A 64,305-nucleotide genomic window follows, 5' to 3' on the forward strand; every position below is an offset into this window, starting at 1 on the left:
GAATATAAAGTCGAATAATAAATTGCAATATACTTTGACTAGTTTGATATTTTAGTTCTTTAAAACTTATCTAAAAATTTAACCCTAAAAAAATAGTAATACTTTTGTATCATAGTATGAATTTGATAGAGGTGAAATATACAAACTGAGAGTTAGCATCGATTTGTATATTTCACATATCGAATTCACCACATCCCCAAAAAATAACACCACAAGCAATCAATTAATTTTGTTAGTTATTTTTTTTCTTTTTAATCCTCGATAAGCGGTCAATAAGCGGTTTTCTTGTTAGATTTTGCGATATGATGATAAATATTACAATAGATAACAATTATTTTTTTGCCTCTGATTGTGCAGTTATAATTTATTATTTAAACATTTGAAGTTTAACTTGTTTTGTCCATGATATTAAATTTTTATTAACTAACTATAGTAGGGGATTACCGTAATATCTACAAAATGACTCATTTTGAGTGTGTTCCATTTTTCTATTGTAATATGTTTTAAAAAAAACTCTGTCATTTAATGATTTGATAAGTTTGAAGTAAAGTACATTTATTGAAAGGAACCTAAAGTTAATTTGTAAACTTCTGTTAAAGCGAACTAACAGTTAACAAGATATCAGACTGAAACAATAATCACTTTTGCATACTTAAATAAAAGCTTTAAACTAAGGTTTCCCAAACTTATTTTTAAACTGGCTTTGGCAAATTATTAATAAAAATTGTTTCTATTTTAAACATAACATTTTACTTCTTAATTAGTTACGTCTTTTCACTTATTTCGAAAAATGATAAGCTAAAGAAATGATAAAAGCAATTTTATTTAAGAAGATGTTACACTAGCAAGATGTTACACTAGCAGCTAGATTTTGAACTCGGGTGGATGTTGATAGTATACTAGAATAATTTACACTAAATTTTTGTAAACAAGTGTATTAAGTAAATTTAATGAAAAAATCCTAAAACAATAGGTTAAGACGTTATTGTATTAAACAGTTTAATTTCCATAAACTTGTTTACGATGAACACCTATAAATAAGGGAATTAGGATACACAAAACTTCTTAATACTTGAAAGTATTAGTTAAACATAGAAACATCGGTAAAATCAAACTACTTAGCTTGGAAGAAAACTGTAGCAAAACAAACATTAGATTTATGTCTACAAAAACACTCGTATAAAAGTTTGAACATCAATATACAAAGTGCAAAATTATGTAAGAGCCAAATTTTGTTTGTAGCTTGATAGGTTAAACTAGAGGTGGGCAACGTACGGCCCGCGAGCAAAGTGACAGGCCCGCAAATGGTCAATGTTATTACTTTTTATAAAACTTTGTAGAACATTTTTACAAAACAAAACTGTAAGAATATGACTTTAAAAACATGCTAAAAAAACTATTTGTAAATTAATGTATACTTATAAATACACCACTTTGTCGTAATATTTTGTGTTGTTTTAACTTAGTTTACATATCTTTTTGTCAAATTACCCCAAACAAAGTGCTTTTTTAAGTACGATATTTCACATACGTATCTTTGTCAGTTACAATGTCAATTCTATTTATAAACACTGTTTAAACATCTGACATGTCTCAATATACATCTTAAGTTGTCAGACTTGAGAAAGTTTTGTGAGTTTGAAGGGTTCAAAAAAGTTGTTAACTGTATCCATAAAACTAGACTCCTGTCGGATCGGAATATTTTATTTAGAACCCGACCGGGTCCGGATCACGACTTAAAATTATTATCCAGAATTCGTATATAAAATTCATTATTCGGCTGAATCCGGGTACTGAATCCGGTAAATCAATAATTTGAAATGCTCCGGCCCGCAAATAACTAAATTTTTACAGATCCGGCCCGTTGATTTAAAAACGTTGCCCACCCCTAGTTTAAACGTTTAACTTATGTTGCTTACTAACTATTAAAAAAAATAATAATTTAAATTGAAATTAACTATAAGTGATTAGCAAACATTTTCAAATACAAGCATTAAAATTTTTATTTTGTTATAGATTAAACAAATTCTTAAAAGATTGGTTTGGATGACCGTATTGTTTGTTTGTAATTCTCTGACAACGAAATTTACAGAAGCAACATTAAAGCTGTCCGAAAATTGTTTTAAGTTTAGTATAATTTAGTATTGGCGTTTTTGTGTGAGTATTATAAACACAGTTCTTAATGAAAATTGATATAAGACTTAATATTATTAAATAATGTAAAAAGTCTTATTCAGTTTGTATATGGTTTTAAACCTTTCTTTAAGTATAATCTTGAAATTAAAAAGTCAGTATATGAGACATTTATTTATTTTTAATTTTGTTAGATTGTAAACTTAATTGTGCTTATATAAAGAAAACTAAGTAAGTTATATAAGAAGCGTAAAATAAAACTTTTAAAACTTTTATAAACTTCTATAATAACGAGTGAATAAATTCCAACTAAAAATATAAATATTAATTTCGAAAATAAAGTATAAAAGAAGTAAAATACTATTTGTTAACACATATGTGCTTTTAAAGACGTTTATTTACCACCTAATTGAAAACATGTTTTGATAATATACCATGTAAAATATTATTAGTTAATAATAGCAAAATTATATTTATTTACATTATAGAAAAAAAAGTCTAGCTTAGTTTTTTATTATTTGATTTGTCTATAAAAGCGACTTAAACATTGCTTTTTGTACAAATTATAAACACTGTTGTTTAAAATACAGATCATAAATTCTTTATATCCGTTTAAGATAAGCATGTTTTATTTTCTGTGGTTTTACATAATTCAAAAAAATTTCGAAACATTACACTTTCTCGTTATAAAAGTGCAATAAGTTTTTTTTTTATGCCACCAACTATACTTGAGTTGCTGCGAGCAAAGATTTATTGAGAACCTTGTTAATAAACCATAACACTTGTGAAAAAGTATGCTTGAACTAGTACTGTTAAAATGTTTATCAACCTTAAATTGGTTGAAACATTTGGCTATGACAATAAAGTTATACAACGTTTCTTTTGCAGTAACGTGTATTTCTATTGTAATAAACATTGTAGTTTTTGTGCATTATGTTTACTCAATGCTACAAAATCGCCTAAAAAAAGACAAGTTGATAAATGATAATGTTAAGCTGGCTGAAGCTGACAATAAACCAGAAATTGGAACAAAAGAAGAAGAAAAACTCAAAACGGTAGTAGAGGAAGTTAAAAATGTAAAAGTTTTGGAAAAAAACACAACTCAATTAATAGGTTACCGATTATATATATTTAAAAGTATTAATTTATTAATAAATTGTATTAAGTGTGTTAAAATATTTTTTTCATTTAATATTGTTTTAGATTTGAGTTTAATAAATGTAGTTTTAATTTTTTTTACTATTTTTTTTCAATTGATAAATACAATTTTACTAATTAATTAAAAAAACCAGTAGACATTTGTTTATTTTAATTTATATAAATAAGTTGAAGTTTCAATTTGAAAAATTTTATTTTTAAATATAAATTTGTTTGACCGACACTAAAACTAAAAGATAATAAATTTTATAAAAATGTTTCTAAGCTTTTCACAAAAAATGTTGTTTAAACATTGTTACAAACAAAAATGATCAATAGTTGTTTTAATGTTTTTTTCTATAAACGTTCATTTAAATATTTCATACCAGTAATCATGTTTATAAATTAATAACATTTAAAGTTGAAGTTTTGAAATAAACGTTTGACGCAACTTTTTTGCTTAAATTTTAAAATATATTTTTCTAATTTACGCGGTCTGTAAAGATTATGTTTAAGGTCATAGCTTTTTATAATACTTTGTTAGAATAATTTAAAGTAAAGTCCGTTATATTGATTGAAAAGAAAATTTTGAATTTTAGCTATTTAAACCTTACGTATAACTACTATGCAATCAATTCTGACAGCAGTTGAGATTTGGAACGAGCTAAAGGAGCAGATTTCAAGCTACGAAAAGTGCTTTCGAACACTGGGACTAGATGTTGCGTCAAAGGATTTCGAAGAATCAGTTTGCAAAAAAGCAGCTGATCTTGAAAGGTACGAAAAGCTAGAAAACAACTTACTCAGAAAAAGTTATGACAGTTTAGAAGAAAACAAAACCAAACATGTTATAGTTGATCAAAGTGTCAAGGAAACGCATAAAGATAAATTTATTAATACTAATAAAGTAAACGTTTCAACACAGACCACAGCTAATAGTAATTACGAAATTAAAGTTATAAATTTAACAAAGAAAGTTGAGGAACAAGAAAAAAAAAAAGAAGAGCTGAGCGGAAACATTATTGCTCAAGTTAGAATTTAAATCATAATTTTTAAAACTTTTAAAAGATTTTAAGTTTTTGAAACTTATTTTTTATAAGTTAATCAATTGATATAAATTTTCGATAAAATTTTTAGAAAAAAAACATTTCTCTTCTGGATAAAAGTTATTACGAATCTGAAATAAAATCTTTGAAAATCAATAAAGAAAAGCAAGAAAAGAAAATAAAAGAGTTAACAGAAACAATCGACATGCTCGTTAGTAACAGAGTACTATGTTGAATGATTTTAAATTAATAAAAAATATAAATAAATAAATGTTAAACTTGAACACCAAGTAAATTATGTCTAACTTTGAGGAAGTCAAAGTGATATCAGTGACAGCTTATGACAGACGGTGTTCTAAACTTTGTAAGCCTGTGAGGCAGCCTGTAAGTAATTTGAACCATAAGTCAATTTTAGAGGCTGTTGGACCAAAATATTCAAAAGAAAAAATAAAATCTATTACAATGAAATCAAAGCACCTGGATACCGATCACCAGGTAAAACAAAATAAAAGTATTATATACTGTAGTATTTTTTTAGGAAAATCAATATTGTATTATAAATATATTAGAAGGAGCAATTAACTAGATTAATAAGTGCGTTGCTGGAGTTTTGTGACACAATAGAAAGCTAACGAACAAAAAAAGTTATGCTTCCATTCAACTAAAAAATTCAATAAGTGGCAGTAAACGTATACACCAAGAACAACAAAAACGAGGTAATAAATATAAATTCATATAACGTAATATTTTCAATAACAAAAATAAAACAATAGAGATTAAAATTAAAAAAAATTTTAGATTTAATTTGTTACATGGACTGTTTTATTTAGTAAAGTTTTCAGATGTTATTAAAAAATGCAATGAAAATGGAGTAGAAATAAATTTTATTCAAAAAGAAGATGAAGATGTTCATGACAGATTTGTAAGTTAAAAGAAAAAACAAATTGTGCGATATTTTACTTTTTTTAGTTAAGTGTATAGATCAAAAAACAACGTTTATTAGGTTCGATCAGATCGATTATTATATACTTTATGGACATGGATTTGATTGTATTCATAGCTATTTTAGTACACAACGTTCCGGAAACATCATTGGACTGCCATTTCCGAAGTTCATGACAAAAAGATTTCGAAATAGTCGTTCAAGTATGGAGTAAATTTTGTAAATTAAATATTTTCCTACCTTCACTTGTTTAAACTAAATAAATTGTTTTCCTTTATGGAATTAATCACGTAGTTTTAGAAATTATGTATGAACTTATAGTTTTTTTTAAAGATTCTGTAATTTCATAAAAAAAAGAAAAGAACTTAACTCAATTTCAGCAAAAAAAAACCTATTTATGTTTAAAAGTTAAATTAAGGTTTAAATATTAAATAAATTAGAGTTTATTTGTTAAAGTAGTTAATGTATGAGTAGCAGAAAAGTTAATGTATTATTTTACTATATAATTATATTCGGGCAGGAAAGTAACTCAAAATTTTTACGTTATAAAAAAAGTCAAGGCAAAATAAAAGCTAGTTATAAAACTTATATTTGCTCTATTCGCCAAAGGCTAAAACTGAATATAAAACAAAGTTACTAGAACAATTATAACTCTATGACAAATACAGCCACAAAACATTTATTTTTTTTTATCCTAATCTGTTTATAGTCATACAAAAAATTATAAACAGAACGTTTTTCACGAAAATGCTAAATATACAGTTTCAATTTACCGGCGCGTGAACAAAAAAGCTAGTCAAAATAGACTTTCAAACAAAACTTTATCGCAGTTTCAAGTTCCTGGTTTACAAAATAGCCGTTTCTTTTATTTTAGTTACGATTTAATTTACCAACAATAAATCAAGCATAAATTTGTTTTTTTTAATTGTTAAATAATACGTTTTTTTGCTGTTTTAAGAGGATTTTCTATAATGAGAACTGTTTATGTTTAACCTTTTTGCTATTGTGCGTGTATTTAACTCCTTTTAAAAATAAATCTTGTTTAAAATAACAAACATGAATATACTTAGCATAAAACATTATTAGCTGACTTTTTATTTTATACTTATAACATATTCATCATATTTTAAAACTAGTTCCAATAAAAAACAAGTCATAAGTAGCTGAATTTAAAACATACAACCATATAACCATATAAAACATGCAATTTATTATTAAACTTTCTGTTTTACATAACTAGATGAATAACAAATTAAAAAAGTATAATAAAACTGTTTAAGTTAAATTATTTCTACAACATTTACTTCTGTTTAAGATACTTTTAAAAGAAGTATAGTCTATGTATGATTAGTACCAGTAATGTTTGTTACAAATTCTAGATTTTTTTATCACAATGAATATTAACATAATAGAAATTATTATTTGCCGTTTATATTTTAAATATTTAAACTTTAACTTCTTTAAAAAACACAAAATATTTAGAAAAAAATTCAAATACCCGAAAAACATAATTATTATTTTTTATCAAACAACTCTTGTAAAATGAATACATTGTTGAATTAAGTATCTCCATTTAACAAAAGAATTCGGCTTATTTTTACTAGACCTTTTGAATAAATAAGATTAATTAACTAATTGTTTGTTGTCTATTTAAATTAACTTTAACTGTCATAGATAATCCCTCTTAACTCAATACTTTGATTTAAATACTACTAAATGGATAAGTACTTAAGTAGTTTTATTATAAACTGTTTAACATTTAATCGACAACAACATACAAGTATTGCAGTGTACTTAACTTGATAAGTATGTAAATGATTATATAAACTAGTATAAAATAACTTATTACAATTAGAGTTAAATGTTATGTTTGCAAACATTGAGTGTAGTAAATTTTTTTCTAACTTTAAATGTTACAATAAAACTATAAATAAAAAATCTATGTATTTATATATATACATATATAGATATATGTGTAAAAATGAAGCTATTATTTTATTAACTTTATAAGCTTTGTTTTCAGTACCGACTGATGAAAATACTTTAAGGCATATTTTTTATAAAATCTAACTTGAAAAGTTCTCTAAATGGAGTAATTTTTATTTATATAAAGAAATAAAGTATATATTACAGCATATAAATGTTTTTTTTTTTCAATTTAAGATCAACTCGTTACAAAACAAAACTTAACGTTTTTATTTTAAAATGATGAAATAAGATAGCTTATTAATTCTTTTTTTTTTTGTTATCAATGATACAGTTATATTCGGTTTTGTTTTCTATTCAATCATTTTTTTTGCAGCATTGCTTTCAATATTTTTAAATAAAAGTAAATAACAATTTTTATAAGTGATTATAATATGTTTTAGAATTTTTATTAAAACTTTTTTGCTGCTACCTCAAAAATTTAAAATTATTTACAACTCGTGCATTGAACTCTAATTTAAAACAAACAAACATTTAGAAGTATTCGATGCTTAGTTAGTACATTAGCATTTAAATTTTTGAAACTTGCTATCCATCAGTTGTTCAAATTAAGTTAAAACAATAACATTTTTTTTATCTTAGATTAGAGTAAAAATACATTTTTTTTAAAGTGTACGACAAACAATTAGACTAATTGTTCGTATTTTACGTTAACTTTGTTGTTGCTTTAAATAAACTTCCAATAATATTTTTTCTAAACTAACCTTATTTAAAATAGATAAAAAATAAAAATAAAATTGCAAACAATATAACAAAAACTAAAAATACAATCAACAGTGTATGAAGGTATGAACAATTGCAATAGTGTCTTGACTGGTAATCTCTACAAAAAACAAACATTGCTGACAGTTGGCTCTTCACAAGAAAAAATTAATGTTTCTGTTCAATTATTAACTGCAAGCTTTGGCTACATTAATAAAATAAGCCATTTGCAAAACTTCGTTCACGATGGCATTCTGTCTTTCAACTTTCGTAATATTTCTAAACCAACTATGATGAAAGTATTAGATTTTTTGTTAACAGGTATTTTTTATCTAACTTAACAATATAGCGACTTTATCGACGGTTTAAATTAGACTAAAAAACAGTTAAATTCTTTATATTAAACTTTGTCGAAAATAATCTTTTTTTAAGGCAATACAAATGTAGTTTTTTTATATATAAAAAGTATTAAATGTTTTGATTTTTCGATAACTAATAAGATAATCTCAACATCGAGAGGAGAAATTATGTATAGTAAATATTTTAAGACATTTTAAAGCAGACCAAAATAGTTTCGGTCAAATACCTCTACAGTGCTTATTTTAAAAATCTATAAAAATATATAATAGTAATGGAAAACAGTGCTAATACAGAAAAAACTAAATAAAACATGAATAAAAACAAATTATCTTTACTTGAAAACAAATCTTTACTTATAAAACAAAACTAATTAAATTTTCACTTTCGGGTTGAATGTATGTTACACCCAGACATGTTAAAAAGCTCTGCTTTGTTTACTCGAGCGTGAAATTACTAACTTAAAACAAACCAAAATTTATACGCTTCATTGCTGAATTACCATAGTAACTGTTAGCATTTTACCAACTCTGGTTACACCTTTTTTTAATTAAGTATCAATATCTAAATGTTAATAAAAAAGTATGTAATAAAACATTAATACCAATCTAGATGTTAGTTTTATAAACACTTAGATTTTGATATTTAAAACAAAAATTTTAAAATGTAAACATATTCAACCTTAGAATGAAAATTTAGTTAGTTTTGTTTTATAAGTAAATATTTGTTTTTAAGTAAATACTGTTTGTTTTTTTTCATGTTTTTATTCAAATTTTTCTGTGTTCGCACTGTTTTCAATGACTATTATATATCTTTTTATATTTATAAGATAAATTGAAGGGGTCTTTGACAAAAATTACGTCTGTTTCAAAATATCTTGAAAGAATTTGATAAACATAAATAGTATAATATAATTTATTTTTCTATCTACTAACATGTGGTAAGCCTGTAAAATATTAAGTTTTGCCTTAGAAATTTGTTATATATTATTAATAAATACAAAATAAAATTCAAAAAGTTTTTGGTTCAATAAAAGTTTTACTCAACATTACATTTGTTTTAGTTTAGTTTAATTGAATAGTTTGTTCTAAGTAAAATAATTTTACTATAAGGTCAAACCGAAGTATGTGAAGAAAATTTAATTTATTTACTCGAAGCAGAGCGGTTACTGGAATGTGAGAAATTAAAACTCTACATCAGTGAAAAGATAGCTGATAAGTTAACTATGAAAAACTGCTCCTTTTACTTTCAGCTGGCTAAACTGTTTTTCTTAAAGGACTTGCATGACTTTTTATTAAACTCATACTTAAAATGTTATTTAACTAAAACTAATACAAAAGTGTTCTTCACTTTAAGTTTTTCAGATCTATGTACTCTAATTTCTAGCTCCAAACTTCAAATTGACTCAGAGTTAGAAATTTTCAACGCTGTAATCGATTGGGTGACGTATAAAAAAGAGGAACGCGAAATTTACATTGATAAGCTTTTGAGTCTGGTCCGGTTACCTCTGTTGACCAAAGATATACTACTCAATATCGTGCAAGCACATCCGCTGTGCTCGAACAATCAAAAGTGTATAAGCTTAATTCAAAAAGCTTTAGAAATAGTAGAAAACAATAGCCGGTTGCAAGAAAAGTTTTGGTTGGAAAATCGGTACTACTGTTCAAAGGTGGACAGCAGACTAATTTATTTTTAGGAGGTGAAAATTATGGCTACAAAGAGTTAGCACTTTCATTCAGAGCAAGCACCTCAACCATAGACGAGTTAAAATTGCCCAACAAAATCAATAATCAAATGGGAAGAAGCATGTGTGTGGTTGCGGGTGAAAAAATTTACTGCATCGTCGGTCACAACTGCACCAGCGTAACGGAACCCAAGTCTTTCGACGTCTACTGCCGCAGAACCGACACTTGGAAGCGATTGGCCGAAATTCCGGGTTACAGGTGTGAGTTCTGCGCTTGCTCTTTCATGGGAAGAATATACTTGTTGGGCGGGCACCACTCGGCGGGCGCGCACAACATGGAGTACGACGCCGAGAAGGACAAATGGAAAAGCATTGCGGTCAGGGAAAGGAGGTTCCGCGCCTCTTGCGCCGTTTTCAACGGTCAGTGCGTCGTGGTGGGCGGTTACGTGGGTGGTCGGGAAAATTATGGCGTTTGGACACGCTCCGCTGAATCTTTCGACCGCCGTCACGACAACTGGTCGCTTTTTCCGCCAATGAAAGCCGGTCGACAATTTCCTGGCTTGCTGCCGATGGGAAACAAACTTTACGTTATCGCAGGCGCCGAAGGACTTCACAGCGACACCCATGAGGTCTACGACTGTTTGACCAAGCAGTTTACTTTTATTGCCCCCAGTTTGCCTGCCAGTATAAATATAACTTACAATGGAAAGTTCTTGTTTACCGACGAAAATCTCATTTATGTGTTTGATCACATGTACCACTTCGATAGTATTTATAAAAAATTACAAGTTCCAACTTATGATATGGTTAAAGATAAATGGTGCACATCAGCCATAGAAATTTCAACTCGTCCGTGGGACTTCATGTATTCAATACTATGGTTGCAAAAATATCTGAAATAAAGATGGATTTTCTCGCTTAAACTTACCAGACATGCCTTTCTTTTTTATTTATGGTTAAGAAAATACTTACTTTTGCATATGTTTAAGTTCAAATATTTATCTGCCGATTGTTTTTTTTCGTTTAAAACAGCTACTTACCTTTTTTTGTTAGCTTGCAACCTGTATATATACACAACGCGTATATTCCAAAAAGCGTAAAACTGTAACAACTAAAGCATTTTTAACTTTTTAAAATTAGTACCATAAAACATCTGGATTGGTTAAAACTTTCATAAATTTTTATTGTAATAACTGTAAATGCATACTTGAGTAAATTATAATAAGAACTACAGCTTTTACCTTCACTATAATCGTTTCTTTTTGTGATATCTAGTATTATACTGTTTTCAAAACTGTTTTATAAGATTTAACTAATTTATAAGATACCAAGAGTGAAAAAGGCATAAATAAAAAATATTAACAGTACATTTCAATATTAACAGTTCTCTAATACTTATTTTGAATCTAAATATAATTTTGATTGTTAAAAACTACAAAATTTATAAAAATATAACGAATAACAGAGCTACCATGAAAACGTTTCATATTCAAAATAAATTGATATAAAAGATGTTTTTCTGAATTGTTTTATTATATTTTTGTTAAATAATTTATCTTGTTTTTATTCGCATACAGTTGAAAGAGACGATTTGGTTCATATCTGTCAAAAATACTGTTAAGTTTCTAATTATATACCACTCTCACTTTGTGTTGTTTTGATTTAAAAGTTTTTAAACAGCTATAAATTAAAATGAAACAAATACTAGAAACAATTTGAAGATTTTAAATTAATCAATTCTACATTAAACTGTTTAACTTTTTATTTTAAAGTTTAAAAGACTGTTCTATAAATATCTTGTTATTGATCTGTATATACAAATTTATATTGTTATACAATAGTACTTAAAAACAGCTGAACGTTTAATAAATGATAAAACTCAAGAGTGACCTTGAAACTTATTAATATATTTTTTTAAATATAGTAGATTTATTCAAAAAAAAAAGGTAATTTACGATGTTTTAAATTAAAGTTACTTCATCTAAACATTTGAAAATTGTATCAGAAAAAAGAGCAATACTAAAATAATAAATACATTTTTTTCAAAATATGTAAACTTAACAATCATTAAAAAAAGCATACAAAAACCTGCTGTAAGACTTTTTTTACGTATATTGAACCTTACAATTTTTATATGTATATTTTTAAAATAGTTTTTAAACTATTAAAAAACTTCGAAAACCTAACTATCAAAGTAGTATTGAGAAAATTTAAGAATGATTATACCATGAGGTATATACTTGACTAAAATACTACTGTAAGTAAAACTCGTTTTACTAGTTCTTATTTTGCATTTTGTGTTCATAGCCCAATGCTGTTATTGAATTGATTCATATAAATTTTCACAATTAGTTTTTATATTGTCATTATATACACATTTCATGTGATTTTCTATGTTAGGCTTATGATATAGAAACCGAAATTATGTTTAACACTGCAGTTAAGAACTTTTAAGGTTTTTAATTAGAGCAGTAAGCATTTAAGACCTTGTGTATTGAAAATATATTCATAGACAGCTGTTTTTTTTTAAACAAACATATTTTATTTAACTAAAATATTTCAAATATAAAATAATTACTTAAATAAACTTGAAATGATATGTTTAAGAAAATTCAGATAATAATTTTCAAACGTTTAAAGAAATTTTTATACTTACAACCAGGTAGCACCTAATAACAAATATAGTGTCTCAAAATTTGTCTGCTCTTAATAATTTTGATCTTATGCTCATTCAATGATATTGCAAGCAGCTAGTAGTCGTTAATTCTCCACTTACATTGGTATTTGATCAGTATAGATATGAGTGAAGAACTAAAAGTTACACAATTTTCGAACCTATACCTATACGATCATAAAACTATTATTAAAAAAAATTCATTTAATATAAGATTTGAATTACTCTTTTTAAACTTTTATATAAATAATTTTTGGTTAAACACATAATAAATTTAATTAAAAAGTGTGCTATTCTATATTGGAAGATTATATAAAAATTTAAATTCTTACTAAAAAATTAATTGAATAACCAATCACCTTTTTTATTAAACTAATTTTATTTGTAAGTAGTAAATGCATACATCTTTAGAAACAGAACTTTTTTTTATATTGTAAAAAAAAACTAGGGTATAAACATGGTAACACTGTAATTTAAACTGCAGTTGCAGACTGCGAAGAATACTTGTTCTATAAAGTTAAAATTTTTATTTCGTCTCGCTACCACCAAATGCTTGCCGACCCCTGTTTTAACAATTATAAAAATTTTTGAAAGCTAGTATGTTTGTTATTTATAAAAGGTAAAGATAAGATGCAAAAGTTAATAAAGATTGAATATTTTAACTGGAATATCTTACTATGTTTGAAACTAAGAACTTATAAATGTTTTCACACTCAAAAGTTTAACATAAACTTGTATGTTTGTGTGATAATCCCATGTACCAAGTAATTAGCAAGCTTATAAGTAAGATAGTCGCTGGTTATATATTAGTAAGCTTAATTTCTGTAATTCTATTAGAATTACAAAGTAAGACTTAAACAAAACATTAAACACAAAAGATTAACATCAACTTTAAGTCACTAAGTATAACTTTATCTTAAAGAAAAGTTATAACTTATATAGTAACTAAGTACAGTTTAGATTTGAACATATTGATTTTGTTGTAATTTTAGCCGTTAGCTATTACTTCTGCTTTTCGAAGGCTTTTAGTCTAATGATCTAAATCAGCGCTTCTTAACCCTTTATTTCATGTTTTACCCTTTTTTGGCTTATTACCAAACTTACTCCCAATTTACAAAACACTGTATAATTTTAAGAAAAATCTAGATTTTTTGTACTCAAAGCTTATTGAATATAATTTAAGAAAATTACTTACTTTAAACTTAAGAGACAATTGATAAACATTAATCTACATAACTTGTGATAAAGAAAATTCACCCAATAAAACATGGGAATTTACTCCCAGGTGTAAATATACACAAGGTTAAGAATCGCAGATCTGAATGACATGATCAAGCCAAAATAACAAATAAAAAGCGTAGCTTTTAATGGTTATATAAATTTTACTAACTAATTTAAAAAAAGTTTTTGTAAACAGTAAAAAAATTTCATTTAATTAAAGCTATTTAATTCTTTATCCTTTGAATAATGTTAAATCTTTTATTTTTATAAACTTAAGTTTTTATATTTTTAAAATTTTTTTAAAGTCATAAACTACTGATAAAGTATTTTCAAAATAATACTATTTTGCAGTTCTGGGATACAAATTCAAGTATACGTTTAACTTTTATTTTTTTTAAAGTGGCTTTTCTAAATGCTCACTTAACATAAAAAAAACTATTTCTATATTTGCAAACAAATTGTAAACGGTTACAAAATTGTCGAAATAATATTTAGTACATTTAAATTCTTAAAGTAGTTAAAACATTTTATTTGATTAGAAAAATAAAGCTAACCTTTTAAAGCGATATTACTCAGTATAGTTGCTTTTATTAACATTTTTCTTGATTATATATCAATAAATACTCAATAATATATAATTTTTAAGAACTTTATTAAATCAAAAAACAATTTAAATCATCTAATTATATTTGTAATTCTACGAGTAAAAACTCAATAATTTTTCAATATTGACATTAGGTGGCAGAAACTTTTTGCCAATTGGCAATTCGGTTTGAAAAGTTTTAAGTTTTTTTACTTGTACAAAAAAAATTTATTATGGTTTTTTTCAGCTCCACGGAAAAGTTATATAAAATAAAAAAAAGTTTAACATTTATAGTTTCATTCCGTTATGTTTTAAACGTTGTTTTAGCCAATTGTATACAACTTATGATGATATTTTATCTTTCTAACAAAATTCATTAAAATTAAATAAAGGTATGTTGTAAAAACAAAATTTCTGTAAAAGTCAAGTATCTGGTTTATTTTACCTAAGGATAGCATCCAGCCGCCCCAAAATTAAAAATTACTATAATTTCCAGCTGCCCATTAACAGAAGTATTTGATGCTTTACGAATTTATTGATTACATTTGCTACTACAAAAACACTTTAAATGTGTTCAAAAGAGTATTCATACTCATAAATTCCTACTTAATATATTTTTTAGAATGTTAAATTTAAGTTATACTTTAGAAGTTTTACAGTATATTTTAAGTTTTGCAACTAGCTAACAACGAAATTTTTTAAGAAAATTTTCTAAATTTAGTATTGAATAGAAATATAAATAAAAACGAAATAAAACTTAAACAGTTTTATTCTATGAATCAGTATATAAAGCGTTTTTTTATAAAAGTTGATCAATATGTTGTTTTCAAATTCAAAGAAAAAAACATTTTCAACACAATACAAAATTTAATTTAAACTTTTTTTTTGTTTTAATTAAAAATTTACAATAAAATGAAGTAAATAGACAGTACAGTGTAAATAATATAATCAAAACAACTATAATTCACTACTAACTTATTAGCTCAAGCATATTCATTTATAAGTATTAATCCTTGTTAATAATTTTTCAAAAATGCTGTAGTACTCATCGTAATGCGGTTCCTCTTCAAATCCTCGCTTTTTGACTTTAAGCAAAAATGTTGAAATTTCGTCGGGCATTCCCTTACAAACTTCGTTCGGTAAATCATTTTTTTAGACCTGATTATTTCCCAAATCGTGTTCTGCGTTAAGAAAAAGTTTTTCATCGTGTCGTTCCAAGGCAATGTACCTGTTCGGATCTTCACAAGAACATACTCAAGCGACTCTAAATCGTCTCTTCTACTTGTTTCAGTTCCTTTGAACTCTTTGCTCTTCCCGTCTTCAATGTGACAGCCATCTGAAAACATTTTTCTATACTTAACAAAACTAATACTCTAATGTATATATTGAAATTACTCGTTGCAAGTATAGATCTTAGCATAGCAGTTAACTAGAATATGTAATAACATATGTCACTATACTCTTATTTTCTTAAAGTAGCATATGTTTCTGTATGTTAACAAATTAAATTACTTCGACGGAGCTTTTACGTATCACGTGAACTTTTATAGCTCCGCTTTTATATACAAGTGTTAGTTAAATGAAAAAGAATACTGAAAAAATTTATTATAATAAATTATACTCAGATGCTTATTTTTACAAATGTTAAGTTTTACCCGTTTAAAGAAATTCTTTTATATTTAATTCAAATAAAGTGCCATGTTTAATACTGATCATTAAATGTTATAGATATGTTGACTAAGTATTTTAATTTATTTTATCTAAATTATCATTAAATTTTATGCTAGGAGTTTCTTATGATTAAATAAATTTACCTTCCTTAATATACTTTGATGCAAAACCAAAGTCTATAAGGTAAGCTGTAATGTGTTTCTCATCAGTTTTAATCATTAAATTTTCTGGTTTTATGTCTGCGTGAGTTCTACTTGACTATGAACGGACTTTAAAAACTTGCAAAGCTATTCAAAGTGTAGCTTAATTTTCCTTTTGAAGTGTTATTCACAAAAGTTTCAAGGTCAATTTCCAGCTTCTCCAATATGAAACATCCTTTTGCTTCATTTTTGAAATTAAAGCCAACTTTTGTAATACCCGTGATGTTGTTCGTCTATAAATCTTTAAGAATTTCGTACTCTCTAACAATCATCTCGTTATTTTCTTCTGTAATTGAAGACTTAAAGACAACCGGATGGCTTTTATATGTCGCACCATAAATGCAACCATATTATCCTTTGGCTAATTTACCTTTGAAATCGAGATGACTTCTTTCAAAAGGCTCAGAAACATCACAAGTCATTGCAATTAAACTAAATAACCTAAACATTTAAGGCTAAGTAAAATGGAAGGGGTTATACTACACTGTCGACATTTTTTTAAATTTCTTTAAAACTATTTATAGATGTGTCCTTATTTGTGTGATACTTTGCTACATGTTATATTTTACACAACTTTATGTTGTCTAAAATTTTATAGATTTTTATTTAAACCTAAAGGTTTTTTTATTTAAGCTAAGAATTTAATTTTAAATTTAAACTAATTATTATACTTAGTGTTTCCACCTTCCCATACAAAATTTTCTGAATTTAAAAAAATGTTTATTAGGATAAATTATTATAATGATTATTTTTAATTATTTAAATATAAATTTGTGTGTTTATAGTTAATATATATTACTAACTAAATTTGGAAAAAATATTATATTATTTTTAAAAAGTATTAATTTTTTTTAAATGAAATTTCAAAAACATTTACCTTGTTACTAAAATATTATTATAAAAATAATTTTCAATTCTAATAGTTATATGCTAAATCAGTTAGAATGATGTAATAAAAAATTTCAGTTTATAACTCTACCTAATAAAATTATGACAAATGTTTTAAATTCTATAGTACATAGTTTCTTATGAGAACTTCTTGTTTTCGAAACTTTTCAATTAACATTTGTTAGTACACCTTACTGTTAACTAATTGACTCTGAATTTTAAATTAAGTAGTAAAACAACTGTAACTTAATTAAAGTTTGCTTTTTTTGTTCCAGGTTTTACCATGTTATAAACTTGCAAAAAAAATATAGAATAGTAAGTAAACTTTGTTCTAATATTAGTTGAGTTATAATGATTTTTTAAAAACTGTATAAAACAAATTTATATTTTGAAATGTTTAATTACTTTAACAGTTCTTAAGTGTTTTAAAACTACTGTATTGAAGAGTGGTAAAGTAACTCCTTTTTTTATTTTATATTATATGTTTTTAAAATGAAAGCGAGTTGTCTTCCAACTTTAATAATTGTAAATGTTTGTGGGTTCAAAATTATTACGTTGGATAACAAAAAACTTTTTTTTAATCTTTTGTGTAAAACATCGGTACTACTAACCACTTAAAACTTTAATTTTAGAAAAACTAACAGTTCGTTAACTGTAACAGTTTAGACTATATCTCTAACAATAAATATTTTCCTATAAAACCAAAGGCGATCTAGATATTTAATTTTATTTTTTTTGTTTTTTGTTTGTAAAATGACTTAAAACTTGAGTTTCTTTTAAACTAAAGTTTTACAGTATAGCATTAAATCTATAGCAACGATTATTAAAAACTTACCAAACTTATATTTTTAAGAATTTTGTTTTTTCGGTTTTTCTTATCAATACTAGACCTAAAGTTATAGTTTATTGAATTTTAGGACAAAACATATTTCATTAATATAAGTCTCAACGTAAAAGTTGTAAGCATATTAATTTAATTACAACATTTATGGATAAGAACTTAATTCCAAATTTTTGAATTCTTAAAAAATATGTAACTAGTATGTTAGTATTTTTGTATTAAAGAACATAAGTTACTTACAGAACCACCTTATTATTTTATGTTTTTGTACTTATACTTTTATTCTTAGTATTTATACTTAATTTATTGTTTTTTCAAAATTAATGCAAAAGGTTTAATTAGTTATAATACCCTAATATATCCCCTATTACAGCAAATAATTTGTGTAAGTATGATAATAACTATTTTTTATGTTAGTTAATTATTTTAATCATTATGCAATGCATACGAAAGTTAGACAGAGATGTTTTGGACACGGTGTTTTGACTTATCAATCAACTATTTTTTTTTCTATTATCGTCTTACTTTATTTTTTATTACAACACAGATTTAATCATTACTAACATTATAAAGTTTTAATATAAACTAAATTTCTATAGATTTGAGTATCTTAAGCTATATTTAAATGATATTTAAACAGCATTCCGTAGAATTTTGACTTAGATTTATCAGTTAATTGTTTATGAAATAATAATAGATTGAAGTTTGTTGTGTTGCTTCTTTTTACCAATTTATAATAGTGTGATTTAGTGACATAAATTTAAGTTAATAAATAAAAAACTTCGATTTTAATTAAATAACGGACTATTTTTATCTAAACATAAACATGATTTACTGTAATTTTAAAGTGTAATGCATGCATTTTATTTCCAAATATTTTCAAACAAATATTGTGGCGTAATTATTACCTTAAAATTTCAATTTCTTAACGAAAAGTATACTTTAGTAATTTAATACTTGAAGGATTCTCATGTGAGTTGTCATATTGTTAATTTGTTATTTTAACTTGTATTTTACCTAACTTTTATAATAAATAAGATTTAATCATAATATATATTATACAGTTTTATAACAGTGGGATTTAGCATCATATATCTTATCTACTATTAACAATTAATCAATATTTTTTATGTTTATCTTCAGTAAATACTCATACATATTCACCTATTTTAGCCCCTAATCTTCTTTATAGTATTTTTTACAGAGCTCTCTTGACGTGTCTTAACTAGTTAAGAAAAAAAAAAGGACTTTCTAAGTTCGTTTTTATTTGATAAGTTCGGAAATTTTTTCCCCCAAAACTTCCTAATAAGAAGAAAAATGTATTTAAACTTTTATTATTCAGCTTTTAATTAAGTAATCTGGTTAAAAATATATATACTAATACATTCGTTTTCAAAAATAACCTTGTTAGAAGACTATTTAAAAATTGATAACAATTTTTTAAAATTTTGAAAATAAGCTTTGACTTAAACTATATTGTAAAATATAACTTTTAGCTTATAAACTCTTTCTACTATCTGGTTTCAGAAATAACTTAAGAATTCAAAACATTGGTATGTTTTTAACAATAGCTTTTTAAACATTTTTAGTTAGTTTGCAAAGTCTGCAAACTCGTCTGTTTTGTAATTTCAGTAAACCGGTTAAGAACTCTATATGAAAGCTAACTACTTGAAAAGCAAACATTTTATAAAACATTTAAGAAATTGAAATGGTAATTACTAATACTATACTGTTGCGGACTTAATCATTACTTTAGTTTAAAATAGTGTTTTTTTATTAATTTAGTTAATTTGAACAACTATAGCTCCAGCAAGACTTTTAAAAACAGTTAGGCCAACTTGCTAACAACTTGTTAAAGGAATACTGATCCGTTAGTTATAAAAAGTTGCCGACCCTCTGTTTAAATGCATTTTTGAAATATTATAGGTCAAAACGATTTATTAAGTTTTTTTTATTTTTAAATTGTAGTTATGACCTAAACAGCAAAAAATATTTAAATCTTGTTGCAAATTCAAACTCTATCAACCTTCTACACATTTAAAAGCTGATACATACAAATATATATATCTAAAGATATAAAGAAAAAAAATAACAATAAATACTTAAAATCACAAAACTTAATTATAGTATACATGAAAACATCTGTTACAAACCTACCATATAATTTATTTTATCTATTTCATGTTAAAAAATTTTAAACCTGTGTAAATTTTCGCATGCTTAATAAACATTATAGTTATAGCAACAAGCATAATATTTAAAAGATAAGTAAAAATTATCTAAAGCAACAAATTGCTTTTTTATATATAGTTAAAAAAGATCTTCATACCACTTGTTTATCTAATACTTATTTTTATTTTCAATTATATGGCTGCTTAACTTTATTTGCCTATAAAAAGAATGTATTTTTTAGAACTAAATTATACATAGCTTACAGCCTAAAAAGTATTTTTACAGATTTTATATTTTTTAATGTTTTGTGAAAAATTATTGTTAAAAAATTTCTTAATCTTATTTTTAAAGTAATAGAGATAACATAATTTTTTTTTATTTAATAAAAACACTTCTTGGTCAAAATCTCTTAAAAAAGTTTCAATAAAGATTAAGCATATCGAAAAAAAAAAATTAATAATGTATTTGTAATACCTTTTAAACCTTATGAGATGTTATTTAATAGTTTTATTTTACAAAACAACTGAGTATATTTTATATAAGGATTAAGTAAAACAGTTACAGTTAATTATTATTGTTAAAACAATTACAAATTTATTTTATTTTATTTTTTGTGTGACATAGTGGTGTTATCTACTTACAAAAAGAAAAATAATCTTTAAATCCTTATTTCTTAAAACGTATTTTATATTTCTGACTGAGTTAGTATTCTTTTTACATGATAAGCTTTTTATGTCATTTTTAAAATATTAAATTGTTTTAATAATTAATAAAAAATATTTAAAAAAAAAAATTGGTAAATTTTCAATTTTATGTGCTGTAAATAAGCACATAATGCATTATGTTTTAACTTAACCTAAGAACATAGTTTTCTTTTTGTTAAAGAAAAATGATTAACCTTTTTTCTATTAGAAAAAAAAACTAAATAACTTAGAAACAAAATAAATTAAAAACAGTTTAAGTGTGTTTATTTATTATATTCAGTTTAGTTAATAATAGTAAACTAGAATTATAAAAACATATATAACTTTTTTAAACATAAAAAAAATACCAATTTTTTTTAAGTGTTGTGCAAATTTTGAAATTAAAACTTGGTTTCAAAAATTTTTTTAATTAATAAAAAACTTTTATTGTCTATAACAGTTTGATATACAATCTAAGATAACTAATGAATCCTTTTTTTCACTTTTATATCACGTTTTATTACATTTTTTAGGAGTTCCATTTTTCAAATTAAGTTTTTTTTCAGATACACAAACTTTGTTTTACTTATGGCGTTGCTTAAACTTTAACATTGAACATCAACAACTTCAACATACGGAACTGACGTAAGTAATCTGACTTAACTGGTTGCTTCTGTTTTAATAAAAGTATTTTACTGCTGCTGTAGCAACAATTATTGCCCCAGCAATGAAATACGGATATATACTGTTAGGCGGTTCGTTTCCATTTAAACGTTTGTAAGCCTCTTTTTCAATCCAGCTTTTAATTTTGCGGACGTCCGTTCCAAAACTTGGTCCTTCAGGACGACATAGTTTTCTGACGTCAGAGCACCCACAGCTGTGAACTGCAAACACTACACCGTTACTTAAAGGGTTTTCCCCTTTTTTGAGAGCGCAAACAACCGGAGTGCCGGAATCTCCAGGTGCAGCTTGTTCGCATCTTCCGCTCTTGCAGCCGTAACAAAAATGCAAATTTTCATTAAATCTTATATTTTTACTTCGTTTATAAAGTCGCTTGCAAATTTCGCCATTTAAAATATTGATAGCTCCCTGCCTTGCGATTTTTGGAAATTGGGGATGATATTGAAGTAGATCGTCTTCATTGCGGATTAACTTTCTTCTTCCCCACCCTTGTACAACACATTTAGCATCAGCATCAAATTTCATCCAGGGTTCAAGTAACTTTGCAGGTTCAACAGTGTCTGTTACCTCAAACTTCTTTTTTGTATAAATAAGAGCTACATCGTATACCATACTTATAGGGTCATAGTATTCATGTACAATAATATCATTTTTATAAACAGTACGTTGTTGTGTTGTTGCGTTACTGCGAACTTTATAGTTTTTTGTACCAGCTATAACGTCGACCTTGTAAAAAAAGTATTGTGTTGTGGTTCCATTTACAGTTTTGTCAAAATCTGCTACGCAGTGAGCAGCAGTTAAAATCCAGTTTAATTTTACAAGACTGCCCGAAACTCTAGCATACTTAGTTTGTTCTTCATTTTCCTCGTTAAAGAATTTGACGAACCTTTTTAAATGCACCATGTGTTTCAGTGTCCCGTCTACTGCTTTTGTATCACTGATCACTTGTGATTTGGTTCGGAAAAACAGCAAAAAGATTACCAAGAAGCAAAGTATCTTTTCCACACTCCAGGACATCTGTAGTCCTGTTCAACAAAATTGAAACACTTAGGAAATAAGTTATTATACTTTATAAAATTTTATAATTTATTTTTATAAATTCATCGTTTCTAGCCTAATTTTATCAAAAGTCATAGTTTAACGGCATTAAAAAAAAATTAAATAGAAAAACGTGTAATTAAGAAGACTACTCAGTAAAATAAAACTTTAAAGAATATACGATTGTACATTGATAAAACCAGTTGTTACTATACACTGCTGATTTTCTAACTTAGTTGGCAATTATATACCAACTTTTTACTATCTCAAGTAGAAAACCAAAAAAAAATAGTCATTAGTCACCTGATAAATGCTAACTTAAAAATATGAAAATCCATAAAAAGAACTATTAATCAACACATTTTTTATCAACCCTAACTAAAACACTCTGTATCACTGTTATTAATCATTAAGAACTTTTTATTTAACTAGTTAGTGCATATGTTATTTTGTTATTAATACATAACTTAACTTTTCTAATAATGTAAAACAACTAATTTCAAAAACAAATGTGTAGATCTTTTTTTGTTTCAGCTATACACAGTTGGTCACTACAAAATCTCTGTTCACTCTTGCCAAAAAAAACTTAAATTATCTGATAAGTACTTCTCTTTAATTTTATAAATGATAAATATACAATTTAAAGTGTTTCGCTATTACTTAAAAATTTATTTATAACTTTCAGTTTAAAACAATATTTAGTCTCATTTTATTAAAAATATACAAGGAGACAAGTTATCGAAACTTATATGGTCAGATTGAGTTACAAAACAATGTTTTATAGTTATAAATAAAATCAGAAAATGGCATTAAAAAACTACGTGAAAGATACTGTAAACTAAAAACCACCAAACATGAGGCTTAACATCTTATAAGTTAAAAGTTTACTTATTGTTATTCTTTATCTTGTATTAAAGTTTTACTAGTTGGAAAGCTAATAAAAATTGTTTTTTTTTTATAATAATTTGTATTATATAGTTTTGCTTTTATAGTAATATTAGTAAAAACTATTTTTCATGACTTTCGCAAAAACTTAGTTTAAGCTTTTTTTTTCAGAATTCTTATATTATAAGCACTGACAACCTTTTTGAGCGAAACACTATTAGCAGAGTAAACTTTAAACAAATGGTTATATCTTTAGTATTAAATGCTATATTCATAAAAATTAAGTATATAATGAAGAATTAAGGTGCAAACGAATTTTATAGGATTACACTTTTTTTTTCTATAAAACTCATTCAGCAAACCAAGTTTCGCTCAAAGAGCTTGCATATAATAAATAGTTTTGAAGATTAATGTAAATTTTACGGGCAGTAAAATTTTAATTAAGCAATAAGTTTTTATTTGATACCAAAACAAATTGCTATCTGGAAACAAAAGCTAAATAAGTAACTAAGAAACTAGTTAAGTGATTCCATACTTTAGACAAGCAATAAAAGTAAAGAATTATATAATTCTTTTTATTCTTGTTAAATTTCCATACTTAAGGTTCAATTATTTCATTATAACTGACCTGCTTTAAGAGCATAAACAAAGTAACTTTAAATGAAATATATAGATCTGCCTGAAGCTTTAATATCTTTATGTTGCTTTGTAAATTAAATTTAACTTAATTTTAAGTGTAGTATTAAATAAACAAAACAAAACCTTGATTTTTCTTCTTTTTCAGCTCCAAATGGTAATAAACATTAAAAATCAATAATAACCCAATACTTTCACACTTTACTGTTAAAGATTAATAATATTGAAAGTTAAAATACGATCTTATTATGACGTAACTCCTTGAGTTTTGAAATTAAATAAAATTTTCTGTCATGTAACTTGAGGTTGAAATCATAAGTTTGCTACAAAAGTAAGAAATTTGCTTAATTTTTTATGAACTTTTTAAACGATGCACTGACGAGGACTTTAATTAGAATAGGGATCGGCAGCCTTTTATGAGTCGCGTGCCAACTTTTCTAGAAAAACGTCGGAAGCACTGTAAAATAAGGTCTTCGTTATTTTTATATAAAAAAGGCCTCAGTTATTTAAAAATCTTTTTTAGTAATCAACATAGAAACACCGCTTTAAACCAAAAATGTAATAAAAAGAAACAAGAGTAGAGAACTAGTAAAGAGTATTATTACTAGAACTAGTAATGATTAAGGGCCTAATTGTAAGCTTTGAGAACAAAAACATTTTTTACTACTGATTTTAAAAAGGTATCTTTTGAGATGAAAAGTGTTCCGCGAGCTGCAGGTTTTGGCTTTGAGAGCTGCATTTAGCCAGCGGACCGCGGTTTGCTGACCTTTGGAACAAAATTAGCAAGCTGAATAAGTTTCTGAGAAATTAAATTACATTACTTTTTTTTCTTAGTATAGAAATATTTGCTTGTTTTCAAAAGATCAAACTTATAATGTGTAATTTGTACAAAACTTTTTTTCTATTTGAATGTTAACACAATCTAGACCAGAGATAGCAAAAGCAAATAAAATAAAATTTGATGACACTCTACTTACCTAAGCTTTTTTTTTCAAGTTACCTAAAACAAAAATTACAAGTACTACATTTCGATTGTTTAAATAAAAATTTTAAACTGAAACAACTTTAGTCATTAACATATAAAGTATTTACAAATAGTTATTTGAATAAATATATTTCTAGACCAGGGGTCGGCAAACTGCGGCCCGCGAAGGGTAAATCTGTGGCCCGCGAGCACGTTATTTTTTTGAATGGAATGCGGCCCGCGAAAGAAAATTTTGCGGCCCGCGAGCATGTAAATGTAGCCCGCTGACCAAAAACATAGTTTGAGTTAATTTTGTCTGATAAGTTTTGTTTTAAGTTCCTGTATAACATTTTAAAACGACTAAAAGACTTTACTGATTTAGCTTAAAAATGTGAAAAAGACAGGTTAGTATTCTATCAGGTTTTTTTCTCAATTTAATAATAACTTTCTTCTTGCAACAGCAAATTATTTTTTGAAAAAAGAGTGTAAAAAGTGCTTGGAATTAGTAAAATAGTTGTATAATACCTATTTGGTAAAAACTAAATGCAAATGTTTTTCGTTTTGTACAAAAGTAATGCACAGTAATTAACTAAAATGTCATTTCTTTAGTTTAGTTTTTCTTACACGCTTTTTATACCTAAGTTTTATTACAGATGTTTTATTTCAAAATGTTATATTCTATAAACTGTAATATATGAAGTTTAGTTTATGCATAATTTTCTAACATTATTGTTTCTACATGTAATATCTAAGTGTGTACAGTAACAATTAAAGCAATATATATGACATTACTTAAAAAAATATTTTGTTAAGTATACTTTTTGATTTTTTATACCATGTTTTTTGGCAAAATAAGTTATCTTTTATGCGTTGCATACTAATATAAACAGTTGCTGTTTTTTGGAATTACCTATTTAATACAAACTAGATTGAGAAATGGTAATTTATTAAATTTGTACGTTTTAAATTAAAATAGTTTAAATTCGATCAAATAAAAAAATTAAAATTGCCACACAATCAGACTATAACTATTTGAAGACTTCAAATCTCAGGCCAATTTAGTAATTTTCAGTATTTGGCTTTAATTGATTTTTATATGCAAAAATATCTGGCTAGTTTTGGTCACTCAGACTGACTTTTTTGCTTTAAAGAGTGGTAAATTAAATTTATGATGCATGTTTTGTTCAATGCACAGTGTTGGTTTGAATAAGAATATATTTCAAAATTTAAGTCTTTCAGCTGATATAATTCAAACTATTTTTATATTAGTTGTATACATATAAGTAAAACAGTAAGTGTTGTTAAAATCCCGGAAAAGCTTGGAATTTGACAATTTGTACTTAAAAATCTGAAAAAACCCTGAATTTTAAACAATTTTTACATGTAAAGTAATGAAATTTTGATTTGACAAAAAAATCTGCCATGTAAATATTTGTTATTAATAAAAACATTTAAAGTATCTTAGCAGTATCTTTTAATTTTTTTATTATTATTTATAACAGTTTTTTTTACCTTTAACTTAATTATAAACTAAAAATAGAAGCTAAAAGTTGTACTTTAAAAAACTTTATATTGGTGCATTGCACCTTTGCTCTTAAAATGTATTTATCTATTATTTTACTTTGTACTGGAACTGAACCTAGAAATTCTTCTAAATTGTCGACACTCGTAAAACCACCTGTAATAAAAATTCTAAACTTAGCAATATCTGTTCTCGCATCTTTACAGATTGATTTAAGTCGTAATTTGGTTTATGCGGCTTTATAATTTTTAGAAATTTCCTAAACACGACTTCTTGTTGATATTAAAGAAAAAACAAAAATATTTACTAATGCAAACGCAAATTATTTAAATAAGTTTTCAACTATCAACGGTATATTTGTTTAGTAAATAGTTTTGCTACTTTATAACTTGCCTAAACAGTGTTTTCTGTTCAGTCTGTAGTTACTGAAAATAATTATGTGCGTTGTTGAAACTGACTTAAACGATTTGTTTTTTTGTTTTTTTTTCGTTTCTCGCAATAACTTCAAACTAACGTGTTAGAGTTCTCACAGCTCGTCTAACAATACACATTTGCTCTTTTTAAATGCATAACTTTTATTGCAGATAAAGAATTGCTATAATGCTCAATTAAAATATAGGTTAATAAATTTTTATACATTTGTTTAAAAAGTTTAAAAACTTAATTAACCATTCAAGCTGAATTACAATAATTTTTCTATTTATATAACTAATTTACTGTTTATAAACATCTGTATCTTCGGAATTCTTTATTTTGTGAACTTTATATTAAACAAGGTTGCCAATCAAACAGGCTAGTTTAATTTTTTTTTAATTCAGAATAGGTTAAAGCTGTTTAATTGATTTTTATAAAACTCAGGTGTATCTAAAACTTTTATTTCAAACACTTAAACAAATCTTCGAATTCTCAGAATAATTTTTATGACTGTAGTGTAGTTTCCTAGTTGTAATTTTTTGTCTATTTGTGCTTTTTTATAATAACGATGTTTTAGTTATGTATTTAAGCTTGATTAACAGAAAGTTTTTAGCTATTTTAACTTTTAATAAACTTTTAATATAAGTCAGACATATTTGCTTTTAAAAAGGCAACCGTGTAAAAGACTAATTAATTACTAACAAGGTATTTTATTATAGTATTCCACTGTCGCTATCCACAAAAAGGTTCTACTTATACAACTGTTATTGGCCTGGTTTATAACGCAACGTGCGCTCTAACTTGTATAATAGAAGTCCCCAAGATAACGCTTATATTATAGTTGACTTAAATAAACTAATATGAACTACTTACTATTTACTAAATGTTTAATAAATCAGTTACTTATACTAATTTAAACTGAGTTCGAATCTGTGATCATGATTATATTTACAATGAATTTGCGAAACGAAAAGATGATAAAATATTGCACAACATTACACTAATAAACCAAATTATCAAATCTTTTAAAAGACGACAATCTCGAATAAAAGAAACTAAACACTAAATGTTTAAACCAAACTCAAAAAGTATTCTAAAATCGAAATCAATTCGACAACAACAAGATTGAAACCATTAAAACTTAAGTGCAGCGAAAAGCTGCACTGAGTTCAGACCGCTTCAATGCAGTAGAAACTAAAAGAACTGAACTGTAAATTACTTGAGACTGTTGAATTTATCTTGCTTGAGAAAAAAGAAGAAAGTAAAAAAGAGACAATTACCGCGTTAGCGGTACACCACCATTAATTATGCTAAAAAATTTGATTTAGCTTATTTACAATATAAATAGGTATTAATTTCATTTAACTAACTAATTACTGAATTTTCTAAAGAGTGCAAACTATTAAAGACGAAAAAACTATTTTCTAAAGCAAAAACTAAAAAATGTATACAAGTGACCCATAAATGTTTTATAGAGAGTTAGGTTGTAAGTAAAATATTTAAAGTTTTATATTAAGTTTATCTTATTAAGTATTTAAAAAAGTATACACTTTATTAAGACTTAAATATGTTAAATAATGTAAATTCTATTACAATAGATATTTATATATTAAATAGGCATTCTATGTGTAGCTAAAAATCATTTAAAGTAACTAAGTGAATAAATGTAAGATATCTAAACTAAAGCCAAAACATTATTCAAACATTACTAAAACTAAAACTATGGCAAGCGAAGACTTTGAAAACTTGAAATTTGGCCCGCGAGCACCAACTGTCTGCCGACCCCTGTTATAAGCTTACAAATAGGCTTTTCATTTAGAAACTACTCATTAGTAATGCTCTACTAATAATTAAATTATACATTTCTGGTTTAAAAATCATTTGTTGAATACTTCAAATATTTTAGACTAATTGCAGCTTGCGGAAGACTTTTTTACTCACTGCGGTCGGCGATCAACCTTTTTATTGAAACATGAACCCTCGACTTATAAAAAGCTGCCAATCCCTGCTGTAGACTTAATCACTAGTTTTTATGTCGACAAAACAGATATACAAGCACTTTTATTTCTATTTTAAACAATAGTAGGAGATTAAAAATACGGCAGAAAACTAACTTAGATAAACTGGTTGCTTAGGTTTTATTAATTGTAAAATATATCAAAGTAAAAAATCTTTTAATAAAGTCTTATTTAGGGGTCTCACCGCTTTTATTTATTGGATTTTTTGCATGTATTTTTCAAAAACAAAAAATATAGGATATATAATTTAATGTAAACATAAAAAAAATATTTTAGACTTTAGGTTAAAAGTATTTTTGATTTAGCTTAAATGTATTTTGATATTATTTAAGATAAAACTAACAACAGCTCAAATAACAGCGTTACAAAAGCTATAAAGAAAACCTTAAAGATTTTATTAAAAGTATCAAACAGTTTAAAATTAAACAGCTTTACTAAGAATATGTTATTTATTTTTTATTTGGGAGACTTCAAAGTATTAGCCGTATTTAAAACACTACTAGTGGCAAAAAAAAACTTATTTCTATAGATGCAGTTTGATATTTTGTAAAACTTTTGAGTTAATTAGGCACTCGTTTTTTTTTTTCTATTTATAAAAGTTTTAAAAACATTATGACTTTATTATTATTTTTATTGTGGTTTATTGCAAAGGCTTTATACTCGGGCACCAGAACCCAACTAAAACAAAAAAAACAAATGAATGTAAAAAACATAAAATAAAACAAACAAAACATAAAAAAAAATACGCAAAAAAAACATAAATTGCTACAGAACACACAATTAAAATGATATGAACGCTAAAGTATAAAAAAGAACATAACATAGGCAAACAGTTTTTATGAAAAGCTTGCTCGACGATCGCATCGTTACAATATTTCTTCAGTTACTTCGAAATACTTGTAGTAATCAGCTTAAAAATGTAATACACTGAACTGAAAATTTAACTAATTAAGCAGCAGTGGAGCACCGGTAATGAGTAGTTACTAAGTTGCTAACGACTAGCCTAATCGTTAATTTTTACGACAAAAGTTTGTCTTATTGCTTTTAAAAAAAAACAATTTAGCTTAAGAGTAACTCACGAGCCGCAAATTTTGGCTTTAAGGGCCACAGTTTGCCGACCCCGGATCTAGAGGTTAACAAATTTTATAATTAGCGAGCGAGCTTTTCAAAAAATAGTTTCTGAGAGCTGGACTTGTGAAAATAAGTTTTAGCAAGCCGGGTTATTTTTCAAAATATGTAATAAAAATATTTTGAAGTAAAATTATTTAATCTTAATAACACGCAACTTACGTAGCAAAAATATTTTTTGTACACTGCATTGTTTAAAACTTTCTACCGGTAAAACTTAAACTCAGTTAAGATGTAAAAACAAATACTGCTCGCGTAATCCTTTTTACAGCACGTTAACTAGTTAGACATATTTTTAAGGTTTTTTTTTCAGCTAGTTTGATTGTTTTTATTTATCTTGCTATATTAGAGCAATAATTTTTTGAAAATATAAATATCAGTTAAATACAATTTGTTTCTGAAATAAATAAATCGGCGTTATTTCTTTGGCTAATAGAGTTTTCGTACATATACTTTATTTATAGTTACAATAGATTACTTAATGCTTTTGTAAATTAGTTTTTCTTTATTCTAGTAATAAAATTGTGAAACTTTTTTATTTTGTGTTAGCTATAACATTAGCTATTTTAAAAGAATCATTTATAAACTCAGAAAGTAATAAAATACAACCTAAAGTTTACTTTTTTATTGTATAAATATAAAAATGACTAAAATCTAAATGTAAAAAAAATATAATAACAGTATTTGAAAGTTATATTCAAACATTTAAAAGAAAACTTTTTAAACTACTTTTTAATAAAACTAAAAGAAAAGTGTGTAACCAAATTATATTTGAAACACGTTTGAAGCAGCAGGTCAAACATAGTTTTTATCATTTTTTTTATCAGTTTAATATAGCTATGCATTTATTAAAAAATGTTTGGTTTTGTTTTATTTTTAATCTCACAGTGTTTTAAACTTTTGAATAACTGAATTAGTTTGCTTTTATATTTTGTATTTATTCATTTTATTTTTATTTGGTGCTTAGCCGATGTTTATTTATAAAATATTTTTTTTTTGTACTTTTCTAGGTTAATATTCGTTCAATGGCTAAAAATAAATATTTGCTATTAGAATTAGAACAGAAAACTTATTGACTAAATTCACGTTCCAGCCCGGTAATGCAAATTTTATAGAATTTTTTCTAAATAAATAAGTTTTAAGTGGACCCAAATCGTGTTAATCTGGAAATAGGGATCTTAATTTAGAAAATGAATATTTGTAAATGTTTTCAAATAATAATTTTTACGTAGTTTAACAGTTTATCTATTAAATTTTTCGAATTTAAAAAAAGTGACAGAACAAAATTTATCGGACTTTAAGTAGTAGCTCTAATAAAATAGTATTGCTCTGTGCATTATTTTTATTATAGGTATATTTGTTTGAAACACTAAATTAAGGCTAACTAAAATAATAATTTACTTAAACTTATTTTGTAATAGCTAATAGATGTTTGATAAATATTAAATATAAAGTTTTAACAATAAAAAAGATTTTTTTCTACTAAAATTATTTAACAAAACTTTTATTGATAGCATCTAAAGAGTGTTTTCGAAAAATGCGTCGTTTTATTTTTTCTAAAATATTTCCAGCTTATAAAAAAACTGCAAAAAAAATGTCTTATTAGTTTTTGTTTAATCTAATAAGCCTGAGAACTTTAAAAATACAAACATAAAATTTTTGCGGTGTGTTGAAAACTTTTAATTTTTAAAAGTTTACAAAAATTTCGATAAAAAATGCAAAAAAAAAATACTTTATAACTTTTTTGTTAAAAAAAAATATATATAAATACTAGTTGAATTTATGTAACAAATCTTTAAAACAAGTTTTTGAAACTATGAAAAACTAAACAGCAATAAAATACTTTCATCGTAAAGTTTTTACTTAATAAGTTTTTACTTAAACCTTGATTTTCAATTTTTAAAGTCATTAGAATTTAAACTTATAAAAAAACCTTAAAATCGCAACTGATATAACTTTTTTTGGACGAAGTTTTTCAGATTAGTACAAAAGCATTAAATCCGCTTGAACTTTGGCTTTATACCAACATATTATCAGAGAGATATTTGAAAAAACAAATCTGTTGCTGTTTCCAATTGCGGGCCCACCATGGTATACAAATGCTAATAAACTCAAAATACGTTACTTGAAATGTTAGATGACTTTTTGAAAATTTAGACCTAAATTTAACTAAAACATTATTAAAAAACTGAAAAAAAAAACATTTCTTCTTAGTACAAAAATTAACTTTAGTTAACCAACGATAAACACTAATAACCATGCTTACTTTTAAGATATATTGAAAAACGATATTAAATCATTCCTTTAACGATGTTTACCTGTTTTTCATAGTTACTGACAAGCGAAGGTTATAGGCTTTTACTTAGTAGCATTTATTTAACATGTTTCGATGTAGAGTTTTATGTTTAGCTTTTTTATAATTTGAAGTTTTTTTTTTAATCAAAAAAATGCCTTTTTTTTATTTTTGTTAAAAGTTGAGTACATAATTTAGAAAAATATATTTAAAACTAAAGAAAAGCTTTTTTGCTAACTATTTTAAAGGACGTTTTATATCTAAGACTTAACTAAAGTTGAACTTTTGAATATGGTGAAGTCATTCTTGATTAAAATTTATAAGAAAATTCTATTAACTAATAAATTTCTATTAAAAAGTCAATGATCTATTAAGTACAAACTATTTCTTAATTTAAAACCAGTTTATTATTAGCGTTTGTTAATAAAATATTACTACTTAGTTTTTGAAGATATAAAATCGTTCAAATTAATTAATTTTTTTTCAAGCTTAATTTTTTTTTTGAAATAACGTAGATATAATTCATTAAGTAATATTTACTTTTTAACATCAATAAATTATCATTAACATGAAAATAAGCCTAATTCTTTTCTAAAAACTTGATTTGTTCCAATCTATTTATATTTCACATTAATTTTTTTGTTACTATTAAAATATAATTTCCGAAAAAAAAACATTATTTCTTTATAAAATAGTCTACAAGAAAGTTTTAACACTAAGGAGGTATATGCCTTCGTGAATCGACTAATAAAACTAGAAACCTTTCTCTATACCAGCAGTTTTTAAACTTTTTTTCGTTTTTCACCCTATTTGGAAAATAACTACCAAATTTACCCCCAATATACGAAACTGTGTTAAATTTTAATGAAAAATATTTGATTTTTGAACTTGAAGCTTATAAAATGTAAATAACTTTAAAATTAATCGAGTTTATTTGATTAAAAAAAAATTACATTTAAACACTAACTTATAATTTAAAAAAACATTTAACAAACATTAACTAACATAAGTAGTAGTTAAGAAATTGGTATACTAACATTTCCAACCCGCGCTCAATCCCAACCCACACGATTCCAACCCGATCAAATCCCACCCGAATTAAATCCCACCCAAATCAATTCCAACCCGATCAAATCCCACCCGAATCAATTCCAACCCGATCAATGCCCACCCGATTAATTCTCACTCAAATCAAATCCCACCCGATCATTTCCCACCTGAATCGAATTCCACCCGATCAAATCCCACCCGAATCAATTCCCACCCGATCAAATCCAACCCGAATCAAATCCAACCCAAATCAATTCCAACCCGATCAATTCCCACCCGAATCAATTCCCACCCGATCATTTCCCACCCGATCAATTCCCACCCGAATCAAATCCCACCCGATCAAATCCCACCCAAATCAAATCCAACCCGCACAATTCCAACACGAATTAAATACCGGCCAAATCAATTCCCACCCAATCAATTCCCATCCAGGTAAATTATCACTCGAATGAACTCTCATTCGATTCAATCCAGTTTATAAATATTTCAAATAAAATAATATCAACCTTTATATATATTATACGGTTAGTTCAGATCAACAGTTCTATGCATAAATTCTAATCCGTTTAAATTTTGTACATGTAAAGTTTAGAAGAAAGATTGATTATATGTTTCAATCAAGTTCCGTTCTTTTTAAGTTTAAAATTTCATATTACCTCATAAATTTCGACCAAAAAATATATTTTTATTAATTTTTAACAATTTAAAAAACGTTTTATAATAACTTTCAATGAGAGAAATTATTACTTTAACAAATTTTTATTATTTTCATTTTCAATAAGCTGTACCTAACTGCAGGGGCGTGTTTAAACTGGTTACCTGGAGTCTGTGCGACGATGAAAAAAGACGAAAATGAGAGAAAGAAAGTTTCTTTAATTAACCAAAAAAGCTGTTTATTTATTAACTTTTACTTGTTTCGCTTGTGTCTTCTTTCCAAAATTGTAAATGTTAAAACAACGAGCATTAAAAATGCTTTAACAACCAAATGCAATAACAAAATCCAAACATTTTATTTTATCGTAAAAAAGGTTTGTTTTTGTGATATGCGCTAATAAGAAAAAGTTTTATTTTCTTTTCAATGTGTTATAAACGGCTTATAACTTTTGAAACTTTGTTTGTAAAGAAGACTTTTCATTAACTTATGCGTTATTTACAACTATATATTGCAACTTTATTTCTAACTAGCTAGCAATATTAATTTCTATAGTCGTTACAAAGGTAGATTTAATTGGTCATAAATCAGTTACCGTAGAAAACTTTGTTATAAAAAATATTTTGGATACTAAAAAAACTTGAATTTGCTTTGAATCTGATTTGGACTGAATTGTATCAGCCGTAAAAGTATTTTACAAAAGATAGGCCGATTTTCTTTGCCGGCCGTAATTACTTAAAAAAGTTTAGTAATCAACGAAAAAAATTAATTTAGGTCTAGAGTTTAATAAAATAAGCATTAATACAATTTTTAAATTCCAAAGCTCTTATTAAAGAAAACTATGTTGTACAGTACTATATTATTTTTCTGTTTTAGCTAATTACAAAAACTAAAATATAATTAAGTGTCAATGTCAATTGTTGCAACTCGTACAAAATTAGTTGGACATAAATTAGTTAACATGATAGAAAATGGTTCCAATACTAAAAACTTAGATATTATTTGAATCTGATCTGGATTAAATTTTAGTAACAATGATAGAATTTTACAAATAACAGACCAACTTTCTGTTGCTCGCAAGTCGTAATTATTTGATTATCGTTGTTATCAACAAACAAAAATGACATTAAACTAAAAACATGATAATATAAGCAACAGTAACAATTTTAGCTTAAATAAAAAAATTGTTCTTACTTTACTAACTTCATATTTCAAATGATTTTTAGAAATACAAAAACTAAAGTTTTAATGTGAGTTCCAAACGTATTAAAATTTTTAATTCGTACAAGAATAAATATAATCGGGTTTGATAATATAGTGGGAATTGACCGGGTAGGAATTATGTTGATGGGAAATGATCAGGTGGGAATTGATTTGGGTGGGAATTGATCGGGTGGGATTTGATCGGGTGGGATTTGATCGGGTTGGATTTGATTTGGGTGGGAATTGATTCGGGTTGGATTTGATTCGGGTGGGAAATGATCGGTAGGGGTTTGATTTGGGTGAGATTTGATTCGGGTTGGATTTGATTCGGGTGGGATTTGATTCGGGTGGGAAATGATCGGGTGGGAAATGATCGGGTGGGATTTGATTTGGGTGGGATTTGATTCGGGTTGGATTTGATCGGGTGGGATTTGATTTGGGTTGGAGTTGATCGGGTGGCCAATGATCGGGTGGGAATTGTGCACGGGTTGGAACTGAACGGTTCCCCCCCAGAGCAACGACCCCAGAATAAGAGTCGTTGCTCTACTAAACCATACTTATAATACTTTTCGTATCTTTAAAATAAACATGGTCTTTTGGACAAACGTAACTACAAGTAAAAATTTTATTTTTGTTTTTCAACACAAGTGAAATCATAGAAGAATCTTAACACTTCAATCTAGAACTTTGTAAAGAATCCTTTTGTTTTGAAATTTCTTAAAAAAAAAGATGAGGGAAAATTCAATTCAAAAAAATTCACTACAAATATAAATACAATAAAATTAGTTTACTTTAACTTTTTTCTATATTATTAAAATTATAACTATGAACTCAGACGTAAAAAAACAAAAAAAAAATTAGCACTAGCTTTTATACTTTAACATTTTTATCGATCATTAGTTTTATGGCAAATAAAGCAAAGAGAAGTATGTGTTTAGTTTTATTTTAAATAAATTTGAAGGTAGATGTTTATCCATTATTTAATCTACGAAAAAAGGTTACGTGTGTAAACCAGTAACTGCATAAACTTTAAATTAGTACTAAGCTTATTTAGTGTTTTAATACTTTGTTAATATTTAAAAACAAATATCGTGAAACATTAGTTAAGTCACTTGAACTTATAGCTATTAAATTACCAAATTATTTTTTTTTTCTAAAAAGAAATGTAAATAAACACAAACTTTTTATGGAATTAATTCTTCTAAAAGCGTTGAAAGTAAAAAGATCAGTTATTGACCTGGTTTTTATATTCATCATAAATGTGTATTCTTTTTCTTTATTTAAGACTATCAATTAAATCTTTGATTTAAAAGAAATATTAAACGCAAAAATAGCAGAACTTTAAATAATTTAGTTAAAACAAGTTGTGCAAAAGTTAAAATTAATTTCTCAATCCAGGGTCAAATTACAAATGTTTTATCTATTATATGTTGCTTTTACTTTTAAGCTTTACTCGTACCTTTGGATTAATTGATTGGAAAATGTTTATAAAAAATATTTAGTTAACTGTATTAAAAGAAAAGTTTCTAGCTACAGAAAGTTTTTATCTACTGAATAAATGTTCCTCACCCCTACCTAAAAATACCCATCGTCGCCATTGGTATTCTTATCAATACATTATTATGTTTTTCAGCAAAGCATAATTGGCAAGTATAAAAATTAAATAGTTTTATTTGTATGTAAAGTACTAAGTAATATAAACAGTATATAAATGACACCTTTAAGTAAAAAATTCTTTATTTGTTATGTTTTAAATATAACTACAAAAATATTTTTAAGAAACTTATAAAAATTTAATTTTAAATAAATGGCTAGTAGAACTAGTTTAAATCAGTTTATACTAAATTTTAGTCTAGATAAATAAATCGTTTGTTTGTTGAGTCTAAAGTAAAACTAAGTGCAAATAAAGTCAAAAAAATTAAAGTACTTATTTAGCTAGCGTCTATTTTGAACAATAATTAAAGGTCTCAACTTAAAAAAGGAGTCACTTAAGTATGAGAATTTACTCAATAAAACTCAGTTCGTCCTTCATCGACTTCTCCAGCTGGTGAGCCTTCAAAGCGCTTTCCAGGATGGCGATCTTCTTCAGCAAGTCCTCCCTCTTCCTTCCACCCTCCTCGACGCCTGCTTCAGACCCTCCACCGCCCTCCCCTCCATCTCGTCGAAGTTCGTGTGGAACTCGTTCACCTCCCGGCTGCTCTCGCTTTCCAGCAAGCTCCTCATCAGGTTGGTGGGTTCGGGGAAGACCATCTCGTCGCAGGTCTCGATGGCGACGGTGCTCGCGTCCACCCTCAAGTTGTCCTTGGAGGGGAACACTTTGACGCGGTGCCAGAAGGTCACAGGGTTCGCCTCGGAGCACCTGAAGCGCACCCTGACGTGGATGTCGAACTCGCCCCACCCGGTCTCGGTCACGTGGTACGGGGGCCGGTGGAACACCCTGACCGGGTTCCGGAAGCTCTTGTTCAACTTGAACTCGACGCTCTTGATGAAAGTTGAAAGGTCCTCCTTGTAGTAAGGTCTGAAGAAGAAGGTCCACCGGTGCGTGTGCGCCCTCCCACCAAACACGTGCTTTTCTTTCTTCAGCTTGGTGGCGCTGTTGCCGTACACCACGCACTTGACTATCTGCTCCATTTTGGGAACTTTTCTTGCTGACATTTTAGAAAAGTCTAAATTTTTATGAAAATTTGAAAATCATACCGACCTGAGTTATATTAAGTTTATCTAGTTAGTTTATCTAGCTGCCACAACTTAAGGTATTTTGTTTTTGTTAATTTAATTTACAGTGTAATTTATAGAATTGTAGATAATCTTTGTATTGGAAATAATAATAATAACAATTAAGATATTTTTGTAAATACAAGTATATAGCGAAATGTAGCAAGCTTTAAAAAGTTACTAAAACTAAGAATAATTTACACTGGTGGCGATGAGTGGTGACGCCATAAGGAGCAATTTAAACTTGAATGTTATTTTGTTCTGTATCAAAATATCCGGTAATAATAAAACTTTAAAAGTAAATGGAATGTTAAGTATAAGTGATAATGGTATTCAACGCTCCCTTTATGACTTTCCATGTTTCTTGGTTTATGTACATTAGAGTGCATCTGTTGCTCCTTAGAAAAAAAGTTTATCTTATAAGTGATACTATATCTATACAAGGTAGTTCTCACTTCTCTGTATAAGACTGTTCTACTGTCGCCAACTATGTACAACTATAAACACTTGCAATTAAATAATCACAAAATAATTATATTTTATCTCAAAAGCTTAAATAGTTAAGCTTAGAAAATATACATGTCACTACATTTCTAATGCTTCATTATTTTGCAAAAATTTTTGCTTTTTAAATTAGAAATTGCTGAATTGTTACTATTTTTCACTTGAATGAAAAAAGTATATAGAAGAAAAGTTTTACATACTTAATGTATTGTTCAGCTTATAATAGTAAACATCCAAAAAAACTTTTATTTGGACATTTTCAGCAAAATTAGGTTTTAAAAAGGTGCAATTGTTGTTATCATTAAAATTTATATTGTAAGCAGATGTAAAATGCACATGTTGTTTTATTATTTTTTTTTCTCGTTATGTACTTAATTATATAAAGAAAAAATAATATTTTTGAAAAAATTAGGCGTAAAGAAACATCAAGATAATGTTTTTATAGTTTTTCAACAGACTATAAATTTTGAAATACAACATTTCTAAGAAATTTATAGTCATACACACATAAATTATTCTAAAGTGAAACTGTATATGAACTGCAATAGGTAGTCTAGCAACGAATCATAAAGAGTAACAACTAAGGGTTTTTAGACATATTTAAGTAGCTAAGTTTATACTACCATGCAGGCACGTAGCTTAAAACGTTTTTGCAAACCTACAGACACGTCAACATTTATGCGAAAAAAATCGCTTTTCTTTTGATTGTTAAGCTTTTAAGACCTTGTTTCTTTAGCTTTAAGTATTCGTTTGTACTTATTTTTGCACTCCTAAGAGATAATTTTTATTTTTACGGTAATCTTTAGCACTTTTAGTGTCGTAGATATTGAACAAATTGAATACATCTAAATTGTAAACAAATTGGTTGGTGTAGATTTCTGTTATATAATAGCAAAGTATTTTTTTAAAATCCATTGGAAAGCTGTACATTTGGCTTAAATGATTAGAGAGAATAAAAAAAGTGTGAAAGAGGATCTTGTACTATTAAAATGTTCGTTGTGAGTCAAAAAGAACTTAAAATTTTTTGAAATTAGCATTTTTTTGTGTTAAAAAGAGCAAATACAAAAAGAAAGTATATAACAAGATAAGTTTTAAAATAGATAAACCTCAAAGTAAACTAAGAGAAAAAATTAATTTTTGTTTTAAATCACATTAACTCTTTGAGTTGAATGATTTAAGATTAAATCCGTTTCGATGACAAATATACAAAAATGAAAAAATTTTGAAACAGTGATGATAATATCATCACTGAAGTTTTATCAAGAAGATAAGAATCTATTTAATCAGAAAAAATAACACAAAAAGACAAATAGCTTGCAACAAGAAGACAAATTGAAAAACTCAATAGTATAAACATTTTTTCAAGAATAATCAAATTATAGTTTTTTTTTATTTTTTAGAACTTTATTTTTTAATTAAAACTTGTTTTAAAGGTCTAATGAATGCTTAGGTTAGTTAAGTATTTATTTTTTCAAGAATAACATAAACAAATTAGAGTTTTTTTATTATATTTTAGAATTTCATTTTTTAATTAAAACTTGTTTTAAAAATTTTATAAATGCTTACCTTAGTTAAAATTTTTATTGCATATGTTAGCAAAGTTGGAAGATTAAAATTGTACATTGTTGCGATACAATCAAAGTATCCTGGATAACTCTAGGATATTTAAAGTTTTTTTTTGAACTCATGCTGACTCAGTATAGTTTTGTTTTATCTACGAAAAACTAAGGACATTTTTAATTTAGTTAATAATGTCATAACAGACATTATCTAGAATTAAATGATATTTTGCTGGCTAGTTTTAATAAATGTTTATTTTATAATTGATTTTATAAGAAAAAACATTGATAAATTTGAAATTTTGTCTTATTTCAACAAAAAAAAATAGTAAAAAAAATCCTGGAATTGGTGTTGGTCATAGGGTACACCTTTTGTTAATATTTATTTTAATTATATTTTTATATGGTTTGTTTACATTGAGTTTTTTTTCTATGCATAGTGTTTTTTTACGGTAAGATTTTTTCATAGTTTTTTCTTTTAATCCTAAATGTCAAAGGTTTTTCATTATCTCTCTTTTTTTCATCTTTATATTAACAAGATTTGAGTAGTTTACAAAATAACAGAAAATTAAATTATTACATTTGTAGTTTTTGTTAGCTTTACTTTTTAAAAAATAGTTTTTGAGATTTATTTGTATTACTACTGTAAACTTGGAACACTACTTATGGATTTTAAGAAATTTAGTTGTTTTACAGATTTTTAAAACAAAGTTTAAATCTTAAGTATTCTTAGGTTAAGATTATTCAAATATCATTTAGAAGTAAAACCACCCAATTGGTACTATTTACAAAGTCAATCGATCTGAAGTTCAGTTTGTTACAATGAGTTCCAGATGAGTACTTCACAAAAAAGCTCCTTGGATGATTTTTCAGACAATTACATAAAGTTTGTTTCAACTTGTTTTTAAATATTACTGTAAAGTTTATTTTTCTACAAGCATTGTTGTTTACAATATGAAGATTTTTGTATTTTATATTATCTTTAAACGTATCAAGAATATGTATTTTATCTGTTGTTTTAAAATAAGTTTATAAGTTTTAGAGTGGTTTTCTAAACTTATAAAATATATCAGCTCAATTATTTAATCTATGTTTGATAAATAATAAAAGTTTTAGAAATAAGTTTAAAATAACATTTTCAATTTAAGATTAAAAAGAATAAGTTAATACTATTTATTTTAACAAGTGTATAGTTGTGTTATTAATTCAAAACAAGTTTAAAAAAAAATAATTTATTTTCTGTTTAAAAATCCTTGTGTTGAATTTATTTATATGTTTTACATTGTATCTGTAAAATACTAATGTTTAATATCAAAGTTTGTGGTTATTAAGTAAGTTGTTTTATTTAACAAGTTTATTTTGTAAAAAAAAGGTATAATTTTTGTTACAGCTTTGTTTAACAGTTTTTTAGTAGGAAAATGTTTTATTCTGCTTTAAGCTACCAAAACTAGTAATAATCTTTACAAAGACTCTTCCTTTCTATTTAAATTATTTTTGACAAAATAAAGTAATAGTACATCTGAATTTTATCTAATGTTGTGATTTATATTTCTTTTGTTTTTTATTCAATTCCCTAAAGTTTATGATTTTTATTTGATAAAATCAACAATTTTTGCAATTTTTATTTTTGAATTGGGGAAACTATTTTTAAAGTTATAAACTTTAGGCTTATCAGTAATACTATTAAAGTAAATTCTTTTTAAATAGTTTTTTTTTTAATGAAAGGCTTTATAGGTTCATAAAAGTTTCAACACATAAAGTATTAGAGGGGGTTAAGAGCATTACAAATTACCTTGTATTCAGTTATTCACTATACTTCAAAATTTAATTTATTTTTTAACTTTTAACAAAACTGCACACTTTCATATAAAATTTAAGGTAATTAAAACTACTCTATTCTCGTTATGACGTTATCAAACGTTATTCTTGATTTTTTTTTTGCAGATTTGTAACTTTTCTAAGCTAGCTACGTCCCTGCTACCATGTTTACTTATAGTAACTTTTTATAAACCACTACCGAAAAGTAAGATCAGTAATCAGAACTGGTTTATTGAAGGGTAAATAAAAAAGGTAATTACTATTTCAATTCTAATTCAAAAAGAATCTCTAAAAGAAGTATATGTTTTTCAAAAATCTTTATGCAGGTTAGGGTGATTATAAAAATGGCTAAATTCGAATTTGCATTTGGGAAAATATTGCAAAAAAAAGAAACTCAGTTTATCTCTTTAACTGAGATTGTATGATGGTTTTAATGTTGATCTGTTTATGTTAATGTAGTTAATAATGCTTAATTTTAGTCGAGTATTTTCTGATGACACTTATAACTGTTTACTGAATCAATATTTAATAATATTAATCTAATTAACTAAGTTTTTATGTTAATGTTATTCTGTTAATGTTAATGAGATCAGTTTTGCTAATTTTTAATAAGTATTTTATAAAGAAACGTATAATTGTTTTTATACTCAGGATCTGTTAATGTTAATCTAAATAATTGAGTTTTTATTTTATATAAATAATTTTGCTTAATTTAAATTGAGTATTTTCTGATCAAACATATGACTCTTTCCTCACTCAATATCGTTAATGTTAATTTAACAATTTTTGATTAACTTTAATATAAAGTTTTCTAATGAAACCTATAACTTTTTACTTACTTTAAATTTACTTTAAAATTCGTTGCAAACGAAAGCAGTTAATAAAGGTAAGCTAAAAAATTTTTACTTGTTTTCATAATTGAAATGTTTCTGAATGATTTATGTCTCCAATTTCTGTTTAATATATGTAGTACTAAAATGTTATAAAAATGTTTCAAAAAATTTAAAGATTTAAAAGTAGAAGCTGTTATTGTATTTTTGACAATAAGCTCAATTTTAATTGTAAGCGACCAAAAAATTTTGAACTTTGAGTCTTTAGCTGAAATAGTTCTTCAAGTGACAGTTATAAGAACAAAAAAAATTGTATGGAACTTAATAAGATTTGAAGAAAGTTTTACCGAGGCTTTTTGTATGTTCTATAAATTTTATGATTTTTCATTAGTTTTAAGTGTTTTTGAAAAGTCAAGAAGTCCTTTCGTTTATTACTGTTTAAGCTTACTTATATTATATATGATTCATTTAATTTAGTCAAAGTTTATAATAATACTTTTCTAAATAGAAAATTTAATGAATTTCTTTAAAAGTATTTGCTTAGATTTTTCTTAGACGAAACCTTCTACATAAAGCCTTACTTTATATAATTACGGACTAGATCTTTAATATTTGAATTTGTTTTAACTTTAAAAGCTAAATTTTAGTCTAATTTTTTTTAAACTACGGCTATATAGAACTTTTTTTTTAGTTTTAATGAACCTTAGTAAAAGTCATCAACAATTTTTAAAGGAGTTTAAATAAGACTTAGGAAAAACAATTATATTTTAACCACAATCATTTAAGAAAAGTAAGAAAATGTGAGAAAGAAACAACATCTTTTTAACTTTTAAGAATAACTTAAGGACTTAACTTTATGACGACTTATTAAGTTCAGAGACTCTGGGGAAATTGGGGAAAAATTAGGACTTAAGTGGGATTCAGAACAACCTTAAGTTTTAGGAAAGTTATTAATGACTAAACTTTAATACAACATAACATTTACTCTTAGTTGACAGCAATGTGTCATTTAATACTTCAAGGTTCTTAGTGTTAATTCTATTTTCAGGTTAATTTTAAACTTCAATTCAACCATGACTTAAAATTTTAAACTTTAACATAGCAGTGAGAGTGATTACTTAGAATTCAAGTCAGCCGAAACAAGTAATCTTTTAAGCATTAAGTAGCCTTTATAGATAGTTCTGGTGTGAGAAAAAAGTGAACTGTTTGTAATTGTATATAAATGTTGGATAATCCAGTTTAAGTTCATCTGTGCGAGTTGGCCGTCTGAGACAGGTTTTGAGTTGTAGTTGTTAGTTTTGTTAATTATATTTTGTAAGTTCTTTTTTGTTAAAGAAGTGACTTTTAGTGTAAGTTTCAGAGTTTTCATGGTGTGAACTCAGTTGTGGTTTTTTAATGTTGTTACGGGGTTACTTAATGTTTTTGACAAGTTTTCTCCAGTTTTTCAAGTTTTCTTCAAGTTTTAAAATTTGCCAGATTTTAGGTCTTGCTTAAAAAAAATATTTTTTTAGTGCTGTGACCAAGACAAATAAATTATATGATAAAAGTTACAATTACAAATTACAATTTTACTACTTAACATCCAAGAACTGTCCAAAATTCCAGATTTATTTTGATTTTGTTCAAAATTTCTAAAATTTGTTTTATGAAGCTAAATTTAAAAACTATTAATTCGTTCAACTATGGTTCAAAAAAATATTCAAGGGACTTTACTTAAAAAGTAGTACTTATTTTAGACAACAATATGTAGGTTTCTATCAATGGTTACCTTTGAATTCACATATTAAAAAGGTTTTAAGATTAGGAAAATTAAAAAAGAAAACAGTTAATCTAATTAATTGAATTTTAATGTTAATCTCAATAATCTTGCTTAATTATTGTCTGATCACTTATTCAACATCTGTTAATGTAAATGTAATTAACTTGGTTTTTATGTTAATCTTAATCTTTATTACTTAAATTACATTAGAACGAAAGCTTTATTAATACTATTTTTATAGTTTTTTTAATTTTAGAACTGTTTTTAATTATTTTACAAAATTAAACTAGTTTGAAAAATTTTTACTAGGCTTTAGGTTACGTTTTGTTGAAGACTTATAAAGTAAGTTTTATAAGTATAAAAACAAAAAAAAAAGAATTAGGAGTAACTTGCTTTATGTATCTGCAAAATGGCAGACTAATAAATAAATTTATGATACTCTGCTCAAATAAAAAACAGTCTTAAAAATAAAAACCTAGTTGTATAGTATGCTTAACAAGCTTAAAAAAATCTAAAACTTTAAATTATCTTCTACAAAAAAAATTTTTGGATTCCACGACAGTTTTTAAAAAAAAATTGAGATCTATAAAGAAGAAACTCTTTTTAAAAATCAACTTGTTTTATAACACTTTTAAATGATTGCCATTTTATATTACAATTCTCAGAATACATGGTGTTCCAAAATTCTCGTCAACTATTACCTTGGAAAAAGAAATTCAGATTCAATTGCTATTTAATTTTTCTTAACTCTTGAGAATACAGAAGCAGTCAACCAGAACAAAGAGCAATGTTCAATCATGTGCAACAAATCAATATAAGTAAATTTCATAAATTTAGATTTTAGTTGTGGATTGAACGTGCTCATGTAAACACCTTGAAGTCAAAAGAGAACTAATTCAAGTTTTTGTTAGAGTTTTGTTTATTAATTAGAAGTTAATTTTTTCTAATTGTTTAGTTGTTTCATAGATCTTATATTACTTAAAACCCTCAAAAGTCCTTTTACTTAGCTTAAATATTTTGATGAAAGTCAAATTTTTTTCAAAATTGAAATTCATACTTAAAATTCCTAGTTAATGTAATAACTAAAGTATAGGTTTATAACATACTTTTATAGTAGAATTTTAAAAGAATATTCGTCCACTAACTTGTCAAGTCTACTTTATAAAAAGTAGCAACCAGTATTTGTAAGATAGCAATTATGTAAAGGACGGTTGACAAAGGTTTTATTTTTAATATCCTGGTTATTAAAAGTAAAAAAAATTTCTTTTATTTTATTATTATTTTAATTTTAGTAATATATTTAGTATATTTAATTTTCAAAGCTGTTAAAACACGATAAAACATTAAAAAGACTGTAATGCTACTTTAAACCTGTTTTATAATAAACAAAAATCTAAAAGATACAAATAAATAGTTATTTTATATTGTAATTTTCCTCATTTTACTAAAGTTTTACTTTTTTTACATGTAAAATTATCTGGGATTTTTTTAAATATTTTAGTGATTTTTGTTGAAAGTGTTTGTTAAAACACTAAAACTGTGTTATTTAACATTATATTATGATAGCTTTGAATTTTAATCAAATAAAATACAACACAATCAATTGTTTTTAAATAGAATAAAATCAAAGGTAATTTTGAAAAAGTTGTACAAAAGATACTCACTTGTAATAATTTTATATAAAAGTTTAAAATTAAATTTCATTAAGTTTTAATTGAGCGAAACAAGTTAGTAAACTTTAAGTTTAAAATCAATAAAATTATTAGCAGTTTAAGATTAAAACTTTTACTAGACCAAAACTAGCTTTAAAATAAAATTGATAATATACTTCTAATATTCACTGAAAATATGAACAGAAAAAAGAACAACTATTGTTTTAAAATAGTCGAAATGTTTTCTACAGAAACATTTTTTAGAATTCACGCAGTATTTAAAAAATTTGAGATCTATGAAGAAGAAAATAATTCTGAAAATCATCTTTTTTTACAAAACTTAGAAAATGATCGCCAATTTATATTACGGTTCTTAGAATACATGGTGTTTCTAAATTTTCGTCAGTTATTTCTTTGCAACGGAATCCCAGATTTATTTGCTATTTCACTTTTTTAAACTCTTAAAAACAGAACCAGTCATCCGGAACAAATAGAATTTATGATGCAATTTATAATGTTCAATCATGTGTAACAAAGCTATATAAGTAAATTTTATAAATTTAGTTTTTACTTGTGGATTGAACAAGGTCAAGTAAACACTTTAAAGTCAAAACAGAACTAATTCAAGTTACAGTTATAGTTTTATTTATCAAATGCAAGTTTACTTTTAATACATTTTAGTCGTTTAATTTTATATTAGATCTAATGTTACTTAAAGTTCTTAAAATTCATTTTACTTGGCTTAATTATTTTGGTCAATCTCTAATTTTTTCAGAGTTGAATTTCAAACTTTGAATTCTAAGTAAGTGTTACAATTAAAGTTTACATTTATAACACTATTTTATAGTGGTTTTGAAAAAGAATATTTGCTAACTTGTCGAGTCTACTATATAAAAAAAGTATCAATTATATAAATGTGGGTTGCTAAAGGTTTTTTTTTTTTGTTACTTGATTTTGGAAATTACACGTTTTTTCGTTTGCTTTAAGTAATATATTAATTTTGAATTACAAAATTGTCATAAACACTATAAAAACATCAAAAAGGCTGTAATGCTACTTTGAATCTGTTTTATCAAAAGTAAAATTCTGAAAGGTACAAAATAATAGTTGTTGTATATTGTAATTTTTCTCATCATAATAAAACTTTATTGTTTTACATGTAAAAATTCTGGGATAATTTAAAAATCTTTTAGTGATTTTTGTTAAAAGATCCAGGCTTAATTCAAAATTTTTTAAATCCAGTTTTTCTAGGTTTTTCTTGTCACCTTTTTCTTGTTTGATAATTCAAATTTAAAGTTTTTCCATATTTCTAAATAAAAAATTTTTTGGTAAATATTCTTGAATAAAGTTTTTAAGTAATTTTAAATAATTATTAAATAAAGTTTTTAAATACTATTCAGAATTTGAAAACATTTGTTTGTTGAAACTAATTAGAAAATTTAACTTAAATTAGTTCAAAGCAAACTGTATTTTAACTGCAATAGGCAATTCAACAACTTATTTTTACCGAATAAACTAAGAGTAACAACTAGGCAGGGACGTTTTTGAACACTTTTAAATAGCTCAGCTTATTGGTTCAAACATACCAAGTTTCTCTTGTAGTAACTTTTTATAAATCAGTACGAAAAAAAAAGTCTAGTGATTATCTTACAGAAGTTAATTATTTCAACACTAGTTCAAAAAATAATTGTAGGTCTTTTAAAACTAGTACATAATTTTCAAAAGTCCATAAGCAAGTTGAGATGTTCATTAAACAGCTACCTTTGAATTTAAATTTGCTAAACTATTTATACAAGTCTTTAATATCAAAATTTCTTTCAACTTAAGAAGTTAAACTGTTTAATTTTTTTTTTAAATTCGGCTATATTTAATATTTTTTTATTTTACTAAACAGTTTTCTTAGCTTCATTTGTTAGTATTCTAGCTTGTTTTTCAGTATTTTTTTCAATCTCATGCATTTCTATATGAAACAAAAAAATCTTAATCTGATTTATAAAAAATGTAGATAATAGTTTTGAAAAAATATTAAGTGTTTTTAGTTATCTATAAACTTGAACTAATAAGTATTTTAAACCAGAGATGAATAAAATAAAACTGTATATAAACTTCAGTAGATGTTCTAATCAATCATTTTCAGCTGGTAAGCTAAGAGCAACAGCTAAGTAGGGACGTGTAGCACAATATTTAAGTTAAATTATTGAATATCTTTTGTAGTAGCTTTAGCTAAACTATAGTAACAAATTTTATTTGTTGTAGTATTTGTTTATTGATATATATATAATATATAGTATTAAAATAATTATTATAATTTACTAATGTTGAATTTTTTTTATGTTAGAATAGATTAAAAACAAAGCTACTGCCATTGAGACAGTTTTCACTTACAGTCTCCGTAAGTGTAAATGTTATTAAATAATTTAGCTAATAATTTAAAAATATTTCAGAATTTAATAGATAATAAAGTTAAAAATGAGCAAAAACCAACATCAACTAAAAAAAGGTATGAAAATGTTTAAACAAATGATGTCTAATGGTCAAACAGGTTTGTTAACTGTTTAGTTTGTCTTCTTATAACTATTTCAAGTTATAACTTTTACCATTCAAGTTACAAAAGTCATAGCTGAATGATAATTAAAAGAAAACTTATTTGGTACTTAAAGAAAATTTAAAATATACTTCACTTTACTTAAGGTATAAAAATGAAATAAGTTGTTTCTAGTTTATTTTGTTTAATAATCTATTTAAAATACAGAGAAAGACCTTCAACAATCTAAAGAATTATCAACGTTCTTGAGTACAACTTCAGCAATTGAAAACAAAGAAGCAACCGTAGCTAGAAAGGCTGTGATTGAAGTTCTTAATGAATCTGTAGTGAAGCCATTTGTATATAACATCTCAAAGTACAAGGTAGTTACTGAAATTAATATAAACTTAAATTTTTTTAGTTCCTTAAGTAATTATTGTTTCCTCTCAATTTATAAACCAAATGAAATTTTTACATAAATTGATCTGATTTTCACGAATTTCAAAACTAAAATTAACTTCTAATAAAAAAAATTCTCTTAGATTACATATCTAACTAATTAGTATTTAACTTTGATTTGCTATGAATTTAAAATGATCTAATATTTTTTAATATATTTTGTAGTCCACTCATAAACTGTTAAATTATAAAGGTTTATAATGTTACAGCTATAAAATACACTTAATTACAGAAAGCAGCGGATAAGTTTAATGAAAATGCTGAAGGAAAGTTGATTGAATATGGTTCCTTTTCGCTTGGTGTTTCAGGAAAAAGTTCTGACATTGATGCGATTCTTGTGGTATCGGGACCTATCTATAGAAGTCATTTTAACAATATATTCTATGAGATGCTCAGAAAAAGACCTGAAATAAGCTCGATTAATTTTATAACTGCCACAGCCGTACCAGTTATAAAAACAGTCTTTAACAACATTGAGGTTAACTTTAGTTTTATAACCTCGTTTAAATGTGCTACACATAAATTAAGCACAAATTGTGTTTTAAACTATGTATATGTTAATATATTATATAACTTGGTTATCAAAGTAAAATTAAAAACAAAGTTTTAAGTATAAAGTTATTGTTTCATTTTTTTTGTACAAACAGTTAAGTCTTCGCTTTTACACGATAGCAACATGTTTAAATGTAACAAATAACTAAAGTTAACTATGTACTTAAATTTTGCAGATGGATATATCATTTGCGCGAATTGTCAACGTACAGTTAGGTTCAATACTATCAAATGAATTCAAAATTACTAATAATGAAGTAATAAGAAATATGAAAACAAAGTGTTATAGAAGTCTAAGCGGTCTCAGAAACACTGAAGAAATACTGAGTTTAGCTCCGAACAAAGAACAATTTAGAACCACTCTTAGAGCTATTAAGCTTTGGGCTAAAAGTTGGTGTTGTTTAAAATTATTTTAATAAAATTTACTCAATAGTTTTTACAAGTTTTTGACTAATATTAAAAAAAAATTAAAGCTAAATTAACAACTACTCGCTTAAACTAATTTTGAAATCAATCAAAACTAATTTAATTTTTTTTTTCTACAACGTTTTGGTTAAAATTTAAATTATAGTAAGATAATTGCTTAAAAATTTTTTGAGTTAGTTTCTAAAATAAAGTTTACGAAACTTATACATATTTTTTAAACAGCATAACATATGTAGTCACTAAAAATGATCCACATAGCTTACTAAACCATTTTTTTATAATGTTTTTATCCGTAAAGTCAAGCATGTTTTTGTGTATTTTAAATTATAGTTATAACAGATAATTTAACTTAAAACTTTTATAGATAGAGGAATATACAGCAACATGATGGGATATTTGGGAGGTGTTCAATATGGATTTTTAGTAGTGAAAATTTGTCAAAAATTTCCAAATGCTTCTTCTAATATACTTCTTTATCATTTCTTCAAAACTTTTAGCACATGGTAAGAATATTATTTTGTTTTCGTTTTATGTTATTACGACCGAATACATTTATTAAAAATCGGATAAACTTAAATATTTACCAAAGTTTTAAATAATTTTATAGGCTATTGTTTATGAAAAAAATTATCACGATTTTAATAACTTAAAACTGATAACTAAATTAATAAATTATATTTTAAAGGAACTGGCCTGAACCTGTAACATTGAAGGAAACTAAAGACGAGAAATTTCCAGGTTTTGATGTTTGGAAACCGGAGTCAGAAGGAAATGTAATGCCCATTATTACTCCATCATACCCACAGTTCAATTCAACTTACAGCATCAGTCACTCATCAAAACAAATTATTTGCAAAGAGTTGAAGCGTGGTGTTGGAATTATGCAAGATATTTTGGCAAATAAAGCTGAATGGAAAACATTGTTTGACAAAGCCGAATTTTTCAACACATACCATCATTTTTTCGTAGTCAGTATTTACGCAACAGATAAAAAAAAGTTAAATTCTTGGAAAGCGTACGTTGAATCAAAGATTAAAAAGTTTGTAGAAAAAATTGAAAACAAAGAAGTCGCTGATGAACTACATATAAACTTGAATTGTAGTCCTACAAATGATAATGACAAAAATGAATGGTGTTCAAAGAAGTGGTTTATAGGAACGAAATTCAAAAATATTGAAGGAGTTAAAAATAAAGTCAGCCTAGGAACTGAAACTAAATCATTTTTGGATCTTATTGATGAAAATTCTTCAGTTGAACACAAAGACAGAAACTTCTTTGGTGTAGAATGCACTTATTGTAAACGTCAACAAATTACACAGCATCTACCTGAAGAAATTGCAAAAACTGTCAAAGTTAAGAACGATGTCAAAGTTAAACAGAAAACTTCAACTTCTTTGCCTAGTCTACTACGAACTTGCGAATTAGAAAAAATTAATAAAGTTTCCACAGAAACGCAATCATCTCAACAGGGTAGTTCACCTGATGAAATACCTGAGAGATCCAGTAGTTGTATTAAAATGGAAACAAACTCAAAACCAGTTGTTGTAAATAATATTGTACAAGCTCCTAACAGTAATTTGAGTACAAACCAAGTTTATTTAAGACAACAACAGAATTTAGCTATTCTTCATCAGCATTTAGCAACACAGCAGTTAGGCACAGAGCAATTGGAAGCACAGCAGTTAGCCCAGCAGCAGCAGCAGTTAGCTTACCAGCAACAGTTAGCATACTACCAACAGTTGCACTTACAACAAAGCTATAACAACTATGGAAGCGCTTCTTCACGATATAACGCTCAAATAAATCAGAATTACGCCATGTGCAACACTGCACCTACTTATATGAACGCACAAAATTATGCTGCGAACCAACAAAACTTTACGTATTGTATCAATCAACAAAGTAGAAGACGTTCACCTAGTAATGATCGTAAAAGAAATTCACCTACTATCGATCGTAGAGGACGTTCACCAAGTAAAGATCGTAGAAGAAATTCGTCTACTATCGATCGTAGAAGACGTTCACCAAGTAATGATCGTAGAAGACGTTCTCCTACTAATGATCGTAGAAGACGTTTACGTACTAATGATCGTAGAAGAAGTAGATTCCGTCCTTATGAAAACAGAAGATGATAAAGACGTGATTAAAAATATTGTAAAACTTTTATGGGTTAATTAACAAATATTTAATGTATTAAAAAGCTTTACTTTAGTTTTTAAAGTTATTACTCAAATAAAAATATTAAAAAATCCTATTTGTTTTCTTTTATAATAATTAAGTAAATAACAAAAAGCAGCTATGAATTTTTAAGATTTAATACAGATTAGGATTTTAAACTGTTTAAATATGTTTCATATAAGTAATCAGATAGAAACTTAAACTTCAGGTGCTAAAAATTGTTATATCTTTTATTCCTAACTCTAACAGTTTTTAGTAAAATACTTATTAAGGCTTACTGAGCTACTTTTTTAGAAGTTTCTATATAAATTTTTTAAACCTATTTTTAATATTAATTTGACGCAAAGTTAATTTTGAAACTATGTAAAGAACTAAAATGTTTTTGAAATAATTTGTTACAGAGCAGTAAAAATGATAAGAAAACAAGTTGAAGTTTTTTAAACTAAACTTATATTCTAGATTCTGATAAATGTTCTTAATAAATATAAGAATTTTGATGTTTTATATAGTAAAATAAAACAATATACAAGTTTATCAGCATTAAGCATTATTACTTATCGAGAGGGTGTCCAGACTTTTTTGTTTTTTAAAAACTAATAATTTTTGTAGTAGCTTATATTAATACAATTAAAAAAATTATATCACTGTGTACTACAAGTCTACTACTCTTTATATTTTACTTATTATTTTTAATAACATTAAAAAAATTGTACATCTAAATTCCTAAATTCTGTTTTATGTGTTTTACTTTTTTATTGTGTATATCTTTATATTTTTTTCGAGTTCCAAAGATTATCAATTCTATTTTAAAAAAAGCCAGAGGTTTTCGTAATATGTGAAAAAGAATTTTTAACTAATAAATTTAAAGCCTGTTAAGCATATTTTAAGAACTAAATTGCCAATTTTCTATTTTTTGAATTGAAAGTTTTATGGGTTTACAAAAATGGCAACACATAAGGAACCATAGGGGGTTAAAAGTCACATAAATTTCCTTACATTCATTTAATACTCATGCTTCAACTTTCCACTTATTTTTTAAAATATTAACACAACTGCATACTTTAAATAAAATTCAATGCCGTTAGAGGTAGTTTAAATAGCTCTGTGCCCCTTATGATATCATTACGCGTCATTTTTGATGTTTTTTTTTTTGCAGATTCTTAACTTTATTGAGATAGCTACGTCCCTGGTACAAATGATTAAAAATTTCTAAAATTATTTGAAAAAATTTGAGATTTTTAAATCTTGTTTTTGGTAGGTTGAAATAATAAGAAATTGTTTTTAAATAAATATTTAGTTTTTGTGGGTATATTGATTATTTTCAAGAAGATAATAAAAAAGGGAGGTATCATAAAGTTAAAGTATTAGTGTTGATGTAGTTGAAACTATTGAAAAAAATTTAAAATATAAATAAGGACAATAACGTTTTATTATCTGTAAGTTACTCAACTACGATTTTTTAAAAGTTTATGTTCTGTCATTTGGTTATAAAACAGAAAAATTTAAAAGTGTTAGCCGAGTTTGTTGTACTACTAGCAGCAAAACATTAAATTGACACATGCAGTTTTTTAGTAAAAGTGTTAAACTTAGGGTAAGGCTTAGACCAGGGTCGGCAACAGCGGCCCGCGAGCACATTTTTGTTTTGTACGGAATGCGACCGGCGAAAATACAATCTATTATTTTTTATTTAAAGTCACTGGAAAACGTTTACAACCCATAAAAAAAATATTACTGCAAAGGCTTAAACATTTTAAAACGACAGAATGGTTTTCTTGCAGTGTTTTTTTTCTCAGTTTAGATAATAACTTCCTTCTTTCAACTGTAAAAGTTGAACTATAAATAAGTTTTGTAAGTATTTGGATCCAGTTAGTTAGATCCAGTTAGTTACTCATGAAATAATTGTTAAATAAATTAACTAAAATCGAATGTTTTCTTTTTTGTACAAAAGTAATTCACAGTAATGAACTAAAATTTGATTTTTCTTGTCGCTATCAGAGGATTCTACTTATACACTATTATTGGCCTGGTTTATAACGCAACGTGCGCTCTAACTTGTATAGTTGATGCCCCAAGATAACGCTTAAATTATAGTTGACTTAAATTAACTAATATGACTTACTTACTACTTACTAAACGTTTAATAAATCAGTTACTTATACTAATTTAAACTTAGTTCGAACCTGTGATAATGATTATATTTAAAAAGAATTTGCGAAACGAAAAGAGGATAAAATACTGCACAACATTACGCTAATAAATCAAATTATCAATTATTTTAAAAGGGGACAATACTCGAATAAAAGAAACTAAAAACTAAATGTTTAAACCAAACTCAAAAAGTGTTCTAAAATCGGAATCAACTCGACAAACAAGATTGAAACTAGCAACAACTTAAGTGCGGCAAAAAGCCGCACTGACTTCAGTTCGCTGCAATGCAGTAGAAACTAAAAGTCCTTAATTACGCGCGATATTCTTAATTTATACTCGCTTGAGGGAAAAGAAGAAAATAAAAAAGAGACAATTATCGCGTAAGCGGCACACTCTAAAACCCTTTTTTAGCATAATTGTTATACATTAAGTTTTTATAATAGATATTTCCACTGTGTATTATACTTTAATAAACATAGAAACATTTAAAACATCGTAATAAAGTGAAATAAAGTAAAACTTTTTGTTTTTTGATTTTAAGTTCTTTTGATTATTTTACATAAGTTTTCTGTGCACTTTAGTTTACTTCTTTTCCACACTGAGGTGTGTAAAAATAAGGTGTCATTTGAGTTTTCAGCTATTTCTTTTAGTGCTTAATACCAAATAAAACCTGTGTAAAACTTAAGATGATTCGAAGAAACTTTTATCTCGGCAGAAATTAGTTTTCTAAAACCTTTATGCGACCTTAGAGTTTTTAGTTAGGTTTTTTTTTACATATGGTAATTTTTAAATAAACAATTGCGCTTATTTACATGTGGCAATTTTTACGTTTTGTATAAACACTAGTGCCCATTTTAAGACTACTTAAAAAGTGTTATGGTGGTACATCTTAGTTTTTAAAAGAAAAACACTAAGTTAAATTTTAATTTAATATTATTATTTCCGACTAGGTTTTGATTATCAGGCTCCGTAAAATAGTGACATAAAACACTTATGATGTTTTTCTTTTTCAATTTACAGTTTTGGGTTTTAACTATATGTTAAACTTTAAGTCCTAAAAATACCATAAATTATATTAGTAATTTATATTTTTGTATACATATATTTTTAAAACGCACACTGGCGTGAAAGGCATTTAAGCCTAAAAACATTTTTTAAGTATCTTAATATATCCAACCAAGGCTGATTCAAGCTAGGTTTTAGTCACTAGGACTTTTTTTTGCCTTTAAAAAGTGTTAGTACCGATCTTCTTGCACTTGGAAAGAAATTTAAACATATTTTCTACATTTAAACTTTATTTTGTAAAACAACGCTGTACTTTACAGCGCCTTTCTCTGTAATAAAAGGGTACAAAACAAATTTTACTCAGAATAAAAAATAAAAAGCACTGTGTTAATGGCCTGATTTTGTGTTTACATTCTTCCTAAAAATTTAAAGGATAAAAAATGTAAAACCATTTTTTACATATTTCATAAATACCACACAGGAAAACCAAGCTTTCACAAAATAAATTTATAAAAAAAGATGATAAAGTGTAAAATTTAAACTACTTATTTCTATGGTTAAAACTTTAAAAAACTAATAACATTTTTATAATTTAACAGTTTTTTTTTGTTTTTTCTTTTTTGTTATATAAAAAACAATTGTTTAGTTTTACTGTTTAATATGTTTTGTTTTTAATAAAGATCATAGTTTTTATTGTTGCTATACACTTAGACATTCTCAAACTCGTGTTTAGTTTTGTAAAAGTCAGGCTAGCTCATATTAGTTTGAAGATTTTTTGAAAGATTCATGCTGTTTTATTATTTTTACTTATATAAAACCAACAAAATCAGTTGAAACAAATCATGATTTTATATTTATTTAGTTTTTAAAGCATTTTTATTTTGTCAAAGAGCTGCCTCTAGTGTTATGTGTGTTAAGTTTCAAAACAAATAAATTTTTTATTAAGAATAATTATATTAGTCAAGTTAAATTTTAGATAGTTTCATAAAACATTAAAAAAGACTTCTATGATAACTAAAAGTCAGGTAAATTATTAAAGTAATTAAAAGTTATACATTAACTAAAACTATAATAATTTCTATTGTGTGTGACTAAAACAATAACTGCAGCCCCCCCCCCCCCCTAAGGTTTTAAAACTTGAAATATGGCCCGCGAGAACAAATTGCCTGCCGACCCCTGTTATAGTACAATGTCTTAAAATGAAAATTTTTGTCATGATACGTTTTACATGAAACTGCAAATATTGATCTTTTTTTTAAATCTATTTTGAAGCTTGGTAACTTAAAAAGTTAGGTAAATCGATTAAACTACGTAAAGAAAATGAAAAACAAATCTGTAAAATTGCTTTTGTATAAGTTTGTAAACACAAATATAATGTTTTAGTCTTAATAATAATTCTACATACTAAAGCAACCTGTCTATTTGTAAATAGTTTTGTTTACTACCCTTTTATTTAATAAAGCTGAAGATTTCTTTTATTTCCTTTATGATTTTTTTTTTGTCAAGAAAAGCTACAAGATTCATAAGACTCAATCTATCAACAAGACTTTTAATAATTTTTATTTGTTTAAACTCAAAAAAATAATTAGTGGTAAAGATAAGTAAACGCATTTTAAATTAAATTTTATATCTCATCGGGCTACTAGTCTAAGTTTTAACTATAACTTATAATAAATGTAATAAATTCATACAAAACTGCTAGTTAGTTCTTTTTTATATACAGTAATCACACAGTTAGTCCACATTAGGCTAAAAGTTGAAATAAAAAACTTATCAATTTTATTACTAAAAATAAAAATTGTAATATTCTCAAAAATTTTGCTTTGTTGTTGCCTAAGAGGCTTTTTTATAAAACGATAAGTTGTCGTTAGAATAAGCTTTCACTATTTTTCCGCTTCAATGATTTTCTTTTCCCCTCTCTTTCTTTCTTTATTCAACAAGCTTGTTTAAGATTGTTCCAGAATTAAATAACGTTTACTTTTTTCTCTCCATACTCTCTTAATACAAAACTTCGAGTAACAAAATAGTTTTTAAGGCTTAATGTATTTACAAACATTTTTACTTGTTTGCAACGCTACACTAGCTTGAAGTTTATGTGAAATAAAAAGACTCATTTAACACAATGAAACAGCAGTTTGAAAAAGTTATCTCTTAGTATAATGAGAACTTACCAAAGGGCGCTCAGAACAATTTTATCTACCTAAAGTGGCTGTCTCTCATCGTGTTTGTACTTTTTTGTAATTTTTTGTTTAAATATCACACATGGATTAATTTACACACAAATAAATTTTTGAAACTCTAACATTATTTTACAATATATCATTTCAAAGGTTTATAAAAGTATCCCAACTAAGTAATAATAAGTGTGTACTGAAGCTTTTCTAATTTTTATTCATAATTAAATAAAAGCTTAGAACAACCTAATTAATCGAATAAAAAGGTAACACTTAAGTATTGTTAAAAATAATTAAAACAAATAATATAAAAGATCTTTTTATTAATTCATTTGTAAATTATTACTTTTCTTAAACAGCATAAATTTTTATTATTCAAACTTTTAAAGTAAGTAGAATAGTTTAACATTTTTTTTTAATATTTATTTTAAGTAAATATTTTAGAAACGTTTTAGCTTTTCTTGTAATTTTCATTTATTTTTGTGTTTATTTGTAACCAAGTTCGTTTTTATTATTTGGAAGCTAATTAAAAACAAGATTTTGTTAAAATACAAAGTTTTAAAACTATATTTTTTTCATAAAGTAGATATTTCGAAGTTAAATGTTGTAAAAACAGTTAAGTAATGAGAGAAAAAATGATTGTACAGTATTTTCAAACTTAAAACCTGCGAATTTTGTTATGGGGTTAAATAATAATCGCAACTCAGTCTACATTATAGACTTTTGATTGGCTATTAGATACATGAGAAATAAAAGGCACATTCGTATGGAAAAACTTGTTTGTCCTCTAGGTACTATCCGGTAAGTCTATTGTTTATTATAATATTTAATCATTAACCAATGTAAAACTATTTAAGTCTATGTTTTAAGGATTTAAATAATATTAAACTAATATAACTAAACTAGTGTAACAATTTTTTGTTTAAATTATGGTCTAAAATAAATAGTTTCAAGGGTAAACAATGCATCCGAGCTTTTTACAACAGATGTATGTCCATTCCCACCAGGGGCGTAGCGTGGGGAGGGACACTGGCGCATGCGTGCTACCCAAAAAAAGAAAAATGTAAAAAAATAATGTTATATCATTATCCTTTTTAGTTTGTTTTTTCTGCTTAAATTGCCTTTTTTCAACTATGTTTATCTAGTAAACAAAAAGTTAAACGAAATTTTGAATACCAATTAGTGACAAGTTAGGAAAGTACATGTTATTACTCAATATACTGATTCGTTGCGTGATTGCAAATGCGCACCGATGTTGATGAAAATTTCCATAAGGAAAAATTTTATAAGTTTTTTAACCTCATAAGAATTTAGACTCAAAAAGCACGCAATTAATATAGCGCACCGCTGTAGTATAACCTTATGGCAGATTATTTTTCTACAAAAAGTTTACAAAAATACGTCACGCTTAAAGAAAACTTAAACAATTTTACAATTTTTTTTATGCTACATTGTTAAGACTACTGCTAGTTTTCTGAACTTTACTTTTGTAAACATACAAGATAAGCGTGTCGGCCTATGAGAAATAAACTTTGTTTGTGGTTATTATTATAAACAGATACAATTAAATGAATTAAATTTAAAAAGTATACTTTTAACTAATTTACAAAGTTGTAACAAACTATAATAACAGTTATAAAGTTAATCTATTTTAACTTCTGTGTAACTTTATTAAAATTATGTGCAATGAGGTGTTGCTATCACTGTTGTATTGTATAGTAAAGAGATTGATAATTTTTTCGTAAATAAAACAGATACTTTCGTTTTATTGAATATATTAAGTTTACTATAAGTAATAAAAACAAATTTTATTTAGTAAGTTTACATTTTTGCAAGTATAAGTAATTCTAATGAAATTCATACTTTTATTTAGTTGTTTAATTTTGTAATATATAAATATTTTTTTAAAACAGATAACGAACTTTTTTTACTTAATAAATCTATTCCAATTATATTACTTATATTTTTTTTTATAGCTAATTACAAAAGTTTAAATTTAAAGGATTTTTTGAGAAAAAAATTTGCGCACCCCCTGACCAAAATACCACGCTACGCCACTGATTCCCACTACTAACTGCTGGACGAGTTCAAGGGCGGACGATCTTAAGAGTCTCGGATACGTTTTACTTCAGTTCTGTTGCAAAATATTGCCTTGGGCTGGGCTTCAGGCATCGTCAGAAAGACTGCTGTTTGAGAAGATTTATGAACAAAAAATGGCGGGAAACTTTGATGAACTGTGTGAAGGATATAACCCGCTTGCTGAGTATATTGCCTATTGTAGGTGAGATTTCAAACAATTTAGTTAGTTTTTTATTTAATCTTAGATAGTTATAACGGTCGAAGATTAAAGCATTTTAAAAATTTTTATCAGATTTTATGAAAAGGTTTTATATATTAGTTAGAAGCTTGTTGAAACTAATAGAAAAATGATAAGTTATAATATTCATATTAACCATAAGATTATTATTATTACAGAAATGGTAAAAAGTTCGGGAAAAATACGACTGGGACCTTATTAAACCATTTTTTTGGACTTATAAAAGAACAGCTATAAAGTATTTGAAGCCTGTTATAAAATGAGTCATACTTTTAGTTGATTCTTACATAACAGTGTTAAAGCTCTCCTAGATATTTAGCTAAATACATAAAAAATATAAGTTCTAGTCTAGTAAAATTATTAAAATATCTTTTAAAACAAACTTAAAATATATTTTCGTAAATAGTTTTGGCTTATAAGTGTACGTAGAACTATAACTATTTAAACTTAAAAGACTTTGTTTACTGTATTATGTTTTTTACTATGTTTGTACTTGTAAGTCACAAAATTTATTATGATCTCATACTGTGAAATCAAATATATATGATTTAGTAATAATTCTTTTTTTTTTACTAATTTGTAAAGGGCAACCACTTCACAAGTAGTAAATATTTACAATAATAAAAACAAAGCGGTTATAAGTCTGGTATAATTACATTTCCCACCCGATTAAATCCCAACCGCGTCAAACTTAATTTTCCTTTAATTAAAATTTTATTATTTTTTACTATCTCTGTTACCCCACCCTTGGTCGTAAAGCGGTTGTCAGGTTTGATAAGGTGGGAGTTGTACTCGGCCGGGAAATGACTTCGGATTGGAAACGAGTCTAATTACAATGTTATGAAAGTAAAATAATTGAAAACAAAAATGAGAATGAAGAATTAATTATATTTCGTAACATTACAATTAAGAGATGAAAACAAAAATACCTATTAATAACTTAAAAAACCGAGTATTAATTTTAGTAAACTTAACAGTTAAAGTAAACTACTTGAAAATTATATTTACTTTAATAATCACATATTTTGAAGCCAGATGAGAAATTCAAGCATTCAAAATGATGATGTAAAAAAACGGTTTTAATATTTAGGCATATTTCTAGTTTTGTCGAGTTGAAATCTTCACAAAAAAAAGTTTTGATATTGTTATTATCAGTAAGATTCTTTAAATGTACAAACATTTTTTAGTTTTACGAATGACGTTTTGTAACGTTTATCTTTATGTCCAAGTTATAAATAAAAAGTTGATTGTTAAGAATTAATTTTTTCATAATTAAAATTTTTAACTAGAAGTTATTGTGAACCTTAAATTACGGATCATTAAATAACGTTAGTATAATATACAAAGTAAAAGATGCAATTTTTGCTTTTAAATATTACATATTTGAAACTACTAAGATGTTATGTAATGTTAATTTTTATTTGTTGTTTGACAAAAAAACAATTGCTATAAAGACTATTTAGGAACATTTACAAAAAGTTTATTATATTATACTTCGTATACTAAATACCAAACATTTAAAAAACTTTTGTGAATAAAATGACTTTTTCAAACTAAGTTTAAGATATATAACTGATTAAAAAAAACATTAAAAAGCTTCGTAAAAAAAGGGTAATATTTTTTTTATATAAACAACAAAACATTAGTATTATTTCATATCTTTAATTTTTAAGTTTTCTAACGAGTTGAGAGTATGTATAGAAAAAGTAAAAACTTTGCACAAAAAAAATATAATAAGTTTTATTTTATATATAAACGCGTAAGTTCTACAAAAAATTATAATTTAAAAAGTTAAAAATGATAAAATTTAATTTTAAATTTTTTATAATATCTGCAGTCAACTCTAGAACTAACTGATTTTTTAATCGAGCTTTAGTATTAGAATTTAATAATTATTTGATAGAAAAATTTAAACAAAACTACAATAAGTAGTTAAACTACATAGTTTGAAATAAACTAAGTCTTGTTATTTACTCATCAAGTAATGTTGCTTGGTGTTTGTGTATCTGTGTAAGATATAAATGTGATAATTCTGTTGAACTTTATTTTTACCAACAAATACTTTGCTAGCTTATCTTAATAAATTATATTATTAGTTGTCGTTATATTATCTTTTTTTTTAAGTAAAACTTTCTTTTTAGATATGATTTTTTAATTAAAAGTTAAGAGAAAAAAATTTACATTGAAAAAACGAGTAAAAGTAAAGTTTATGTACTATAAGTAATTGTTTTGTATTTAATTATGATAATTTAAATAACAACTTTCAAAATGTGTTTTTATTTTAAATAAGTAATTTCACATATATATTTATGAAAAACATGATAAAATACCTTTTGGAACATGGTTTAATCGATATTGTTCAGACAAACGTGGTTAGTTTGTAAAAATATTTTTACATTATTTGGTCGATATTTTTATAAAATTAAGTCGCCAAAAATAACCTTGTGAACTAGCACTTTACTGATTCCGAAAACTTAAGAAATCTAGCAAAATAATCATTACGATGAAATATTTAAATGTTTTAAAGCAACTGATATAAATTATATTCCAAATTCAGACCATTTTCAACAATGAGCAATCTTATATGACTTTTTGGAAGTCACAACAACAAGTTTAATCAGTACATAATGCACTACTTAAACCGTGATGGCATAGAAATATTCTTGAAGACACTCTAGGTAAAATTCAATTGAATTAAGCAAAAGATGTTTGGAAACATATATATGGAAGTGGAACAAATTTTTGCATTCAAACAGAAATTGTAATTAAATTTCAATTTTTTTTGGATTTACTCGTATCCGTTCAATCCAGAAAGTTTTAACGAAAAAATAAAACAAAAAAAGTTGAAGAGCTAACTTGTTTTGTAGGGTAATGGTTTCAGCAAGTAAAGTACGGTTTTCATTATGTTTAATTATAAGCCTTACATTAAAAAAATTAAAAAGTACTAGAGAAGAAAATATACAGTAAATCTATAAGCGTAAAATTACTTTTACGTTGGAAGAAAGTTGTAAAATAGAATTATATTATGTTCCTAATTGTTTTGAAGTTTTAATTTAATTTGTCATTCAAGTAAGTACAGTACATATTAACACAGATAACTAGATAGTTGTTATATAATTTTATTTTAAATATTTTAGTATGACCAGAGTTATATTAAGAAAACTTCTGACATAATTTTTCTAAATTTATGAAACAACCAAAATTTTAGTTTTAAGAACAGATAAATTTTTAAAGCTATTAGTCATAGTCACAAGAACACACTTAGAAGAGTTTAATTTTTGTAAGGATCTTTTTTTTTTCAGAGTTTTAGGTAGTTAGATACATCCCATGAAAAATGGGGCTGACAATGTTTTAGTCGGCGGCTTAGGTGTATTAAAAAGATTTTTTCTTAACCAGACTTGTTAAAAAAACAAATCGTATAGAGCATTAATTTTGAAATAAAACAGAAGCCCAAAACACTAAAGTACCATTTTAAAACAGACAAGTAATATAAAAAATCATTTAAAAAGCACAGATCTGTTCTTAAAATCGTTCTTAAATCTGTTCTTAAAAATCTTAAAATAATACTTAGCGCATATTTATTTTTTTTTAATTTCAAAATTTGTATGTTTTTTAGAAATAGTTTTCAAGCTAAACAATATTTCGCGGGCACAATTTTTGCTTGGCGGGAAGGAATCGGCTCTTTTAAAGGATCTAGACTCTCTAGACATTTTAATAACTTGATAATCAGCATCTAGTCTTAATATCGAAAACTTTAAGTTAATATTTTTCACAAAAAAAAAGTCAACAACAAACACTTTTAACAAAATATAAAATTTCAATATATTTAATATATAGTATTTTATTAAAGTAAAAAGAATTTAATACGTTTCTACTTTATTGCTTAAATAAGGGTTATATACAAATTTGTTTGTACTCAAAAGAGCTAAACCAAGTCAGTATTATGTAGAAGTACTTTACCTACTAATTACTTAAACTTGTTCTTTAATAATTTAAATTTAAGCAGAAACAGTATGTAACAAAAAAGATTAATTTTATTTAAGTTTTGTTGAAGAGCTTTACAGTCTTTAATATTTTATAATAGAAAAAAAAAAACAAAAAATTACTTCTGTATTCAACAAAAACTAAAGTATAACAGTACTAATACATACAATACAAGATCTTTACAATTTTTACCTTCTTGAGTATCCAACATGTAAGTAAGTAAGCAAAATAAAAAGAAATTTTATCCAACTTTTTTTTCTGTAGTAAATATAGTACCTTTTAGTCTAGTAATACTA

At 25.6% G+C, this 64,305-nt stretch overlaps 1 protein-coding gene and 1 pseudogene across 1 annotated transcript; both read right to left on the reverse strand.

Moving 5' to 3' along the window:
- Positions 1-21,596: 21,596 nt before the first annotated feature.
- Positions 21,597-22,616, reverse strand: LOC145846545 (chymase-like). Its single transcript, XM_082953266.1, has one exon. The coding sequence runs from the start codon at positions 22,614-22,616 to the stop codon at positions 21,597-21,599; it is 1,020 nt and encodes a 339-aa protein (XP_082809392.1).
- Positions 22,617-37,490: 14,874 nt separating this feature from the next.
- LOC145846546 (YEATS domain-containing protein 4 pseudogene) lies at positions 37,491-38,060 on the reverse strand (annotated as a pseudogene).
- Positions 38,061-64,305: the final 26,245 nt, after the last annotated feature.

Source organism: Thalia democratica, unplaced genomic scaffold (genome assembly GCF_965202585.1).
Source record: "Thalia democratica unplaced genomic scaffold, ktThaDemo2.hap1.1 HAP1_SCAFFOLD_500, whole genome shotgun sequence".
NCBI classification, from domain to species: Eukaryota; Metazoa; Chordata; class Thaliacea; order Salpida; family Salpidae; genus Thalia; species Thalia democratica.

Bases quoted from the DNA above. Each gene is read 5' to 3' on its own strand.
- LOC145846545 (XM_082953266.1), bottom strand. From the start codon at position 22,616: ATGTCCTGGAGTGTGGAAAAGATACTTTGCTTCTTGGTAATCTTTTTG.